At 38.2% G+C, this 72,089-nt stretch overlaps 5 protein-coding genes and 1 pseudogene across 6 annotated transcripts; 2 read left to right on the plus strand and 4 right to left on the minus strand.

The window, feature by feature from the left end:
- Positions 1–14,828: 14,828 nt before the first annotated feature.
- LOC133852398 (monothiol glutaredoxin-S2-like) lies at positions 14,829–15,375 on the minus strand. Its single transcript, XM_062289150.1, has one exon. The coding sequence runs from the start codon at positions 15,264–15,266 to the stop codon at positions 14,946–14,948; it is 321 nt and encodes a 106-aa protein (XP_062145134.1). The 5' UTR covers positions 15,267–15,375; the 3' UTR covers positions 14,829–14,945.
- Positions 15,376–17,191: 1,816 nt separating this feature from the next.
- Positions 17,192–29,943, minus strand: LOC133883071 (transcription termination factor MTERF15, mitochondrial-like). The gene is made up of 2 exons (XM_062322267.1): positions 28,515–29,943; positions 17,192–17,438 (listed from the first exon to the last, which is right to left on the minus strand). Exon 1 carries the CDS (start codon positions 29,745–29,747, stop codon positions 28,536–28,538), a length of 1,212 nt encoding a protein of 403 aa, XP_062178251.1. The 5' UTR covers positions 29,748–29,943; the 3' UTR covers positions 17,192–17,438; positions 28,515–28,535.
- A 3,275-nt stretch (positions 29,944–33,218) lies between these two features.
- LOC133852501 (transcription termination factor MTERF15, mitochondrial-like) lies at positions 33,219–43,050 on the minus strand. The gene is made up of 3 exons (XM_062289270.1): positions 42,741–43,050; positions 39,614–40,774; positions 33,219–33,501 (listed from the first exon to the last, which is right to left on the minus strand). Exons 1-2 carry the CDS (start codon positions 43,048–43,050, stop codon positions 39,636–39,638), a joined length of 1,449 nt encoding a protein of 482 aa, XP_062145254.1. The 3' UTR covers positions 33,219–33,501; positions 39,614–39,635.
- On the minus strand, positions 35,709–36,183 carry LOC133851131 (glucosamine 6-phosphate N-acetyltransferase-like; annotated as a pseudogene).
- Positions 43,051–45,230: 2,180 nt separating the features above from the next.
- Positions 45,231–49,198, plus strand: LOC133883092 (uncharacterized). Of its 2 annotated transcripts, none has more exons than XM_062322298.1 (4): positions 45,231–45,638; positions 45,991–46,072; positions 46,787–46,966; positions 48,869–49,198. In XM_062322298.1, the coding sequence occupies exons 1-3, from the start codon at positions 45,320–45,322 to the stop codon at positions 46,845–46,847; spliced, it is 462 nt and encodes a 153-aa protein (XP_062178282.1). In that variant the 5' UTR covers positions 45,231–45,319; the 3' UTR covers positions 46,848–46,966; positions 48,869–49,198. The 2 variants fall into 2 exon arrangements, with proteins under 2 accessions (XP_062178282.1, XP_062178283.1); XM_062322299.1 differs by lacking the exon at positions 48,869–49,198 and adding an exon at positions 48,600–48,635.
- Positions 49,199–66,939: 17,741 nt separating this feature from the next.
- Positions 66,940–68,258, plus strand: LOC133852502 (uncharacterized). The gene is made up of 3 exons (XM_062289271.1): positions 66,940–67,197; positions 67,324–67,660; positions 67,735–68,258. The coding sequence occupies exons 1-3, from the start codon at positions 66,940–66,942 to the stop codon at positions 68,256–68,258; spliced, it is 1,119 nt and encodes a 372-aa protein (XP_062145255.1).
- The last annotated feature ends 3,831 nt before the right edge of the window (positions 68,259–72,089 follow it).

A 72,089-nucleotide genomic window follows, 5' to 3' on the forward strand; every position in this document is an offset into this window, starting at 1 on the left:
TGATATGAAAAGTGGATTTTGGCAAATCCAAATTCATGAGAAGAATAAGTATAAGACTGCATTTGTTACACCCTTTGAACAATATGAATGGAACGTAATGACCTTTGTTCTTATTAATACCCTGAACAAATTGCAGAATAACATTCTCAACTCTGTAAGTATATTCGACCCTTTGAAAAATATATCTAAGTATTTTTCAAAAATGTTATTTAAGCATAATGTCATTTCTGAATTTTGGATTGTTTCTAACATCTTCATTTTTCAGGACAAAATGACCCCTCCTAAGTCCATTTCTTCCACAGAAGAAAGAAAAGCTAAATCAGCTATCGCTCCTGCAGTAGCAATGAGTCTGAGTCTGGTCCAGACATAAGTTTCGGTTGTAACGACACTTGTTGCAAAATAATTGGTGTTATGACCAAAGAAGAAGAGCAAGAAGAATTGCTTCTTGATCTTATAAGTAAAATTGAGAATCCTGAGTTAAAAAGACAATATTTAGAAAAATTAAGAAAACTTCTCACAAAAAGGGAGGGAAATAAGTCTAAAAGTCTTGGTGTGCCAATAAAATGTTCTACAATTGTATAGAACAAAGTGTTGACAGCATCAGAATCTCATAATCCAATCTTTTCATTGAATATAGGAATTCCTTCCTCATTGGTTTTGACAGCACTTCTTATGCTGGCTCTAGACTCATCGGTGAGATTGGATTAGAAGATTCTGATGCTGTCAACACTTTGTTCTATACAATTGTAGAACATTTTATTGGCACACCAAGCCACCTTGCTTCTAGGGTCCATGACCAACTAAGTAACCTTAGATGTCCAACCCTAAGCGACTTTAGATGGTACAAAGATGTATTCCTCTCTAGAGTCATGCTAAGGGATGATAGCAACCAACCGTTTTTGAAAGAGAAATTCATAAACGGTCTGCCTCACCTCTTCGCACATTACTATGTTCATCTATGCTCACCATCACTCTGTCCACACTACTACCACCACACTCTACTTCTAAACCCCCTATTTTCTGCTTTCGCCCCCTTTTGGTATCAAAGCCATAAGTGTTGAGTTGATTCCTGCTTGATCTGTACATCCGCCCAAGTGGCTGGTTATCCTGCTTGTTCTGCTATTGTTTCAGTCTGTTTGTTATACCACTCTCTGTTAAGATTCTAGGGCTATTAAGAAAAGGACACTGCCGTCAGCGTGCCGTCAGCGCAGTCGAGAGCCGAGGGAAGGCCAAGTAAGTCGGGAGGTCACACGGATAGGACACAGACGTATGACCTAGGAAACCTAGTTGGAGAACAGAGATGAAGTGTAATAGAGAGATGTCTTGCGGTAGAGAGACCGAAACAGTAAAAGTCTAAGTCAGGTAACCCTAAACTTGCAAAGATGAATAGATTGTTCAGATCTAACTCATCAGTAAGCTCTAGATCCACTAGGATCCCTGAGATTCCAGAGGTAATCAACGAAGAACACGTTGAGTACCACGATGAGGATTCCTTCATTGATGTCAATGATTGGAACATACCCAAAGTCCCTAGTAAAGAAATTTACAGGAAGAAGTGGTCCATGACATCATTCAAGACTGAATAGCATGTCAAGACTGTAGAGCAAGTTTATGCTCTCAATAAGGAACATGAGTTATGCCAGCTTTTTAGCCCAAAAACCATTAAGCGACATAGAAAAGAAGGCCACAACTTTATCCACATAGGATTAGTTCAGGTCGCCATTAAGCCCCTAACAAGAAGAGGTCTGAAAGCCTCTGTAATGCTAGGATTAAGAGATGCCCGCTTCACGGACTGGCAGGATAGTCTCCTCGGAGTCATTGAAGCAACTATGCATGATGGGCCAGTCTATTTTGACTGTTTCCCTGATTTCACAGTAAGTCTAAGTGATCCCCATATCTTAAAGGTTTTAACCCTAAGTATCAGAACTCAAGGATACAAAATCCTTGAAGGAGTTCAGCCTTTAGCCTTAATTTACAGGATCTACTATAAGTGCACTGGAACTAACATGAACTTCCAGGCAATCAAAAGAAGCCCAAGTGGTCAAACCATGTTGATTCAAAGTAGCCAGAGTAACGCGAGTATTCACGTTCCTCGAACTATTAATTGGACTGCCATTAAGTTACCCAAAGAATGGAGTTTAACCAATGAAAGTTTTAAGCCTGAGCTCACAAGGCATAATCTAGGAGACCTAGATTATATCCAGCAGTACTTAGATGGTACTGTTAAGATCAGTTTCGACCGAGGTTCTCAGTCGACCCCTAAGTCAAATCTTCTCATAGAAGAAGTTGCAAGATCTAGTGCATCTAGATCTGAAGTGCCAAGGTCTAGATCTTCTAGACAACCTAAGGATAAGACTCCAGCTAGGCATTCGTTTGCTGGTTCTACCTCGACGGAAGAACTAAAACGACGAGATCTAGAATTGGAAAAAGAACTAAGAAAGCTTAAGTTAAAGGGAGTCCAGACAACCTCCCAAGTGAGTCATCCATGTTATACAGCTGACACACAACTAGAAGATGAAGAATCCCAGGTAGGAAATGCCTCTCCTACGGAATCTGATTTTATAGTTGAAACAGTTGTAGATCCGCAACTATGCACCCTAAGGAAACCTAGGAAACCTTTCAAGATAGATTTTGATTTCCTTGAAATCGATTTTGATTCTGAATCAAATCTTGAAAGAAGAAAAGCCTATAAGGAAAGGTTCAACCTTGAACAAAAGAATGAAATCTTGAGCAGCTTTAAGAAGCACTTATGTGAAATAGAGATGAACATCTCTTATTTCAATTTTGTTGATGAGTTTTACCCTGTAGAAAACAAGGTCCAAACCATCTCTAAGGAAAAATGGGTAAAAGAAGACAACACAGTTATCTCTTCAAGTCACCCTCCATAAGAAGCCATATTGTTCCAACATAGAACCACTACAGTCAAAGCCTCACCCTTTAAGGTTGCATCTGAGAACACAGATGTTAAGAAAGTCATTGAGCAAGCCAATTACACCAACCAATACCTAAACTCCATAGAAAACCAGTTGGATAAAATTGAAGAAAAGATCGATTATAAGCCTCTCCTAAAAGAGAAACATAACCCTTTTAAGCAAGAAAAACCAATAATCAAGTTTCCAGAACTAAAACAGGGAACTAGTTTAAAGGTTAATAAAGATAAGCCCTTTGTTGAAAAAATAGAGGAAATGCTTAAGGATTTGGTTAAAGCCAAACAAGAACAGCCCAGTAGTTCCAACAATCTGTCTGTTACTAAGATCCCTGAGTCTTCTGAGAATTCATCAGAGACAGAATCCTCTTCAGAGTCTGATTCACAAGCCTAAGTTTTCACCAACAAGTTTCACCAAGAATTGGTATCCCAAACCTACCCCTCCGGATATCCAATTTGAGGAAAGAAGTTTCCAAAGTCAATTTGCAATTTTTTCTGATAAACTATACGAGTGGAATATCGATGGTTTAGCAGAATAGCAAATCCTTGATAAGTTAACCCATATGACCATGGTCTCTAGCAGTTATGTTATGAACCATGATTTGAGCAAACCAGAGGTTGTTGACCTCTTAGTTGTGGGTTTCACAGGAACCCTTCAATCCTGGTGGGAAAAGCATCTCACCGATGAGTCTAGAGCCAGCATAAGAAGTGCTGTCAAAACCAATGAGGAATGAATTCCTATATTCAATGAAAAGATTGGATTAGGAGATTCTGATGCTATCAACACTTTGTTCTATACAATTGTAGAACATTTTATTAGCACACCAAGCCACCTTGCTTCTAGGGTCCATGACCAACTAAGTAACCTTAGATGTCCAACCCTAAGCGACTTTAGATGGTACAAAGATGTATTCCTCTCTAAAGTCATGCTAAGGGATGATAGCAACCAACCGTTTTGGAAAGAGAAATTCATAAATGGTCTGCCTCACCTCTTCGCCTATAAGATCAAAGAAGTCTTAGTCAATGAGAACAATGTGATAGAGTATGATAATCTCACTTACGGGAATATCATAAGTGCTATCCAAAAAGAAGGTCTTAAGATGTGTATCGATATGAAAATATCGAACCAAGCCAATAAGGACAAGAAAAAGGCTAAGTATGAAATGGGTAATTTCTGTGAGCAGTATGGTCTGCCTTCGGTAGCACCATCTAAGAAACATAAGAAGTCTCGTAAGCACGAATAATATAGAAAGCATAAGAAACGGTTTAAAAGATTCAAGAAAAGAAGCTTTGAGCCAAATAATTTCTATAAGAAGGAAAAGAGAAAACCTAAGAAAAGGTTTAAAAGATCTAAGAACAACAAAGATAGTTGTTATAAGTGTGGTAAGCCAGGTCACTTTGCAAAGGATTGCAAAGCTAAGGAAACCATTAAGTCTCTAAAAGTCTCTAACGAAGAAAAGGAAAATTTAATAAGAATGTTAGAGATAAAAGAAACTGAACCCAGTGACTATGAGTCTGAACTAAGTATTAGTTCAAGTGATAACAGCTATCGCTCCTGCAGTAGCAATGAGTCTGAGTCTGGTCCAGACATAAGTTTCGGTTGTAACGACACTTGTTGCAAAACAATTGGTGTTATGACCAAAGAAGAAGAGCAAGAAGAATTGCTTCTTGATCTTATAAGTAAAATTGAGAATCCTGAGTTAAAAAGACAATATTTAGAAAAATTAAGAAAACTTCTCACAAAAAGGGAGGGAAATAAGTCTAAAAGTCTTGAGATAAGTTTAAGCAACACACTTAAAAGATTTGATAAACCTAAGGAACAAATCACAATAAAAGATTTGCAACTTGAAGTTAATCAAATTAAGTCTGAGATTAAAATACTTAAGGAAGAAAATCAAGAGTTAAAACAGGATGTTAATCTCTTGAAAATTGAGCACAAGCTTAAGTCAGCCGCTAGCAGTCCTAATGATAGCGAAGCCGAGCCCGAACCTAAGCTTGAAGATACGCCTCCATTTGAAGAAAAAAAGTCTAAGTCTAATCAACCGAATCCATATTAAAAAATGGTATTCCAAGGTTAGGATTCAGATTCAAGATTTTGAGTTATCTGTAGTTGTATTAATTGATACAGGTGCAGATTTAAACTGTATACAAGAAGGACTAGTTCCTACGAAGTATTACAGTAAGACAAAAGAAACTTTGCGTTCTGCTAATGGCAGCAAGATGCAAATTACTTTTGAAATTAATAAAGCCCATGTGTGTCAAGACAATGTTTGCTTCAAAACATCATTTGTCTTGGTTAAAAATATGACTGATAAAGTTATATTAGGTTTACCTTTCATCACCCTGTTGTATCCTTTTACAACAGACCAGGATGGGTTAATTACCTATCCCATGGATGAAAAGGTTAAGTTCAAGTTTTTGGCTAAGCCAGAACGAAGTCAATTGAATGCTTTCAAAAGCAATTCAATCTCTAAGTCTGTTAACCTAATCAAGTCAAAAAAACCAACAGATAGGGTTTTTACAAGATGAGATTAAGGTTAAAAGAATTGAAGAACAATTAAGTCAAAAAACCCTTCAGCAAAGAATCCAACTCTTTGAAGATAGGATCAAAAGTGAAGTTTGTTCTAATGTCCCTACTGCCTTTTGGCATAGGAAGAAGCACACCGTAAGCCTTCCTTATATCAAAGACTTTGATGAAGGAAGAATTACCACTAAGGCTAGACCCATTCAGATGAGCCAAGAAGTTACTGAATTTTGCCGAAAAGAAATAGAAGACCTATTGCACAAAGGCATAATTCATAAAAGTAAGTCCCCCTAGTCTTGTTCAGCTTTTTATGTCCAGAAAAATGCTGAGCTTGAGAGAGGTGCCCCCAGGTTAGTCATTAACTACAAGCCCCTCAACAAAGTCTTGGAATGGATCAGATATCCAATTCCAAATAAGAGAGACCTAATCAATAGATTAAATGGATCTGTGATCTTCTCTAAGTTTGACATGAAAAGTGGATTTTGGCAAATCCAAATTCATGAAAATGATAAGTATAAGACAGCTTTTGTCACACCCTTTGGACAATACGAATGGAACGTAATGCCCTTTGGTCTTAAGAATGCCCCTAGTGAGTTCCAAAATATTATGAATGATATTCTAGGTCCCCTAAGCAAATATTCCATAGTTTACATTGATGATGTCCTCATCTTCTCTAAGTCTATTGAAGAACACTGAAAACATTTGAATTCGTTTCTAGAAGTTATCAAAATTAATGGATTAGTTGTTTCTGCTACTAAAATCAAGTTGTTTCAAACCAACATCCGATTTCTTGGATACAATTTCCATCAATCAAGAATAAGTCCAATTAGCAGAGTAATCCAATTTGCTTATAAGTTTCCTGATGAAATCCTTGAGAAAGCCCAACTCCAGAGGTTCCTAGGATCTCTGAATTATGTTGCTGATTTCTATCAAAACCTCCGTAAAAAATGCAAGCCATTGTTTGATAGACTTCAAAAGAATCCTCCTCCATGGACTGCTGACCATACCTCATTTGTCAAAGAAGTTAAGATCCATGTCCAGACATTACCTTGTCTTGGCATTCATACTATTGAGTCTTTTAAAATCGTTGAGACTGATGCCTCCGACACTGGGTACGGTGGTATTCTTAAGCAGCAAGTTCATTCCAACCAACCTGAACAAATTGTTCGTTTCCATTCAGGTGTTTGGAATTCAGCTTAAAAGAATTATAGTACCATTAAGAAAGAGATTTTATCTATAGTATTATGCATTTCAAAGTTTCAAGATGATCTCTTAAATCAAAAGTTTTTAATAAGAGTTGATTGCATGAGTGCAAAACATGTTTTGGAAAAAGATGTTCAAAACATTGCATCTAAACAGATTTTTGCTAGATGGCAAGCAATCTTAAGCATATTTGATTTTGACATTGAGTATATTAAGGAAAGTCAGAATTCAATCCCTGATTTCTTAACCCGTGAATTTTTGCAAGGGAAAAATGGCTGATAAGAAGAAAGAAAAGGCTTTGGCCTCTAAGCCTAAATTAAGCACAAATGCTAACCCTTTCAACCTTGTCACCCCAAGCCAATTAAGTTCCCAAGACCTTATTCTAAAAACTTCACCAAACCAGATGGTGAACCGCTTCACTACCCTAGGAAGCACCATAAGTCCAAGGCCGTCTTTTCAGTCTGCCTTAATAAGCCCCATAACTCCTTATGATCCCTTTGAGCTTGTCAAACCTCAAAAGCCTTTCATAAGATACCCTAAGACTTCTCCTTACTTTGCCAAAGAGCCACCCCATAATTTGTTCATTGTTGAGTCAGATTTTAGTCACCTAAAATCTCCTGAGGCCATTGCCAAAGTTTACTTTCCACCTCGCTAGCATTTTTCAGCAATCCACTTAGATAAGTCTATTGAGTTTTACAGAGATGTACTCCTTCAAACTAAGTCCATACAAATCAACCACATCCCTTACCAGAGAACACTTGGAAGAATTGCTTTCCATTCTCTGTTCATTATGAAGTTTGTTTCACAAAAGGACTGGGGAATGCCCCCTTATGCTCTAAGAAGTCTTTCCAACAAGAAAGTTCAATTCAGTTATCATGATTAAGTGGATGCCTGGTACAAAGTCCTTTTGCACCAGAATGAGGAATTCACCCACTCCTGGTTTTTCAATTTTGATAGAAACTTTAAAGGACCAATTCCTTCATGGTTTCACAGGTGGTGGCAAGTTCATGGACCTGTTCACCAGATCCTCCCTGAGGAAGTCAAAGAAGCCTTACGGTATTTTTCTACCGTTAAAAAACTGTCACAGCAAGAAGAACAGTTGCCAGTAACTGTCCACTTCTTTGCCCATTTCAAAGTCTCCTGGATTCTAAAGTGGCAATATATGTTTAGTACTCAGAACTGCGTCGCCAGACAATTTTCTGTCACGTGGTGGGATAAATTCAAGTTCTCATTGGTTCAATCTCGTCTAAAAAATGAGTTTCCAGAAAAGCCTCTAGAAATCCAAGACTCTGTAACTCATGTTTTAGAGACTCAAGTTGAGCCTGCTACTTCTAAGCCAGAGTCCTCTACCTCTTCAAAAGGGAAGAAGCCCTCTAAGATCAAGCAAGTTGCTCTTAAGCTTATGCAACAGCTTATAGAGGCTGAAGATGGTGATGAAGACGAAGAATCCTCTACTGCAGAGGGCTAAGGTATTTATTTCTTGCTTGAGGCTATGTTTAAGAGTAGTTGAACTAAACACCATGCACATAAATCCAAAAAAATATGAAAGATACCAGGTGTATTTGCTAAAGATTGTTGAGATGAAATTTTTTTTGAGTTGTAATAAGAAGTGGTTGATGTGATATAAAGTAGAATTGAAAAAGATTTGTATTGTAGTTGATTTTTTTATTTGAATAGTAATAAAAAAAATATTAATGTAATATAAAAAGTTAAAAAAGTTGAAAAATTTTAAAGTTGATTTTTTTTTCGGAGAGGTGAAAATATATAAGTGGAAAGAATGGGCGGTATGTTACCAAACACACCCATTCTTTTAAACTTCCAAACAATTGCTTCATTTCATTTTGGAGTCTTCCAATATTCATTGCAATATCATTTTTTTCCTTTAAGTGTGCCCTTGTCTAATGCTTCTATGGATGACAATACAACCTAGCTAGCATCACTCTACTAAACTTGCTCGATGTAATCAACGGTCTTACTATTTATCTATCTTTAATTTGGATGAAACTGCTACTTAATGGTCATTAAAATGTTCCAATATAAACACAAAAATTACATATTGCTTTGACTAAAATACTTTCATCTATATTTAACCAAATAGAGGTTTAACCATCATTCAATTCTACTTTTATCCAAATACATATAGGCAGTGGCGGAGCCACTAAGGCCCCCTCCCCCCCCCAAGCCCCAAAGTTCTCCCCTGCATATAGGGCGATCGCATTCAGGCGACAATTTTTGGACGTAACATTCAACTGTTTGAGGATACTTTAAACGTATCCAGTACATACTACATCACCAATGCTCTTGTGAAGCCAATCAAACCAGATCATCGAATGGTTGACATTGAATTCCAATGGACAATCAATTTCAGGACTGTAGTTGAAGTTGTGCTAGAAGATGAAATACAATTGCTTACACTTGGACTTAACTTCGTCCCTTTTGCATTGCATTTGATGAAGCTATCTAATAAAATATCTCTATTTATAATAGGTATCTATCTTTCGACAAGATCATCTAACTCTTTTATCATCAACCCCAACAACTCTGAAGCAGCTGCACTACATAATTGGCAAAATATTCTCTTTCATGATTTCACCTCTCCTTACTTTTCAACCTTACTTGTTCAAATAGTTAATCTCTTTCTAACTAATTAATCCTTTTTCTCCTTCACATAAGGCCATTGCAAATCAAACAGTGTTGGACGAATCAATTCAAAACAAATCCTATCTGAAAGCTTTATCAAGTTTAACTGCAGCATCCAAGAAAACTATTACACAAATTGCTGCAATACCAAACTTAGCTAAATCGGTAACACATCTTTTACCATGTGAATTAATCATACCATAATAAACAATATGTTAGAGATTCATTCTTACAAATTCATATACAATAAACTTCGTATGTTTACATTATTGCAAAAGACAATTGCATCAAAATTATAAACTCCTACAAAAAAAAGTCAATGCAACAATTCAGCTTCGGGGCAAAAGCAAAAATCATTGTTTCCAACTTGCAACAAAGATTTTGGTATATGGCCTGCGAATCTGCGATAAACGTAGCAGAAGTACTACATGTGTAGAAGTTGATGAAACATTTGCTTGTCTACATTGCAAAGAAAAAGACGTTGTTGCACAAGCACAATATACACAATTCTATGAATATGGCTAGGTATATTTCTAACAAAATCAATATAACATTATAACAAGACTCAATATAGCCTCTATCTTTCCTTGTTGCCATTGAATTCAAATTTTATAATGGAAGTCTTTTTTTTTTTTTTTTTTTTTTTTTTGTCTTCATGATATTATTATTACTGAAATCGAACTACCCAATAGATCAAACATGAATCAAAGTTGAAACCAACTCTATCCGTGCGTTACAACGTCATGATAATTCCAACTATTTTATCCAATGCTTATCATCAATGATCAAATATTACCATATTGTTGTACACATATTTTTGGTTCATATTCTCACTTGTTAAGTTTCATTATTGTATGTGATTCAACTAAACTATAAACAAGGTAGAAAGGTTTAGTTTTATTGTTCTCTGATTACTTCAAAAATAAAAAGAACAGAAAAAAATGAAAGAGTAATGTTGAGCTTTATTTCAACAGAAATTATCTTTTTATACTTATGTCTTTCTTCTTCTTCTTTCATCATTAAAGCTATTCCTTAAATTACAATACAATATTGTTTAATTATGTTATTTTAAATATATCGACGCGAATTTTATGTCACTCTTCCTTTTAAAAAAAATAATAATTAATTTTTTATTTTTTATTTTTATTATTATTATTATTATTATTATTATTATTATTATTATTATTATTATTTGCGTTTTTCTTTTACATACTATTATTAGCTATAATATAAACTAAAAAAAATTAAAAATTAAACCATCTTCTCTTTTCTTTCTTTCCTTTTTTTCTCATTTTATTTTTACTTTTATGATTCATCAAAGTTCTCATACTTCTATTCTCCCGCAAATAGGAGGAGAACATTACTACCAAAGCTTTCTTTAGAGCAAGAATTCTTTATTCGGCTAAAGGCTACAAGGATTGATGGACATGGAGCACTAGGCCAAAAATTCAATATTGCAATTGTTCAAGAGTTGCCAAAACAAAGATCAATCAATTTTCATAACCCAAGAATTCGCGACTTCATCTACTTATTTTACCAACAACTAAATTACAAAGTGATATATTTTGAAACAATTTTAATATCAAGCAATCATGCAAAATGAAGACAAACAAATGCATTTTTAAAAATTCAAACTCATGATAAAAAAGTTTGTGCTGATTCTAGTTGCTAATAGTTTGGTTTTATTAAGTTATTGCATGCTTGGATGGTGGCATGTTTTTATGTAGTGTTTATGTACATGTTATAAAGACTTTTGAAACAGAAATATAAAAATAAATATGTTTTTATGGTGATAATTCATACGGCATGCTTTTAAAGTTTTTGTTATAAACATCATAGTCCATGATGCATTATAATAAAGAAACTTTTGTTGGAATTACAATTTTATGTGCCTATAAGTTGGTTGAGATAAACACAATGAACATGAATGTCATACATGTTTTCCAATACTTTTGATTTGAAGTAACAATATATATGTTATCTAAATTAACTCTTGCTAAATTATCTAAATTATAATTTTTTTTTTTTTTTTGATACGAGGTATCCCCCAGGTCCTATAGCTGCAGTGTACCTCGTTCATTGAACGACTGGCCCACCGAGGTGGTAGTCGAACATTCCGAGCGCATTTACTGTCTGCCAGGACCAAAGGACTAATCCCCGGCTCAATGTCCGATGCCACACCAGGCATTGAGCGGTTAAACACCAACAGATGGACAGAAGCCCGAAGACCCCCCCCAACACACAACTGGGATGGCTGGCCCCAAGAGATTGTTTGCACTGTATGGAGTCGAACTTGGGACCTCGGGGGGTAATATTCCCTCAAAGCCACAAGCCTAACCATCAGGCCAACCATTGGAGTTAACAATTATAGTAATACATAACATCGAAAACCAAGTACATGCATTTAATGTGCTATCCCAATTAGTCTTCTTTAAATGTGTTATGGTTTATCTTCACGTAAATCAAGAAAAGCTAATAATTGAAAAATATTTTCATGGCAAATGATTAACATGATGAAAATGATTTTACAGAATAATACTGTACAATGAAAACCAAGCTCAATTTCACGAGACATTTAAATTTTTCTTACAATAATACACTATCTCCATTAAACTACTATTTTATTGTCAATATGTTTCTAAACTATTAACTATGTCAATGTCTTTCTTAAGCTACCAAAAGAATGTCAATTTCAATGACAAAAATATCATTCATAAAATTTTTTTAAAAAAAAAAAATTATTTTGTTAAAAAAAATTATATAAAAAATAAAAAAAAAATTGAAAAATCAAGGGGTCATTTTAATTTGTTCCCTTTTTAATTTTTATAAACAATTATTTTTTTTAATTTTTTTTCCTTTTTTTTAGAATTTATAAGAATATTTTTGTTTTAGAAAAAAAAAAATTTAAAACCATTTTTATCTTTTTGGGGCCTCGAAGGGCACATTAAAATTATAAAAAACATCAAGTGTATACGGATATGGTTTCACGACCAGATTTGGCTTCATGTCGCACCTGATTTCAACCCTATCTGAGATCACGTCCAACTTTTTGGTCTTGTTGCACACATTCTCATATGCTTCATCAACACATCTAAAGGCCAAGCTCATGCTCAAATATTATTTGTTCTTATCAATCACACCATATCCGGGGTTTTTTTTTTATTATTTATTTTTATTTTTGTTTTATGATTGAAATCTTTATAAAGCTCAAACACAGCAAAACATCATCTCCAGTAAAAACTGGAACCAACCGCTGCAAAGGGACATATCCCCTTAGCAGACAAACTTAACAACACACCAGACTATAACAGCAAAAAGAAACACAAGAAAACTCGTAACGAACCAACGTCAAGACAAGCTCCAACTTAGAACAACCAACGAACCAAACAACACACACAGCATCTGCTGGAACTCAAACACCAGGATTAAACCCGGATCAGGGTTTGGAGATTCCAGAGATGAACAAGACCAATTTTATCCCCTATCATTTTCATAGATAACCATGTCCGTTTTAGCCGTGAAAAAAAAAAAAAAAAAAAAAAAAAATCAATAATCCTTCTTTCCAAACTCAAGCTTCGACCTTGAGAAATTTAAGTTTTCCTTATTATGTTGATTTATATTTTCCTCATTAGCAAAATACCTCATTTGGCCCGCCTTGCCTTTTTTGCCACACATTAGTTTCTTTATAAATATCACACAAAATAATACTTACGTGCACTTAGGCATATTTACTAGAAGTGTTTTAGCTTGTTTTTTGGGTTGATGTTTCCTCTTACTCCTACTACAAGAGGTTGTCCTTTGATGCAACGTGATGTAGTAGGTTACAGAATTAACACACACAAAATTCACAACTCTTTCCTAAACCAAAAACAAAACACGAATTTGAGGCAAGATATGAGAAAGCTCAACCATTGATTGTTTTTGTGTGTGTGTGTTTTTTTAAAAAAAAAAAAAAAATTATAAGTGAAGAAAATATAACATAAATTACGGCTAAAGCTGTTTTAAGTGATTTTAGTTAGAAAGACAAATCCAAACCTACTAGAAAAAGCAAAACAAATCAAAACTGTCAAATCGCTTTTGAATAAACAAAAGTCCCGTTGGAACGAGCTCTTGTGATGAAGTCTCTGATTAACCAAGCTTAATTAGATCTGTTAGCGACCGAACATCTCGGGTTTTTGTAAGATTCAGTACTCGATCAAACGGGAATTGACCGACCTTTTGACCAAGGCTCTCGGGTATTGTTTTTGTATTTCTCTTGACGACCCATTTTGACACAATAGATGTTGGAATGGAAAATACTCAGGAAATATGGCTTTGTGCCCTTTGAATAAGCTTACCAATGCCACCAAAATTGTATTCATCCAATATTGAAATCTCAACATATGACATTTTTATTATGGATGACTTGCTCAAAAACAGGCCTGCATCATTCTTACCTTCTCTTTAGCGATTCATTTTCGTACTAACTCAGTACCTGAGCTGTATCCCTTTGCTACTCTAATTAGTTGTATTGCTTATCAAAACAAAGGTGCAACTTAAAATGTTTAGCACCAAGTCCATGGGCATGATTCATGAAATATGTAGCTCACAAGACATAACAGAAGTTTTACTAGTTCTCAAGATTGAGATATATAATTGAAAAAGAAGACGAAGAAGATAATTTAGCACTTACGAGTCACCATCACATGATAATCACCTTGGTGGAGAGAAAGGCATCTGGTTGCATGAGCTGTTGTTTTCTTCTTCATCACGTGGATCACTATTCCATTTAGTCTTGCCTTTGTGCAGGATGAACTCATGAAAGTCAGGCATTTTATGATTGAACAGATGCTTTCAAAGAATTAATTTATGCCAATGGGTGGTCGGCCACCTTCAGGGACTCCGGGGGTGGCACAGACCACCCTGAAATGCTCCAGGAGTGATCACACCACCCTCGGAATACCTCGCAGGTCCACCACAGACGTAATGAAGGTTTTTATTATTATTATTATTATTTTTAATTGTTTTATTTTACTGATAGGAAATAGAAAATAATGAGTTTTTTTTTTTTTTTTTTGAAAAATGTAATATATTCCTAAAGGAATATCTATTATTCTTCTTCGTAAGGGAATAGTTATTCTCATTAAAATAACCATTCAAAAGAATAGACATCTACCAAACAAAGTAATGAAAACTTTTGTTGGGAAAATGAATCTCTATTTTTCGGTATTTGATACAATCGAAAATTTTGGTCAAACCGAAAACATTTCCGTTCCTTTTAAGCCACGTAAAATGATTTCATTTTTTTTAAAATCATTTTTCAAGTTTGAACTTATCATTCTCAACCCACAATACCCGACCTTATCGCACACTCTCTAGCAACTCATTCCTTGCCGCCGCGATCTATTTTTTGTATGAGCCAAATACTAAAAAATATTTTCAATTGAAATCATTTTCTTAAAAAATAATTTCGCTGAAAATATTTTCCAACAGAAAACATTTTACATCAAAAGAAACAAACAAAGCCCAAGTACAACTCTCAAAATCAAGTTGCACTTCAATGGGAAGAAAAAGAGTTGTATATATATATATATCTATTAAAACTCTGTAATGTACAAAAGACCACTTATTGGAGCCTGATTGGCATTAGATGTTCAGTGCCTGTGGAATTTTTTATTTTTTATTCCAAATCCATATAGCTTTGGCCCTTATGAGTAGTGGGATAAGCTCATTCCTAAGATGGAGGCTGTTGACCTCTTTGCTGCTACCGATGAACTCCTGCCCAATGAACACAGCCGGCATGCTTGGTTGACATCCCAGCTGCAGCAGCGCCCTTTCAATATGCCGTCCATTAGGGGCCTGATCGAGCTCATAAACTGTAGGGTTTGCCCCAAACCCACACATGAGTGACTTCACAGAGTGGCTAATGCAGCAGGAGCTCTTGCCGAAGATCACCACTGGCTTGTCAGCCACCATCCTCGTCACGGTGTCCATTTTTGTGAAGGTTAAAAACGGTAGGAAATGTGAGTGTCAAGAAGCTTGTGAGGTGAGTTGAATGCCTTCCTTCTGTGATCAGCTTTAGCCCCAGTTTTTATGTCTATTTATAGAACCCATTCAGGTTTTTTTTTTTTTTTTTTTTAATATATATATATATATATATATTAATGCAGTTGTTGATAGAATAACAGAACAGGAGTTAAAGGTTCAAAAAAAAAAAAAAAAAAAAAAGATATGGGATTCCCAAATGAAAAAAAAAAAAAAGATATGGGATTCCCAAATGACTCTTTATGATTACCTGAAAATGACTTGGGTGGCATTTTGCACATGGAGTAACAAGTGGCGCACTGCCATCTAAATGTATCCAACAATCATCTTGGTGACGTTAGGTTATTGGTGTTCATGGAATGACAAGCAGCATATCAGAATATTAACATGCAAAATGTGGGAATATGGGCCTCAATGCCAAAGTTATCATTTAAATTCGGCTACCAATTTTTGATACGATGTACAAATTCGACATGAACTCAACTAAAATTAGCGAGTTAGAGTTGATGAGTCAAATTGGTTTAATTAAATAGGTCAAATTAGAATTAACATTCATAGTCTTTATTAGATCAAACTACTCATCAACTCAAGATAGAGCCAGAGTTGTAGAGTTGGATCAAGAAACATCATCTTCCATCAAATCAAATAACAATAGAGAAGTAGAGTTGTAACACACTATGTCTCTATAATCATGGGATAAGGATAAATGGTTGTTAATGCCTTCTTGACGTAAATCACATATGGTGATAATCTAGAACTGATAAAACTCAAAGGTTATTATATATACAAGCATACTGCCATACGATTGAGGTAGGCAGATTAGCAAAGAATTCTAAGATCTTATAATCTTATACTCATACTTCAACAAGACCCCAACTCAACATGCAAACACAGATTGCCACCTCTACCTTAAGTGCCAAAGTGAAAGATTTAAACATATTGGAGAAGACCCAAAATTGGTGCTATGTTAGAACCCTTAATTTGCTAGGCCATTTTAGTAAGTAAATATTTTTCTTTTTGTTCCTCTCTAAATTATCAGTTGTTTCAAAAACTTAAGTTGATAGGAAATTGATAATTTAATCATTTAATTATTATTCTAACACTCCTCCCACGTGTGGGCTCAAACTCCTCCTCAATAAGTGAAGTCTAACATGTAGAATATTTAATTAAAGTATGAAATAGATTACAGAAACAAAATTTAAACTCAAGACCTTTACTCTAATATCATACAAATTACCAGTTGTCCTAAAAGTTTAAACCAAAAGAAAATGATGAATTTTTTTCCAATCATAGAACGTCACTTCATCTATTTTGGAGCATCTCGACAGGTGGAGAAAGAAGTAGGATTGTAGGACTTATCCAAATTGGTGGAACTTTTCTCTCATAACTAGCTGATTAGTGCCTTAACTAGCATCTCGACAGGTGGAGATATTCTCCGAGTTAAATAGCTGATTAGTGCCTTAAACTGTAGACAAAGCCTGTTATAATATAACAATTATCATGTGTGATTCTGTATGAAAAGTGTATTGGCATCAGATCATCGATCACAACAAAAGGGTTCTATTTATGCGAAAAGAATTAGCTGCCATTGAATCAACGGGATAGGATTATTACTTGAAAAATTAGACAGTCCCATAAATTGTTTAAGCAATATATACAAAGCAATGTGGCTCAAAACATGGTGCAGCAGCTCGATAAGAAAATTCGTTTCACTTTTAAAAACCATTTTACTCTGTCAAAAGAAAAAATCATTTTACTCATGTCAACATGTCAATATTCAGTAATTATTTGGTTGAAATACAGGAGGTAAATGATTGGGTATGGTTCCCAGCTCATGTATATTATCCAAATTCTGGGTGATATTTCGCATGATATAACTAGTAACCACAATATATTCCCTATTAAAGAATCACAATGAATTCTTTTGAAACTCAACATTATCTCTTACCAGAAATCTTTCCGATCAATTCTAAATCGCTTTCGTCTTTGGACATTTCATCACCTGTTCACATCATGGAAAAGATGCCTCTTATCTTTGTTCTGTTTGGTGACCACGTGAAAGTTATGTGTATATGTAAAAGATATTCATGTAATTTTCAAGCACAGCATATCGCCACATACCTGCAGCCAAGAAAAAGCTCAAAATTTAAATGTGTTGGATCAATTTGCATAACTGGCTAAAGATAAAGCAAAGGGCCAATTTCAATTACAAAACATGCCATTAATCTCAAACCAGATGAATTTCAACGTCATAGGCTTCTGCAGGTGCATGCAGGCAATCTATCTTTACGAGCTTTTCTTTTCTCTTTCCTCTACCACACATATAGTTCACTTTTCCAATATTGTCTTGTCAATGTGTGGAATGAGCACCCTTGGGTGTGTAAACTAAATATAAAAGTAGGGTAAAAGCCTTAAGAACTAGATGCTTAGGTCTTGATATTAATATAGTATATATAGATATTACAGGCTGCCGTGTATATGGCATGCTATACAAAAGTAATTCTATGCTATAATTACAGAGGTTAAATAAGGCAAAAAGTATCATGTCCTCATAGGCAATATAGCCATTGGCTAATGTAGAATTAATGAGAGGATGCTAGCCATTGTAGGTGAGATATGGAGGAGATATTCGGTTGTCTAGTTTAGGAAGTCTTCCTTAAATCAAGGCTGACGGCTCAAGGGTTTGTTTGTGAGCTGTAGTGGCGGCTAGGGTTTCTATAGAGGGTTTGGGTGTTGTAGTGGCGGCTAGGGGTTCTATAGACGGTTCAGGTAGGCTTGTATCCTTAACACCCCCCCGCAAACTGATGGGAGGGACGACTGGAAGTTTGTCACGCAAGCAGCAAAACCAATCAGCAGTGAGTCCTTTGGTGAAGATATCGGCTACTTGATCAAGAGTGGAGATGTACCGAAGTTGGATGTTGCGGTTGGTGACTTTTTCTCGGATGAAATGGATGTCAACTTCAATATGTTTGGTACGGGCGTGTGAGACTGGATTGGAGGCTAAGGACAGTGCACTTGAATTGTCACACCAAATGGTTGGTGGAGATGGAAGTGAAATTTGCAATTCTTGGAATAGCATACAAAACCAGCAAAGGTCTGAGGTGGCAAGGGCCATTGCACGATACTCGGCCTCTGTGCTTGATCAGGAAACGACGTGTTGCTTTTTGGCAGACCAGGAGACGAGGTTGGAGCCTAGGAAGAAGCCAAAGCCAGTGGTGGAGCGGCGGTCGTCAGGGTTACCAGCCCAATCAGAGTCACAGAATCCGGTGAGTTGAAGGGAGCCCGGAGTGTAGCGAAGGCCGAAATCAATGGTGCCTTTGAGGTAACAAAGCACTCTCTTTAGCTGCGGTCCAGTGAGTGGATGTGGGGCTGTGCATATACTGATACAGTTGGTTGACGGAGTAGGCGATGTCTGGACGAGTGAGAATGGCATATTGTAGAGTTCCAACGATTTGGCAGTATTCAGATGGATTGGGAAGGGCGTTTCCATCAAACCTGGACATTTTAGAACCGGATGTGCAAGGAATGCTGTAAGGCTTGGAGTTAAGCATGCTGGCACAGGTGAGGAGGTCCTGGATGTACTTGGCCTACCGTAGGTGTAGTCCAGAGGAGTCTCGGGAAGTTTGGATGCCAAGGAAGTCAACTTGCAATTTGGTGATGATGGACTGAATGGTGACCACATTATTACCTGTAACAATAATATCATCCACATACACTAAGAGAAAAACATGAGAACCATTAGAGTGATATAGAAATAGAGAAGGATCCACTTGGGAGCTGGAAAAACCAATTTCTAGTAGAGTTTGAGAGAGGCGGGTGAACCAGGCCCGAGGAGCCTGTTTGAGGCCATACAAGGCTTTGTGCAATTTGCACACATGGTGAGGGAAGGCGGGGTCCACAAAACCTTACGGTTGCTCTATGTACACATCTTCATCGAGTAATCCGTGAAGGAAAGCATTTGAGACATCTAACTGTTTGAGGGTCCAGTTGAAATTAACAGCTAAGACTAAGAGTAAGCGAATGGTTGCGGGTTTAATGACGAGACTAAACGTGTCATGGGAGTCAATACCACAAAGCTGGCCAAAGCCCTTGGCGACGAGGCGGGCTTTGTAGCGTTCGAAATTGCCGTCCGGATGTTGTTTGACCTTAAACACCCATTTGTTGCGAATAACATTGTGGTGTAAGGGACGAGGGCATAAGGACCAAGTGTTATTGGTTAAGAGAGCTTGAAATTCAGTAGTCATGGCAGCAACCCATTCGGGTTTGGAGGCTGCCTGCTTATAGGTGGATGGTGCAGGTGATAGGATGACAGAGGTAAAAGTAACTAAGGGATGTCTGCTGAGAAAGGAAGTGAAGCCAGGGAATGATCTGGGTTTGGAGGAGCCAATAAGGGAATGAGTGATGGGTCGGTTACTGGGAAGGAGGAGTGGGGCAGGAATAGGAGACGGGATGGAGGCAGGGCTGGGATGAATAGGAGAAGGTGAGTTTGGGGAGGCTGGCAAAGAAGGAGGTAAGGTGGGGGCGATGGGAGAGGATGGTGCTAAGTCAAGAATGGGGGGTTGAGTTGGTGGGGGAATAGGAGGTGGTGATGAGGAAAGAGGGGAAGGAGGGTGATTGGAAAGTTGGGGAGGTTGAAAGAGTATCAAAGTTGCTGGAGGTGTGGTGACAATGCAGCAAACGAATGGGAGTTGGACTTTTAGAGGGGAATTTGGATTCATCAAACACGACATTGCGGGAAAGGTAGACTTTTTGGGATTGGGGTTCAAGGCAGCGGTAGCCACATTGATTGGCTCCATAGCCAAGAAAGATGCAAGGTTTGCTTCGAAAGGTTAGTTTGTGGCGAGCATACGAACGAAGTAGAGGGTAGCATAGGCATCCAAAGCTTCGGAGGAGGGTGTAATCGGGTTCCTTCTTAAAAAGGGTGGAGAAGGGAGACTGATTTTGAAGAACAGTGGTGGGTAATCTGTTAATAAGGAAAACGGATGTGAGGAAAGAGTCGACCCAGTATTTGGCTGGGAGACCGAACTGTGCAAGAAGAGTTAAACCAGTTTCAACGATGTGGAGGTGCTTCCTCTCAGCAATTCCATTTTGTTGAGAGGTGTGAGGGCATGTGAGGCGATGAAAAATGCCATTGTTAGTGAAAAATTGTCTGAAGGCAGTAGAGGTATATTCGTCACCACTATCAAATTGAAAATACTTAATTTTGGTGTCAAATAGATTTTCAACTAATAATTTGAATTTGATAAAACAGGAAAGAACATCACTTTTATTAAATAAGGGGTACAACCATGAAAATCGACTGAATTCATCAACAAAAATAATGTAAAACTTGCATCCACTCAAAGAAGGCACTGGTGAGGTCCAAACGTCTGAGTGAATGACTTCTAAAGGCTTAGTAGACCCCCTAGAAGCTGCGGAATAAGGTAACTGCTTGGACTTGCCAAGTTGGCAGGACTCGCACACGGAATGAGGACTGACTGGACCGAGTAGACGAAGATGGTGATGACAAAGAAGGTACTGAAAAACTAAGGTAGAGGGATGGCCCAACCTTTGGTGCCAAACCATGTCATTGGTTTTGACACCAAGGAGGGCAGTGAACCCACTACGTTTATTGAAGGAGTGAGGGTCCAGTTTGATGGGGTAGGGCCCATTTTCACTGGGACCGTGGAGCAGCACTGTTCCTGTCAAGTTGTCCTTCACAGTAAAATCATCATTAGTGAGAGCAAACCAATATTTATTATCTTTGCAGAATTTATTAATAGATAATAAGTTGGTTGATGCATTAGGGCAGTGCAAGATGTTTTTAAGAAGAAAATTATGGAAAGCAGATGTAGGTGAACAGACTAAGGAAGAACCAATGTTTTGAATATGCAAACCTGCTCCATTGCCTATACCAACAGTATCGAATCTATCAAAGGGTTGGGCATTGGTGAGGTTGGAAGATTCTGCAGTAACGTGCATGTTGGCTCCAGAGTCGGCTAGCCAGTCTTGAGTGGCAAATTTTTCATTGGCTTGTGCTGTCATGGCAGTGAGTTGCATGGGAGGATGGCGCCCTTGGTATTCAAAATCCATGCGATGGTAGCAGTCCAACGCACGGTGGCTGGTTTTGCCACATATCTGGCAGGGAGAATATTGGCGTGGAGGAGGGGACGATTCGGGAATGGGGTTCTCAGCAGTAGGAAGTGGTAGGCTTGTATCCTTAACAGGGTGCCCCGCATAAAAAGTGACTTAAAGTTTGTGCCATTCATGGTTTTGCATCATCTCATCAAAGGAACTTTCTCCTATTTAACTGATGGTCTTAATAAAATAAATTGCCTGAGGATACTGCTTCACTTTGAAAGCAATCTATAAATTATCAAAGAAGTTGACCTCAACATATCTTAGATATCATAAAAAAATTAGTTTATGATCACCATGAAGCACCGAATTTTGGATAATACACCCAATGTTAGTACACAAATGGCAATGAGTTCCTGCTGTGCACCAAATCCTCCATTCAACACCTTGCTATTGCATTAGCAAGTATTTTAGGTTCACTTAGTAACACACTATTCTCAGCAACCACCAAACTGGGTTCAGTTCAAACTAGATGCAAATTACCACAAGTCACCATTAGGTTCTTTAATGCCAGAGAGGATCATATAAAGCAAATTCAGTCCCTAAAAATAATGTGGGCCCTCCATGGAAGCTGCAATTTTGGGCCCAGAAGGTACTTTCTCAAACCCCAAAAAGACCAGATTAGGTCCTTAGTTTTCTCAGGGACCATAAAGTCATCAAGACCCAACTTTCCAAATCAGTTAGGAAATTCTCCACAACTGCTTTTAGCAGATTCCAAGAAGACCCTTTTGCCCAAACTCGAGTTTTTCTAGTCTATTGGGCATTCAGACTTGGAATGTGCTAGGATTATCACTTCATGCCCCACCCTATTGGGGAGCAGCCATAGGAATCATCTTATTTTCCCTATTTGAGTATGATCATTGTGGTATGTTTGAGTACTTTGAGCTACAGAGTACACAAACATACGCACAAAAAAAAAATGTATGAGAAACTTAAAGAACAATAACAACAACAATTCAAGTTCAAGGATTATAATAACAATAATAATTTCCAAAATTATTGCGAAGGGCTTGGCAAATAGATCAAAACTGTTTTGGAGAACATCATTTCCACTACTCAAAATGTTTTTATCAGAGGGCGTCAGATCTTATACTCGGTTCTCATCACTAATGAATCCCTAGATAGCCATCTCAAATTAGATGTGCTAGCGGTTTTGTGTAAATTGGACCTAGAGAAGGCTTATAATCATGCTAGTTCGGACTTTTTGCTTTATTTGTTAAGGAGGAGGAAGTATATTGCACATTGCATATCTCCAGTTCAGTTCTTCATCTTGATTAATGGTACGCCTAGTGGATTCTTCAAAAGCTCTCAGGGTCTAAGACGTGGACCTCCCCCCCAATTTTGTGATTGTTATGGAAGCTTTAAGTCGTATGATGTCAGCTGTTGTGAATGATGACTTTATCTCTGGATTTTCAGTGGGGGCTAGAAGTGATGATCTTGTATCTGTATTGCTGATGATACCCTCATCTGTATCCCATCTCCATTTTGTAGATATGATACCCTCATTTTTTGTGGAACGACTCCAGACAAATTTTGATACTTAAGATGTGTCCTCATTTGTTTTGAAGTTGCTTCTGGATTGAAGAATAACTTGGCCAAATTGGAATTGGTTCCGGTGGGCGGTGGGTAATGTGCCAAATGTGAGTGGGTTGGCTCCTATTTTGGGTTGTAGGGACTCTTTGCCTATGAAATATTTGGGCCTCCCTTTAGGTGCTCCACTAAGGCAAGGTCTATATGGGTTCTATCATTGAGAAAATGGAGAGAAAACTAGTTGGATGGAAAAGAATTTACTTGTCTAAGGGTGGTTGAGTAATGTTGATTAAGAGAACTTTCTTCAACTTCCATACCTATTTCCTTTCCCTCTCCTCTATCCCGGTTGGTGTCACTAATCAGTGAGAAAAATTGCAAAGGGATTCTTTTTGGGGTCACTGGGGTGGTTTGGATGATGAGCATAAATTCCATCTTGTTAATTGGAAGAAGGTTTGTACTCCTATTCAAGTTGAAGGGTTAAAGATTAGGAGCTTGACTACTTTCAATCAAGCTCTTTTGGGTAAGTGGTTATGGAGGTTTGTTGTGGAGAGAAAGACCTTTTGGCGTTAAATAGCAGATAAGAAGTATTAGAGTTTGGCGGGTGGGTGGTGTATTTAGAGGGTTACGAGAGCTTATGGGGTGAGTCTTTGAAAAGACATTAGGAGGGGGTGGGATGTTTTCTCTAGTTTCACTACTCTGGAGGTGGGTGATGGCTCTCGTACTAGGTTCTAGCATAACTTGTGGCGCAGAGATCATCTTTTGAAGAAATCTTTTCCAGAGTTAGTTTGCCTTGCAAGGCGTGTACGATCCTTTGGTGGCTAACCTTAGGAGTGTTAGCAATGATTCGGTTTATTGGGACATTAACTTCATCAGGTTGGTGCATGATTGGGAGGTGGACTATGTCTCCTCTTTCTTTAATGTTTTGTATTCCAGTAAGGTAGGTCGGGTAGGCGAGCACAGACTATGTTGGACGCCCTCAAAAAGTAGATATTTTGAGGTCAAATCCTTTTACAAAGTTCTCCCTAATGGTGAGCATTTGGACAATGAAGACCCTCTTGAGAGGTTGGCCTTCTTCACTTAGACAGCTTCCCTTAGGAAAACTCTCACTTTGGATAATCTCTGCAAGCCTCACATCATAGTGATAGATTGGTACTGTATGTGTAAAAAAAGTGAGGAAACCCTGAATCATATTCTTCTTCATTGTGAGGCTACAAGAGAGCTGTGGATTATGGTTTTTCAGTTGTTTGGGGTAGAGTGGGTTATGCCTAGATGGGTGGTGGATCTTTTGGCGAGTTGGAAAAGAAGGGTCGGCTAGAATGATATCAATTTTGTTTGGAATGCAATTCCTTCCTTTCTAATTTGATACATTTGGAGATAATATTTTTTTTTTTTATAAGTAATAAAACTTTTATTAAAACAAAGCGTAAGGCGCCCCTAAGTACACAAGAAGTATACATAGGAACCACTAAACCAGCCCAAAAAAATAAAAAGGAGACCCACAAGCAGATAATGCTCGAAGATTCGAGGATCATGAGAGAACGACCTCGGATCTACAAACTTGTTTTCTTACATTCCTTTTTTTTTTTTTGGGATAAGTAATAAATGTTTTATTAAAAAGCGTAAAGCGTCCCTAAGTATACATGGAGTATACACAAAAACAACCAAACCAGCCCACAAAAAGAACCCAATCAAACCCACAAGGACCTAAGCCCTTAACTCAAAACCCACAAGGAGTAGCCCACAAAAAGAAAGAAAGAAAGAGAAAAAAAAAAAAAAAAAAAAAAAACCCGCAAACCCGAACCCTCAAGAAGCACTCCCCGCTATCACACGTGAGCCTTCCCTTTCCTATGCCAAGTGGACGCACTTGCATCACCGTAGTTGATGGAGCTTAACAAATTCAAAATCTCCCTTCTGCCTTTAGACTTTGGGTGTGCAACCTTAACTTTCTGAAGAAAGTCCTCTTCAAAGGCATCCAGAATCGCCAAGGACGGATCCTCATCCTCAGCACTATCCACCTCCCAATCCAAAGCCATGCTGGGAGGAAGAACACCCAAAGGGTACGAGGAATCACCAGCCTCCCCATCCCAAATCTTATCACCTTGCTCCCACACAACTACCTCCCTAGACAGATCAAACCCTACTAACCACTTCTGAGATTGGGACAAATCATTCACCCTGAATTCATTGCCCTTTTCAAAGATAGGAGTGATACAACCACTCAAGGGGAAGGGCAGCCCTATCACCCCATCTTCCTTGACATCCAGAGTCGATGACAACACAACCGACTCTAAATGCGAGGCATAAGTATAAACTTTCACAGCTGGGCTCGGGCTGAGAAACCCCCTCTGAAGGAAACCCTTCTTCGAAAAATATGGATTAACAATATCTTTCACGGAATCTGCCACTCCCACAGAAACCTTCACTGGAAGCATTGCAGTTGCTTCCTCAGCTGTAAAACTGACAAGCAACCTCATTGCTGCCACAGATTTTTTTTTTTTATAGGTAAGAGATCATTGCTACCACAGATTTTGCTAATAAGTCCTCATCCAACTGCACTAATTGACCTTCCCTAGCCTTCCGATAGTATTTCTGAAAAGGCTTAGATATCAGCGACACAGAAAAAAAAGAACGAAGCTTCTCACCCAACTCAACCGCCCCTGAAAAATGTGAAGGGGCGAAGATGGGCTGAGAAGACCCCTCAGGTCTGAGCTGAAGGGTCAAACAAGCACCACCTGAGCTGCTTGGCAAAGGGGCAGAGGTACCGAAAGAACCAAACCCAACAACAGGGCTTATCGAAGTCGGAGGAGCATCCAGAGACACTGAAGACAACATCTCCGGTGTCGGCAAGGGGGAAAAGACGAACCGTGAAGATGTAGACAACTTGACAGAATCAACCACTCGATCAGAAACACACCCACCCCCGGAAGTCGACAGACCCAGAAACAGTCGCCGAAGTCGTCTCCAGCCTATGAGAACTCCCATGGGCAACCGTCGGACATTGAAAGCACTTCACAAAACGAGACCCGCTCCATGGTCCGACACAGGACCCGTAACCTCACAGACTTCCATCGTCTGATTCGTCTCTTTGAATTTGGGTTTAGGCATGAACCGGCCCAAATGAAATCCTTTAATCTTGTGGCCCAGACCGAACCAAACAGACTGACCCGACAACTTCCCAACAGCCCGGCCCACAACTAAGTTGAACCTGACGAGCAACTTACTCCACGTACGCAAACTCAAACTCGAATTTGACCTCCTTGCAGAGCCTGCCGAGCCTCGAGCAGAGAGACCAGCTTCGAACTTCTTACCCAACGAACGCAACAGCTTCTCCTTGTCCATCGGATCAAGCGGAGGTATCTCCAACACAAAGCAATCATCCTCCGCCGATCTCAAAACCTCACATTCTACAGACCTCACCGCCGGGAGAATATCAATAGCACATGGCTATGCCAACGAAGCCCACAACCTAGAATGACGAAATGGCTCTGACCGCACCACCTCCGTTTACGACGGTGGAAAACCACCCACGATGGGCATCACCATTGCATCGGGGCCCGAGTCCGACGTCACCACCTCCGCAAACGAAGGCCCCATACTATTCAAAACCATTCCTAGCCTTGGCCCCTCCTCCTTCCCACCCTTCTTCTCCGCCGAAAACGAAGACCCACTCCTACACCCCATCGTAGCAAAAAGAAAGTCTTTTGCCTTTCTTAGCTCACCAAAAAATTTGTGCCAACCCACCCTCCACGACCCTTAGTGATCAGAAGAATCCCTCTCCGTCCGCCCAACCAATAAGTTCCCGCCTCTAAAAACCGGCCATCTTTGTTCCCACCTCTACGCACGATCAGAACCTTCGTCCCCTCCATGAAAGATTTGACAAACTCTTTTATCTCCAGGGAAACCCAAAAGAACCTCCATCGTCGACGCTAGCCAAGCGGTGCACTGGTTGCTCAGGAGAATCTCACAGAAGAAGCCATTCCTCTTTTCTTCCACCCACAGCATCGACACCCCATCCAAAACCGAGAGCACAAAAGATTTCGAATCCACTAAGAACCTCGTTTCCATCTCAAGGCTCACCCAAACTCAGACGGCCAACCTAGAAGAAACTCGTACCATCGCCGAAGAAGAAACCCACCCAGTCACAAAGCTCACCAGCCAAAGCCCCTTCATGATCTAACAAGAGCGACCCAAAAGCACACCTTTGTTGCTCAAACTCTGACCCCGCACAACAACCGAGATCCTGGATGACGAAACGTAGCAGACCCCTAGCTCAACGCACTTTCACGCACCATCGATAGGGCAGCAAGAGAAAGAGAAAGATGAGAGTTGAGAGGAGAGAAAAGGGAGCGTTCTTACATTCCTATTTGAGTGGATTTCTACCACCGCCCTTCATCATTATCTAGCTATGCACATTTTTGTTCTCTTTTTTCTCATTCTTGATTTGTTGGGTGTTTTCTCTTGCATACTTCATGTGTACTTGGCTTGCACCCCTTGTGCTCTTAATGAATTTCCTTTACTTATCAAATAATAATAATAATAATGTACAAAAAAATTAGAGGATAGTATAATAAAGATCAATGATTCAAGTTAAATAATATCATTTATCCAGTAAATGGGATCATCCAACTAGGTGGAAATTTAGTTCAGTGCAGTGGAAATGAAAAGGCCAACATATGACGGATGAGTTATCATGGCTGAAAACATTAAGCGTTAACATCCACAGACAGAACTAATACCAATAATTATTTTTTTTTTTAAAATAAGTAAATACCAATAAAAGTTGCACTTACACAAAAAAGAAAAAACAGTAACAATAAAATTTGAAACCAAAAACTCATCAAGCTTAAGAATGCACCCAAAGAAAGTAAATTAGCAACACCAAATTTCAGGTCACCAATGGTTAAGTCAAGCAGCTACATACATCGAAGCAAAGAAAAAAATAACTGCATATATAGAGATATGGGAGAAAACACAAGTTATATACAGAAGGTTTCAAGATTCAAGAAAGCAACCTTTTTCTCTATCTGTTCTGAGGAAGACTTGTTATGAGAAATCAAAGTGTTGAGGAGTCCATTTATTTTAAGTCTCGTAATTGACCTAATGCAGCTTGACAAGAAGGTGAATTTGCTTGATGGATAGTGCCTTTCAAGCCAGTGTCTTGAGCATATACCATCAATCACGTATTCACGTTAGGTGCCTAACGCTACAGGCATTCTTATAATATAAAATATCTTTGAAGTCAATCAAAGATATTCCATAACATTAAAAAGATTGTAAGCAGGAACTGAAGCCATCAAAAATAACCATGCCCTTTATAACAACAAGATCCCTATTTTACTCTTTTCTTTTTGGTCCCAATTTTCGGAGGTGTAGGAGACTAGTAAAATATATGCAACTACGTGAGTCAGGTATTCTGTTTGAAATAAATAATTGATGTCATGTATCAATATTTGAAATCATTGTCTAGGAGAATACATGTCCAGGTGAAAACAACTTTATCCAGTAAGTATGAAATGTTAAGCTGGCATTGAATTAAAAGTCGAGAAATACCTTAAGTTGGAAGTCAAAATGTTACAACTGTTTAGCACCACACAAATTCTCAGATTGACTTCCAACCTCCACAAGATCCATCTTACCCTGATACACATTCAACAGTTCAGGAACATCATCCTGAAATTTGATCAAAAACTTCTCCACAAAGTACCTCTCACTAGGTAGTATGAAAGATCCTGAGGACAAATCATTCTTGACCAAACCCTTCGCTTGTAAAATCTGAATAACTGAAAACCTAGGCATTATCCTCTTCTCCAAGCTGAAAAATAGAACTGCAGGATTAATAGCAATATTAGCAGATGGCCAACCCATCTTGTTCACAAGGAAGTCCATTGCTTTCGTGATCTTCTCTTCCGATAAAAGCATACAATTTGGATGCCTTTTAAATGCTGAGAGGGCCATGTCCTTCGACCAACCCCACCTCTTATAAAGCTCCAACTTTGACTCCAACTTTGGTTTACTCATCTTCAATAACACTTGGATTGCCAGGACAAACACCGTTTTCAAGGGATCGAATCCCATTTCCATAACCTCATCGACAGCCTCAACAAACCTAGTATGCGTAGTGAACGCTTCAGAAGGATAATTACTAACCAAGAAAGAAATGGCAGATTGAGGCACTCCAAGTTGTCTCAAAAGTGCAATGTTAGGAGCCATATTATTTGTCACATTATATAGAAAAGCCCGTGGTGAGCGCTTCAAAGTTGTAAGGACCTTCTCCTCGACAAGAAGCACACTCTTGAGGAAATCATAGCAGGGGATTAGGTGTTTCTTTAAGCTTCTTGCGAACAAAGATGGGTTTGAAGAAAGGATCCCAGGGAGGTCAGAGCTCGAAACCCCCACAGAAAGGAAAAACTCAATCTTGGGCAAAAGGGTCTTCTCGGGATCAGATAAAAGCAACAGCGGATTTATCCTGACGAGTTTGGAGATCTGGGTATTGGTGAATCCATTCTCTTTGAGAAGATTAAGCACCGAGTCCGGTCTCTCTGGGTTCTCAAAGTCCATCCTCTGGGATGCTAAAATAGCAGATTTTGGGGACAACCCACATGAGTTCATGAGGTAAGACACTGTAAAAGAATGTTCTTCTTCTTCTTGTTTTTCTTTAGATTCATATAATCCTATCGATGTGAATGATTTAAGAATAAAGAAAGCATTTTTCTGGAAAAAACCCAGTTGGGACCTCCGACTTTTGTTTGAGAGAACCTGTCTTGAAGAGAGAAGAGCAAGCATTGTCGACTCACCGAGTTTAGTCCGATTCAGTCTTAGACCACTTCTTGTTCATCAAGAGATCCTCTCGTGGGTTGGATAGGCATTAAGCTGGACATGTCAAAATTCCATCCAGCAATGATGGCGTCCGGGGCTGTTCTTCTTCCTGCGCTTTAGAATCTAAGAAGTAAGAAGTGTTTGAGCTTCGCGAAGAATTAAAACAAACTGACATTGAAGAGTCGCCTTTTCAGTTTTATACTCTGTTTGGTTCGACATTAAAATGGTTTTTGTTGTAAAATGGTTTCAGGGAAGTCAATTTTCAGGAAATTATTTTCTGTCAAAAGTATTTTTTGGTATTTGGCGCGTACAAAAAATCGCAAATATTTTTTTATATTTTAATTCAATCATATTAACTTATAAAAATCAATTTTTATTCACAACATAAAAATATTAATGTAAAATAATATAAAAATCTTCGATGACGAGATTCAGTCACTGACCGACAAGATTCTGACTATTTTTACCTGATTCCGGCTAATATAGTCAGAATTCGAGATAAAGGCCGGAATCCGGACAGTTTCGTCGGAATCTGGGATAGCCGGATCCCGGCAGGCTGGCCAGATCCGCCCAACCAGCCTGCCGTTCTGGCCAGAGCCGGCCGGGAACCGGCCTCTCTAGCCAGGGCCGACCGGGATCTGGCCTCTCTGGCCAGATTCCTGTCAAATTGGTCGCTGGAATCTAGCTGACCGGATTCTGGCGAAGGTGACCGAATTCCGTCGCCAGATTCTGGCGACATTAACCGGATGTTGTCAGATTCCGATACCGGCAATATTTCGATGGTGGTCGGCTGCTTGAACGTGAAGGTCGATTGTGCTGTTTAAAATAGATCGACTGCGTCTGGCGTCTTCGGAAAACGATTTACGCTTTTAAAAAGCGTAAATTATTTTCCGAAATTTACTAAACATTTTTGGTCAAACAGAAATCATTTTCCGGTTGATTATTATTTTCGCCCCTACCAAACACCGGAAAAATGCCGAAATCATTTTTCAGAAAATCATTTTACGCCGAAACAAACGGAGCATTAGGGTAATCCGGCTTCCATGCGGTAGTTTAGTTGCAATTTCCACAAAACGGTACTGTTTTCCACTTAAAAAAAAATTTGCAAAACTTTTAATAAATTTAAAAATTACTAAAGGGACGGCCGGCCACCCCATTATTGGCCAAGGGGGTGGCTTGGGCGATCAAGGGTGGATCGTCCACCCCAACAGGCTTTGGGGGTGGTCTAGCCACCCCTAAAAAGCCAAAAAAAAAAAAAAAAGAAGGTTAGGGGTTTGGGGGTGGCCGGACCACCCCCAAAGGCCGAGCCACCCCCAGATCGACCATATGGGGTGGTTGAAACCACCCCCAGGCCCTTGTGGGTGGTTCGGCCACCCCTTTAGTTTTTTTAGGTTTTATATTTTATATTTTTAATTATTATTATTTTTATAATTTTTAAATTTATTAAAAAATTTGCAAATTTTTTTTCAGTAGCTTCCACTACAGCACCCATAGGGTAGTTTTAAATTACCGCATGGAAGCCGGATCCCTTCATTTGCCTCTTTGATTATCAATAAATTTGTAATTTTTTTTAAATTTTTATAATTGTCTTCAATTTATCATTGGATTCGCAATGTTTCTTTATATGCCAAAAAAAAAACAAAAAAAAAAAAATAGACACAATAAAAATTTATATAAAAAAAAAAAAAAAAAAAATCCTGGAATTTTGGTAGTTTTTTATTTGGGTTAAATACGTTTTTGTCCCCTATAGTTTAACAACTTTATTTTTTGCTTTTGTGGTTCATTTCGTATCACAAATGATACCTTAGTTATGTCAAAAGACGAAGATGGTACTTCCGTCTAAAAATTGACATAAGTCTTGGTCAACAACTCTAAAGTGTTGGCACGTGTTCTATACATTAAAAAGAAAATTAAAAAACCTAAAAAATTAAAAATTAAAAATTAAAAAAAAAATAATTAAAATTAAAGGGGTGACTCAAAGAGATAATAGGGTGGCCGAAACCACCCCAAAAATCAATGGACTCTGTTTCTTGCACAGCCGTCTTTCGAATATTCAACAATTCCTTCTGGTTTTGGACCTTTGGTGTAGTGATAACAACTTGATCTTAATCACACATCTCTCTCTTTTCCCATCATTATCGATAAAACTCAAGTCACTAGAGCAATGATGGAGGGAAGGGGTGGTCGCCCCCCCCCCCCCTCAACTTTTAAGAAGAAAACAAATTTAAGGTAAAAAAAATAAAAAATTTGCATATTGGCCCTTAGCAAGAAAGTTTTTTGGCCCCTTAACCCTTTCCCTTTTATTATATCTTCAATTTGTTTCATCTCATTTAGAACGATAGCTTTATTGTCAAAACTTTTTCCTTTAATATTTCACGGGTAGCAACGAACATGTCTAAGAAGAGTAACAATGAAATGAACTTTACAAAGTTACATATGTTTTGTTCAAAGTAAATGAAAGGGGTTTAGTAAAGCAGTGAATTGGAAGAAGACAGGTATGGACTCGAGGAGTCATACACCTGGCAAAGCTCAATTTCCTAAGAATGTGTGGCAAAGATAACGTAAAATAGGAATTCATTTCAATATAGCTAGATGACATTAGAAAGGTCTAGAAGATATGCGTACGTTTCATTTGTTTTGTGTTGTGTTGTGTTTAGTAAAATGTATTTTATATAGAATATAGTGTGTTTTGTATAACAATCAGTGTGCTATTGTGTTAGTTAGAGTGTGTTTTTCTAACAAAAGGAGCAAAAAATGTTAGGTTCAAGAGCCATGTCATCCAGGTAAAGCCTTGCGAAAACGTCAAAAAGCACACAATTCATCCAATTCAGTACAAAAACTCATACCCTTCTTTTTTCTTTTTCTTTTTTTCTCATTTTCAAAATCTTTGGATAGCGATTTTCTTTAATTTTTTTTTTTTTTCAAAAAACTTTCTTTTCGATTTTGTTTATTGATTTTTAATTTGAAGGGAATAATAAAAATATAAAAACTATGTTATGTTTAATTTACTTAAAATTTGGCTTTATATATATATATACACTTTAACCCCTACTGAAAAAATAAAAAAATTGGCCCCTCCCATTAAAATGTCTGGTTCCATCCCAGCACTTCAGGGAATCAGTACTTTGTTGTTGTTTGGTTTTGGCAACTTGACCCTGCTCACTGCTCAGGCTTCTTCTTGTCTGATTTTGTATGGCAACGAGAAATGAGTTTCTTGAAACAACCATTTCTGATGCCAATGCCACTGGAAGTCATGGGTACCAATTTCTCATCCTTGCCATCGCAAGACTTTAAATGTAACAGGGGGTACTTTTTAATTTAATTGGGTCTGATAAAAATTCTAATTATAAAAATATAAAAACTATAAATATAGTGTTTTGAATTAGTTCTAGGCATGCGCTCTTTGTCATTTCTATTTGACAATAACATTTGCCATCTTTGAGAATTGAGGTCATATAAAAAAATAAAAAATAACAATAATAATTATTATTTCTCCAAGCCTTCACGTGCGACTCACTAGCACTAGTCCACACCACATCCCACAAAGTTCAACTACGTCCGACATGGCCTTGACACAAAACCAACCATCGGTGAATTCATTCCAAATAGTTGTGTATGAGGTCAACATTTCGTTGACTAAACACATTCCCACCAGTCCACCACCTTGTGATCTCCTGCCAAATTCTCTATGTTACTGCCTCTGCAAGACCCTCTTCCAGCTCTATCATACAAAACATGATTTTTCTCAAACATACAAAAGTAGTTGTCTCCTATATAGGATTACCCAAAAAGAAAAACAAAGAGAAAAATTGTGAACTATATGAGTTCTCAGAAACAAATTTCAAGAAAACAACCAAAAGAAAAAAAAAAAAAAATGATAAAGAATTAAAGAAAACGAACCATACAAAAACTAAGAACCCAAAGAAAGTGGAGAGAGAATTTCTTATACATGTAGATGCCGTGACAAGGGACCAAGCGGCGCTTGCAGAGGGAGCAAGACCTTAAGAAGTGACGTGCTGTGATGGTCAAAGGAAAAATCAACTTAACTGCGCCTATGGTTTCTAGGTGACACTGTGACCTGCAGGAACCGCTGATGATTTAATTGCTCAACCCCATTGCTCAACCCCACTAGGATGTCTATGACTCTATGGTGCCTAAGGCCATCTCCGGCAGAGTGGCTATTTTAGCTGAAATAGATAAATTTAACTTTTTTTGCTCTTTTATTCTCTCCAGCAGAATGGCCAAAGTAAACTTTTTCATCTAACATTGAACAGTGAATAGGCAGAGTTGCCTATTAACTGTTCACCCAAGTCAAAAAATTTTATTAATATTTTCTCTCCCCCCTCTCCCTCTTCGTCCCTCTCCATCGATCTCTCTCCGTCATCCCCATCTCCCGGAGATCGGAGATCCAGATGTTAGACTTCTTGCCGAGGTAGGAGCTTCTTGTGGAAGCGGTGGAAAACGGCGGCATCGAGGACGTTGATGTTGTCAGGGGGAGGCGAGCGACGCATCTGGGTGTTGGCCAAGTGGAGCACCAGGTGCTCCCGCTGGTTCCGCACGGCTCCGATTCCGATGGGTATGATGTTGTACTGCTCCGATTCCGCCAGTGCGGTTCGCGACTGGGCCGGAGAAGGCCGCTGTCGGTGGCTCATGGCATAGGGGAGATCTGAAAAACGATGGGGTTGGCCGGTTGTTGGGGATGGGGACGGATTCGACAAAAGAGAGAGAAAGAAAATAAAACAATTAAAAAATATGACAAAATAATATTTTAAGGAAATGAAGAGTAGAATAAAGTGTATTGTTGGAGTGTTTTTAATTGTTGGAGTAGTTAAAATAAATATTTGTAGTTTTTGAATAGCTACTTTAACTTTACCTGCTGGAGATGGCCTAAAGGGGTTCTAATTCTAAGGATGAGACAGTGGGGGTGGTAAAGCCTCATCGCATAGAAGGAAGGGGGGTATTTTGATGAAGACATTTCGTAATATATATATATATATATATATATATATATATAATGTGGCTGACATGGCATGGCCACCCGACCATGCTATGTCAGCGGTGTGAAGACCAGCATTACTTTTTTGGCGCACAAAAGTATTTCAACATAGGGATTTGATTCTTGTACAACACCAATACAACAACTGTATAACAACCCCTCACATGAGGGTGGGCCCCAGTATGTGGGACTCACCCTCATGTGAGGAATTGTTGTACAATTGTTGTACTGGTGTTGTAAATCTAACATTTTCCTTCAACATAATACCCTTTGATTTTGGGGACCCAAGACTCTCTTTTGTTGATGGGTTTGCCTGTCCTATCCAGAGAATGGATAATGGAATTCCAAAAAATAAGGATATGTCCCATGGAAGATGCATGCCCCATTTCCCTGTCGGGGAGGATGCGTGCTTCATTGGTATAATGTTCCATCCTTTTCTCCAGGTGTGCTCGGTGGTTTTATAGTCTATTTGTCAGTATAAACATGATGATAAATATGATCGGATCATGACTACTTTGTGCAGGGAAAAAACATAAAACAATGCAGGATCTTCATTAATAAGTCTGAGAAGCTAGCAAAGTTGATAACGGGTAGCTCCAATCAAATTGAAACTTGGTCATGTTGACCTTAGCAGAATAAAGCCTTCCCTCTGTTTTCTATTCACTTCCACCAAGTACAGCCCTTCTTTTCTTCAAAGAGTCATGACCTGTATTTTCGAAAATTACAAGCTGCTTTTTGATGAACAACAATCACTACGGCAAACTGTATCCCACAATGGATTTACTTCACGGAGCAACAAAATCAACTGGAGCCAAAGCAAGTCACCAGTGCACAATGCACATAGAGGTTTTCCTTATTCCAATTGAAAAAATCTCCAAGTACATTCAAGCACCATTCACTACCAAAACTGCAATGGAAGTAACACAAACAAATCATAGAAAATACTTGACCATCTGAATTTCTTTCTGCTTGAACCCACATTTATCATAAAACGGTTTATTCTCCAAACTACAGTCAAAAATCACCTTATAACACCCCCATTGAACAAGCATGATCTGTGAGGAACGCAATGATTTTCTTGCCTAATTGCATCCCTCGAGCATTGGCGTCAATTACAACATCTTTGATGTGCCTAAATTTGCCACAATTCCTCAAAAAGTTATTCTCAATGAACACACTCCCAGTTGCAATAATCTTACCAGAACATTCAACTCCTATATCACAAATCACATGGTGATCTCCAAGGGAGCTGATCTCCTGAAATCGATCTACAAAATCCTTGTCAGATATAGAGTCACAGACAGTAAGTTGCTACAATAGCTCTATGAAACCTTTGCTTTTGTCTGAGACCTGTAATCTATGGACTTGAAACTTCAGTTCTTCGCTGGGCGAGTCACCAGACTGCATCTTTTCCAAGTGGAACTTTATGATTGCCTCAAGATTTGTAAACATTCATTTGCATAAACAGGGAGAAAGCGTCATATCTCTAAAGAGTTATCTATACTGCTTTTTGAAGCACAAAACAGTCCTTGGTTATATCTCTCTATGCTTTATAATCAGTTGTACAACATGAGCAAGCCCGCTCAAATCATGTTAGAGATAAAAGGCCAAGCCTCTCCTCTCCTGTTTAGCTTAGCCTCGACTAGTTTGTCAAAAATAAAGTCGAAGCAAAGGCTTAAAAACTCAAATAACTTCAAAATTTATATTTCCAAGAGGAGGGAATAAATCTATCAACAAATATCTATGTTAAGCTCTTGCTCTTACAAAAACTGTCATTGGACATCACATAGCAAAGTATTAAAGTTACATTAACTTGCTATTTTGAGAATATAGTGTAACTTATAAAAACTGTCAATATCGACAGTTCTTTGCTTCAGATGTTCTGCATCAATTCCATCCTGCCAGAAAGATTGGAAAAAAAAAAAAAAAGAAAAAAAGAATTCGGACCACACTACTACAATGATATGTACATACAAAAATCAAATACAACACAATATCTGACATCAAAATTTGTAGAAATGCATTATGTTAAAGACAATACAACACTTGAAATTCTATAATTAACAAAAACTGTTGAACGAGAATAAATCTATATGCTCCGAAAAGCACATTTTGGAACAAATTTCGACTCGAAATTCTTGAAACCCTAATGGCTTCTACACACAAGTTGGTTCCAGTGGGTAATGTGCCAAATGTGAGTGGGTTGGCTCCTATTTTGGGTTGTAGGGACTCTTTGCCTATGAAATATTTGGGCCTCCTTTTAGATGCTCCGTTAAGGCAAAGTCTAGATGGGTTCTATCATTGAGAAAATGGAGAAAAAACTAGTTGGATGGAAAAGAATTTACTTGTCTAAGGGTGGTTGAATAATGTTGATTAAGAGAACTTTCTTCAACCTTCCTACCTATTTCCTTTCCCTCTTCTCTATCCCGGTTAGTGTTGCTAATCAGTTAGAAAAATTGCACAGGGATTCTGTGGGGTGGTTTGGATGATGAGCACAAATTCCATCTTGTTAATTGGAAGAAGGTTTGTACTCCTATTCAACTTGAAGGTTAAATATTAGGAGCTTGACACTAGTTTCAATCAGGCTCTTTTGGGTAAGTGGTTATGGAGGTTTAAGTATGAGAGTTTGGCGGGTAGGTGGTGTATTAAGAGGGTTACAAGAGCTTATGGGGTGAGTCTTTGAAAACACATTAGGAGGGGCAGGGATGATTTCTCTAGTTTCACTACTCTGGAGATGGGTGATGGCTCTCGTACCAGGTTCTAACATAACTTGTGGTGTGGAGATCATCTTTTGAGTAAATCTTTTCCGAAGTTATTTTGCCTTGCAAGGTGTACAGATGCTTTGGTGGCTAACCTTAGGAGTGTTAGCAATGATTCGGTTTATTGGGACATTAACTTCATCAGGTTGGTGCATGATTGGGAAGTGGACTACGTCTCCTCTTTCTTTACTGTTTTGTATTCCATTAGGGTGGGTTGGCTAGGCAAGCATAGACTATGTTGGACACCCTCAAAGAGTAGATATTTTGAGGTCAAATCCTTTTACAAAGTTCTCCCTAATGGTGACTCCATTTTCCCCTGGAAGAGCATTTGGAGAATGAAGACCCCCTTGAGAGGTTGGCCTTCTTCACTTAGACAGCTTCCCTTAGGACAACTCTCACTTTGGATAATCTCTGCAAGCCTCACGTCATAGTGATAGATTGGTATTGTACGTGTAAAAGAAGTGAGGAAACCCTGAATCATATTCTTCTTTATTGTGAGGCCGCACGAGAGCTGTGGATTATGGTTTTTCAGTTGTTTGGGGTAGAGTGGGTAATGCCTAGATGGGTGGTGGATCTTTTGGCGAGATGGAAAAGAAAGGTCGGCCAAAATGATATTAAATTTTGTTTGGAATGCAGTTCCTTGCTTTTTAATGTGATATTGTGATGCATTAGGAGATGATAATTTTTTTATTTTTTTATTTTTTTGTAAGTAATAAAACTTTTATTAAAACAAAGCGTAAAGCTCCCCAAAGTACACAGGAACCACCAACCAACCCAAAAAAAGAAAAAAAGAAACCCACAAGCAGATAACGCTCGAAGATTCGAGGATCGTGAGAGAACGAGCTCAAATCTACAAACTTGTTTTCTTTCATTTCTATTTGAGTGGATTTCTACTACCGCCCTTCTTCATTATCTAGCTATGCACATTTTTGTTCTCTTTTTTCTCGTTCTTGGATTGTTGGGCATTTTCTCTTATATACTTCATGTGTATTTGGCTTACGCCCCTTGCGCTCTTCATGAATTTCCTTTACTTATCAAATAATAATAATAATGTATGAAAAAATTAAAGGATAGTACAATAAAGATCAACAATTCAAGTTAAAGAATATCATTCATCCAGTAAATGGGATCATCCAACTAGGTGGAAATTTAGTTCAGAGCATTGGAAATGAAGAGGCCAACATGTGACGGATAGTTATCATGGCAGAAAACATTAAGCGTTAACATCCACAGACAGAATTAATACCAATATTTTTTTATTTTTTTTTCTTTAAGTAAATACCAATAAAAGTTGCACTTACATAAAAGAAAAAACAGTAACAACAAAATTTGAAACCAAAAACTCATCAAGCTTAAGAATGCACCCAAGGAAAGTAAATTAGCAACACCAAATTTCAGGTCACCTATGGTTAAGTCAAGCAGCTACATACATCGAAGCAAAGAAAAAAATAACTGCATATATAAAGATACGGGAGAAAACACAAGTTATATACAGAAGGTTTCAAGATTCAAGAAAGCAACCTATTTCTCTATCTGTTCTGAGGAAGACTTGTTATGAGAAATCAAAGTGTTGAGGAGTCCATTTATTTTAAGTCTCGTAATTGACCTAATGCAGCTTGACTAGAAGGTGAATTTGCTTGATGGATAGTGCCTTTCAAGCCAGTGTCTTGAGCATATACCATCAATCACATATTCACGTTAGGTGCCTAACGCTACAGGCATTCTTATAATATAAAATATCTTTGAAGTCAATCAAAGATATTCCATAACATTAAAAAGATTGTAAGCAAGAACTGAAGCCATCAAAAATACCCATGCCCTTTATAACAACAAGATCCTATTTTACTCTTTTCTTTTTGGTCCCAATTTTCGGAGGTGTGGGGGACAAGTAGTAAAATATATGCGACTACGTGAGTCAGGTATTCTGTTTGAAATAAATAATTGATGTCATGTATCAATATTTGAAATCATTGTCTAGGAGAATGCATGTCCAGGTGAAACAAAACAAGATGATGCATATGCTTTATCCAGCAAGTATGAAATGTTAAGCTGGCATTGAATTAAAAGTCGAGAAATACCTTAAGTTGGAAGTCAAAAATGTTACAACTGTTTAGCACCACACACATTCTCAGATTGACTTCCAACCTCCACAAGATCCATCTTACCCTGATACACATTCAACAGTTCAGGAACATCGTCCTGAAATTTGATCAAAAACTTCTCCACAAAGCACCTCTCACTAGGTTGTATGATACGTGCTGAGGACAAATCATTCTTGACCAAACCCTTCGCTTGTAAAATCTGAATAACTGAAAACCTAGGCATTATCCTCTTCTCCAAGTTGAAAAATAGAACTGAAGGATTTATAGCAATATGAGCAGATGGGGAGCCCATTTTGTTCACGAGGAAGTCCATTGTTTTCGTGATCTTCTCTTCTGATAAAAGCATACAATTTGGATTCCTTTTAAATGCTGAGAGGGCCATGTCCTTCGACCAACCCCACCTCTTATAAAGCTCCAACTTTGACTCCAACTTTGGTTTACGCATCTTCACTAACGCTTGGATTGCCAGGACAAACACCGTTTTTGATGGATCGAATCCCATTTCCATAACCTCGTCGACAGCCTCAACAAACCTAGTATGCGTAGCGAACGCTTCAGGAGGATAATTACTTACCAAGAAAGAAATGGCAGATTGAGGCACTCCAAGTTGTCTCAAAAGTGCAATGTTAGGAGACATATTATTTGTCACGTTACATAGAAAAGCCCGTGGTGTGCGCTTCAAAGTTGTAAGGACTTTCTCCTCGACAAGAAGTACACTCTTGAGGAAATCATAGCAGGGGATTAATTGTCTCTTTATGCTTCTCACAAACAAAAATGGGGTTGAAGAGAGGATCCCAGGGAGGTCAGAGCTCGAAACCCCCAAAGAACGGAAAAACTCAATCTTGGGCAAAAGGGTCTTCTCAGGATCAGATAAAAGCAAGAGTGGATGTACCCTGACAAGTTTGGAGATCTGGGTATTGGTGAATCCATGTTCTTTGAGAAGATTAAGCACTGAGTCTGGTTTCTCTGGGTTCTCAAAGTTCACTCTCTGGGATGCTAAAGTAGCAGATTTTGGGGACAACCCGCATGAGTTTATGAGGTAAGACACTCTAAAAGAATGTTTTTCTCCTTCTTGTGTTTCATTAGATTCCAATAATCCTATCGATGTGAATGTTTTAGAATAAAGAAAGCATTTTGCTGAAAAAATCCAAGTTGGGACCTCCTACTTTTGTGTAAGCGAAGCTGTCTCGAACAGAGAAGAGCAAACATTGTTGGGCTTGTTTGGCAAATGACATTACAAAACAGAACAGAGTAGTGGGTTGTTAATTTTTGAAATTAGTAAAAAGTGATGATGTGATATAAAATAAAAAGAATTTGTATAAAAAAGTGAAAAAAATTTGTATTGTAGTGAATTTTTTTATTTGAATAGTAATAAAAAATTATTGATGTGATATAAAAAAGTGAAAAAAGTGAAAATGTTTTGATGTTGATTAGTAGTGAAAAGTATAAAAAAAAATAAATAAAAAAAAGTACATGAACAATACTGTAATGTATTGTTACTTGACAAACAATCCCGTTGACTCGCCGAGTTTGTCCGATTCAGTCTCGGACCACTTCTTGTTTATCAAGAGATCCTCTCGAGTGCTGGATTGGGATTAAGCTGGACATGTCAAAATTCCATCCGGGAATGATGGCGTCTGGGCTGTTCTTCTTCCTGTGCTTCAGAATCTAAGAAGTGTTTGAGCTTCGCACAGAATTAAAACAAACACTCGGAAGTTCAAACCCAAGAAATAGAGATGAGTCCCCAGTGTCCCATGCTTTCGGTTTCAGCGCCTTTTGTGTTCTTCTGCCTTAGCCGACGAATGCGCTAAAGATATATAGTAATAAAAAGCCCTGATTCCTGAAGATATCTCTACACGGGCACTATCGTAAATGCACAAATTCAAAATCAAAATTATCTAGAAAATTATGCTTATAGTTGTCACTTGTCATCTTATTTAAATTATACTGTTCTTAAAAGAATGGTCAAGTGTTACAATTTTACTATTAAATTCTTTACGATCTAATGTGGATGTTTATAATTGAGCAAAAAATTTAGGAATAAGTTTCTCTCTATTTCAATTGAAATGAAAAAGAACTATTTTATGATCAATAATTTGTTTTATTGTGTCTAACAGTGTACATGATGTCACATAGTGAATATATTACTATTTTATTTAAAAAATGACATGACATATTGTATATCGTTAGATGTAACAAAATAAAATTATAATCCTGCAATGATTTCTCTGCATCTCAAGTGAAATGGAAATGATCATTTTTCAAAAATTTGCCCCTTACAAAGTCAACCATATATTGCCATAGTTTGTAAATGACTTTATAATAAAAGTCATGGATCCGACTTCTATGCGGTACTTAAAAAGTACTGCATAGATACTGTAGTCTAAAACGGCACCGTTTTGGACTACAACACGCGGATTCATATTTTCCCATATGAGTTTAACTACCGCATGCCTTTTCTTGCCATTTGCTGAACTGGTATGACCAAAATGCCCTCAACCCACCTCTTTCCTAATCTCGAACTTTGCCCCAAAGTTCTTCGCCTGACCTCTCCGCTGGAGAATCGCCATGACTGAACACCGGCTCCGCTGCATAGATGTTGTAGTCTAAAACGACAGTGTTTTAGACTACAACACGCCTTAACAGCTAATTGCAGTTATTTTCCCTAGACCTATCATTAAAACCGACAATGACCACACTGCTCGCCTGTATTTATAGAACCTACAGTCTCTACTATTTGTTCTGATTCCCAAACACCACGGCTGGGATTCATATTCTCCCATATGAGTTTAACTATGGTAGAAAATAACATGGCCTGCCCTTTAAGCACTCTTTTGCAATAATCACATTTGGTCAGAGCCCCGGCCACCGAACTATAACTCCATTCTAGAGGCTCAAGCATAAGCTAGGTTTGGAGGAGTGGACGTGTATATATAGCACTTGGGTTACACCACCACAAAACTTCATTTCACGTGAATTTGGGGTTCATTTTGTCTCTACATTTCGTCAATGCTCTCCAATCAAATTTATGGTGAGAATAGAAGACACCAAGTTTGTCACGTATCGTCGGTATCGAAGTGAAAAAGAGAGAGGTAGTAATTACTTGTTCTTAGTTCTACGCTCCTTCCAATCAGATTTTTGGCCATTAATTGCACTTTTCTTTTCGGAGACGAGGCCACTCCTGCCTGGAGCAGGCTCGGGAAGGGGCTGACAGAGAAGGAGTGCACTGGCATGGCCTTCCCGGAGCAGGTATCGCCGGAGACGGAGTTGGAGGATATTGGTAATGTTGCTGCAGTCTCCGCGTAAGGGTCACCAAAGCTTGTGTTCGACCATGGCAATTCTCCGGCAAAGAGGTCAGGCGAAGAACTTTGGGGCAAAGTTCGAGATTGGGGAAAGACGTGGGTCGAGGGCATTTTGGTCATAAAAGTTCAGCAAAGGTCAAGAAAAAGGCGTGCTGTAGTTAAACTCATATGGGAAAATATGAATCCATGTGCTGTAGTCCAAAACGGTGCCATTTTAGACTACAGCATTTATGCGGTACTTAAAAGTACCGCATAGAAGCCGGATCCTAAAAGTCATAGTTGTTTAAATACTTTCTAACAAATTGATGTGGCAATTTATAATTCGTAAAATAATTAAGAGTATGATTTTTTTTTTTTTGGGTAAGTAAAATAATTAGGAGTATATGATTTTTTTTAATTAAGATTGTATGATTGACAATTTAGTTATTATGCTTATTTTATTAATTATATGTTGTCATGTCAATTTATAAAACATTTGTAGTAAAAATTGTAATGTGACAACACCCCTTTGGGTTGAATTGGAATGACTAGGAAAGACTAACACAGTTACATAGTCGAAGTTAAAGGTAATTACATCTCTTGCAGAATAAGCAAATGACTCTTTATTTTTAAATTTGAATATTTTAAAATTTTTTTTTTTTTTTTTTTTTTTTTTTTTTTTTCAGTATAATTGTTATTTTAATGAGGACCGAGGAAGGGACATGGTGCATAATCTTGGGGTATCAACTAAGCCAAGGTCGTGCCCTAGTGTCGACCTCTTGCCATGTAATTTCGCAAAGTGCCCAAAACCATCTAAAAACATTAAGGCATTGTTTGGTATGCGTAATGAGTATTCCATTAAGAAAATGAATAGTTATTACTAGAAATGAAGAATAGTAGAAATGTGGAATGGAATAATTATTTCAATTTCTTAATTTGGTGACAACACATATACCACAATTGAAATTGAACCAAAATTACTAAAAAAAAGCCACAGAATTTCTTTTTTTTTTTTTTTTTTAAAAAAATATATATATTGAAGATGTTCAATCTATGGGTGGTTGGCCACCCAAAGTGAACCTCAGGGGTGGTGCGACTTGTGGTGGACCCGTGAGACACTCCGGGGTGGGGTGGCCAAGACTACCCTCGACAAGCATCAAGGGTGGCTGCGGCCACCCCCGATGGCACCTTGGTGGCCGCACCACCCTCTGGTTTTGCTGTGGTGGCCAGTCACCCCACAGATCTAACCAATTCTTTATTTATTTATTTATGTATTTTGTTTGAAAAAGAAATGCCAAAAATGATAGCTCCTCTCTTTGGGCGTTTCAAATATGTACCCCTCACTCCATCCCCACCCACACCCTCCTACCCTCAAGGACACCACCAAATCCAACCTATCTCTGCCCTTGTCCCCCCTCTTCTGCCATGTCCCAACACTCAAAGTTGTACCCCCATCTAAGAGGTCAGGAGAGAGAAATAGTGTTTTCAGCGAGATCCGATGAAGAAAGAGATCCCGTTGAGAGAGAGATTTTCCGACAAGAAGGAAGAGATTTTCTCTTTTTTGGGTGAGAAGAATGAAGATAGAGAGGGAGGGAGAGCTAAAACGCGTTGGGAGGGGATTCAAAAGAAAAAATAATAATAATAAAGCGACATAGGACCGGGTGGGATAACGGTGTGATTGTGGTTTATTTAGAGCATTTTTAGTAGCCTCACCAAATTAGTTTTTTAGCTATTTTGGTGAGCCAATTTGATGAAAACTCTTAAAAACCACTCCCAGCAGCCTCACCATTTTAACCAAAAAAATTTGATGACTGAAATTACTAGTCAAATTAGACCAGGCATTTTCACTCAACAACCCACTCAACAAATTTTGTTTCACATTTCTCTCTCACATGATTAGCACACTTTTTTCCTTTTTTCTCTCATTTTCTTCTCTCATCTCTCATCTCTCACACGATAATGTCCTTATTTCATGGATATAAATGATTTTTTATAAAAATATTATATAGAGAAAAAATAAAGAAATATGAAAAAATTATTATTTAAATGGAATAGTGAATATTGACTAGTTAAAATGGTGAGGCTGCTGGGGAATTTTAATAAAGTGGCTCATCAGAATAGAAAAAAGTAATTTTTAGTTATTTTGGTGAGTAAAATTTGGTGAGGCTACTAGGAATGCTCTAAGGTAGCATTTCTCTTTTCAAATAGTGCCCCCACAATAATTCTTAATTTCACATTTTCCAAAAATCGATTTTAAAACCCAAAACCAAATATTTGAAACGTTTTTCTTTAAAGATATGCATTTCTCATAATTTCATTTAAAGATCCGTTCCCCCAACGGCTTCGTGAGCCGAATTCAAATTCAAATAAGTTTCCATCCTCTCTCTCAAAAAAAAGAAAAATGTTCCCCATCCCTCGTTCCCCCTCTCTCTCCCTCTCTCCAATGGCGACCACCAATACCTTTCTCAGCACGCCCTCCAAGACCCCCTCCGACAAGTCCCACCCCAACCCCGTCTCCGATCGATTTTCTCGGTTCGAGGCCTACAACCATCTCCAGGCGGCCTTCCGGGAGAAGCTGCCGATCACAGATATCATGGCCCTGGGTGGCCAATCCGACGGCAAGAGCTCTCTCCTCGAAGCCCTCCTTGGGCACCCGCCGCCCCCTCATTCTCTAGATGGTCCACGACCCCTCCGCCCTCGAACCCCGCTGCCGCTTGCAGGTTTTCTTTTCTCTGTGCCCTTATTTAAAATGGATTGCTGAAGATTTTGAGAAAAATGGAAAGATAATGGAAATTGGATTTACTTATGCGGTTCATGTTTCCAGCAATTGAAATGAAATGATCGTGTTAGTTTTAATTGAATACAGATTTGTGTATTGGTGAGTTTCAAATAATCAACTATCTAAAATGTAGAGAGAGAGAGAGAGAGCGAGAGAGCGAGCAGGTGCAGTCAGTAAGGCATACCTATCCCTCCTGTGCTCACAAAACCTTGTCCAAATACATGCTCATAACGTAATATGCCACTAGATTTATACTGAACACTGGTTGAAGGTTGGTGGATTTATTTCTTCAGGGAGTCTTGTTTCCATCCATCTGGAGACAGCAAGCGAAAGTACAACCCAACCCGCTACCGGTAGCCCAGATTTTATACAAAGGTTTGCCTTCTTTTGAATTTCTTTATTTAATACTTGTAAAGGACCTGCTAAATTTTGTTGACCAAATATGCAATGAAAGACTGTCATCACTCCTAAGAGAGAGATTTACAATCAATGTTCTGACTGTGTATGTGAAAGGAAAGCTGATGAGTAAACTTTTGGTGAAGTCAAGTCAACCACATCAAAGTTTGATTTGACTGAATTCAAACTTGAATCAGGCCTTGTCCTTATTTGTTATGGTCTTGTTTTTTTAGAAAGAATAATGAAATGGTTTCCAATAAATCATCCATCCGTCCTGGCTGAGTTCCATAATTGTAATGTATTTTTGTCCATAGCATCTTTATCAAAGTTCAATTTTTGTTTTACATAAATACAGACGGATGATCTCTGTATTTGGTTTCATCTACGTGGGATTTCATGTGCAAAATATGAGCAGGACAGGGTTGACTTGTTGAGACATGCTGTCCGATAAGCAAAAAGTTTGTTGTAGCAAGAATTTGTTTCTGATTATAAAGTGCTGCAGGTCTTTAAAGAATGCCATTTGAGTGACGGTTCTGGAAATTTCTTTGAACTCTCTCTTGTTGGCTGCAAATGCAATGGAGCTTATGTGTGAAACAAAAAGAATCAGAACCGGATAATAAAATTCGTTGCATCTGATCTCATCCTTTTATTTAAATTGGCTAACTGACTAGATGCAATGTTTCTGAAATGCAGATTGGCTGGATATGGCAAAAAGTCAGTTCGCAGGATGATAGAGGGTTCCAGCTGTTCCTAGTCAGTGTTCAGTATAAATCTAGTGGCATATTACGTTATGAGCGTGTATTTGGACATGGTTTTGTGAGCACATGAGGGATAGGAATGCCTTACTGACTGCGCCTGCTCTCTCTACTAATGGTATCTCTTCTTTTCTTTTTCTTTCTTCTTTTTTTTTTGTCACCCCAATTTTTGATATTCAAAACTAGGATTAACGTTTAGGGCTACCTTTTAAAAATATCCAATTCATCACAGATGTATATTTATGCTTGTGTCAGAGAAATGCTCAATAATATATGAAAAATATCAGTTGTGCTATTTATGCACTTTTTGCAGGTTGATTTTTCATGATCTCTTGTTGTGCTACTTCCTTGCCTTTGTAAAAGTTATTTGTTTTCTGCAGGTTTTCCTCTTGTTTTATTGCTTGCTAGTTTGGTCGTCTGTTTGGATGTATCTACCTTAAGGGGGTATTCTGGGTTATATTTGGGACTCGTTGCTGAAAGTTGATTATTAGATTTCCTAACTCTCTCGTTCCCTTGCCCTTGGTACTTGCTTTCCAAAATAAGCTGGTTTTTATTTAACAAACCTAACAAAATAAATTGTTTTTCAAAACCAAGAAAAGGTTTCCATTTATCAAAGTAAGCAGACTCTTGTAAATTTTGTGCTCTTGTAAATAAGCTGTAGGTTGTCTTTATCTATAAATAAGCTGATTGTTGTAAATTCTTCAGGCACGAGCCTGTTTCACGATGGGTTTCCTAAATCATTTTTCCTTTTTGTAAATCCAGCATCAACGATAATCAAATCCATACTGGCATAGTGAAGAACACTATCTTTGGTTAATATGAATAGAGGTCAAGCCTAATTTTAATAGGGACCAAGCCTAATTGTTAAGCCAATATATATAAGAGAATTTGAAAATCAAGGAGGCCATGTCCTCTTTGATGTGTGTGTGTATGGAAACTGCGGTGTGTTTAACTGGTTCAAGTCTGCTCTTACATGGAAAGTGCGGTGTGTGTGTGTATGTCCTTGCTGTTTGGTTTCAAATTGTCTCAGGAAGACATCATTGAGTAGCCTCCCTGTTTTGTTTTTATTTTTAATTTTTTTTTTCAATTCTTTTTATATATCTATTCACTGACTACTTCTCTTAAAACAAATTGTCTCAGGAAGACATTATTGAGTAGCCTCCCTGTTTTGTTTTTATTTTTAATTCTTTTTATATATCTATTCACTGACTACTTCTCTTACCTGTTAATCTTCTTGTGTTGGTATTATCTAAATTCCAAAAACTAAAGCAAAAGGAAAACTATTTACTTTCTAATAGGCTCTTTGTTGGACTTCCTATATCAGATAGATAAATTGTATTAAATCCTGTAGTATGAATATTACAGGTCATCATAGGTTACATGGTCTAAAATCATTTGCCATAGATTATTCTTGCTGTCTATATTTCTTTCATTTATGATATGAAACAAAAAGTAAAACGGTTTTCAGATTTTGATAGGATTATGTACTCATGCCAATTATTTATTTATTTATTTTTAAAACTTTTCTTGCAGTTGTTTCCCCACACACACGTGACACATACATAATATATACTAATATATATAAGATTAGCCTTCTGGCAATTTTCTTAACAAGAGCTTTAGTAAAACAAATTGATTACATATGAAATGTGATTTTTGTTTTCTTTTTTTTGAAGTTGCAAAAGTACTTTGTGATTGAGATATGCGTCTAATGCATGTGTCCCCATGCTACCATGTTGTGATAACTACAGTGAACACAGCTGATTGAAGTAGTTTGGAATTGCTCAGAAAAAATAAAATAAAAAGATTGACGTAGTCTGGATTGCAAGAACACAGTAGGATTGACAAAGACAAAACAAGGATGTGAACTTCTACCTGATTTACTCCCATCCCTCTCATCAGCCAACTATATCCTGGGGTTATTCTTCTGTTTTTGTAATTTGTTATCTGTTTAGGATTCCTACAATAAAAAAATTACAACTTGATTTGTTTCTGAACTTACAATGCTGGAAATTCTTAGGCAGACACTTACAATGCTGTCCCCTCATGAGGTTCAAGGATTGATTTATTCGGTTGAAAATGTTACTGCAAAGTTTCACATGGAACAAAAGGCTTATCTCTTGGAAGATGAGAGTTTTGTTCAGGACCAAAAGGCTTAACATGTGCTCAATATGGTATTGTCATTTTGGGGAATCCTACAGTCCTGGGCAAACAGCCACCGTGGAATAGTTTATTGACACACTACAAGGTATTTCTCTGTTTTTATTTTTTATTTTTTTTATGTTACTTGTTTTATGTGATTGTGGGTTTTCTAAGCTTCTATTTTATTGTACTTGCTATGTGCCGGAATTGTTTTTGCCGTGTTTGGAGCTAGCCAACTAATATTATCTCACAGTTGGCAGCATTGTTTGTGCTAATTTTGGATGCATAATGTTAATATTTCCTAATTATGTCACATGGTATTCTTTTCTTGTTCAGTCTTCCCTCAAATTCGATAATTATATGCGTGAAATAATTCCATTTGGGGTCTCTTTGGCTTATAGTATGATTGAAGTGTTTGCCGGTTACTGTCACCATTGCTTTCTTGTTGGAAAGGCATAAGCCATAGCCAGGCTCGTAAGTAGTGTAGTGGTTTTTAGATCGATGGTTAAGGATTGTCCTACTAGAGTGGAAGAGCACGTCTTGCCTGCGAGTCTCATAGGGTTTGAGATGTGTGGGTTTGACGTTATTTTAGGCATGGACTAGTTGTTGACCTATCATGCGTATGTAGATTGCTTTTGCAAAGTAGTGTTATGCTTGCCTTCGGGTGAGTAATTCATAATTTGAGGTGATCAAGGCTGTCGTTTTCCCAAGCTTGTATCAGCCCTTCAAGCCTTGATTGCTGCAACAAGTCGGGATTTCTCGCTTGTGTCATGAAGGAAAAACACGAAGCAAGGATTAAAGATATTACGATTGAGAATGAGTATTTGGACATCTTTCGTGAGGAGTAGGCTTGCTACCCCTCACGTACCCTCACATATTTTATTATATAGGTGGAAAAATGTTACAATGACAAAAATATCCACGTACTCTAAATCCTAAAAAACTCTTCTAAAACTCCCTCTCAATCTGGACCAATTTTGAGCACACAATATACAGACAAAATTAGAAGAAAAATATGAACAAGAAAATGTCTAAACCAAACATAACAAAGACAAAAATCCACAAAAACCCAACATAGATCGAAAATTCGCCAAAAATTTCAACGCCGGTCGAAAACATGCCAGAAGAACTCCATGGGCAGTCGTATCTCATTGCAAAACATTAGGGTCACTCGAATCACGCCGGAAAACACCAACAACCGTTCAGAAATCATTGCAAAACACCAAGGCCAGTCAGATCTTGCTGCAAAAAGTCGATTGGATCTTGCCACAAACCACCAAAGCCTGTTGCATTTCACTGGAAAATACCAACAACTAGTCAAAACCCACCGCAAAATAACAAGGCCGGTCAGATGTCAACAACCAACGACAATCACGATTCCAATGATCAATACGATCAACATCCAACGACGATCACGTGTTCTCTGATCAATCCAACCAACTAATTACACTTGATTGATGATCAATACTACCAACAATGGACAATCAAACAATTGATCATCAATACAACCACAATCAACAACAATGTTTGATTGGTCATCAAAACAACCAACAAAGAACAACGAACAACGACATTAGATTTATCATCAATACAACCAACAACAAAAAACGGACAACAAACAACAACGTTGGATTGTCATCAATACAATCAACAACGCTCAACTACAACCAACAACAATGTTTGATTGATCATCAACATAACCAACAACAGACAACCAACAACATTAGATTTATCATTAATACGACCAACAACAAAGAGCGGACAATACAACCAACAACACTCAACCTTGACAAACCACATTGTTGGATTGATTATCAAAACAACCAACAACAATGTTTGATTGATGATCAATTCAACGAGCAACTAACATCGGACAACTAACAACAACATCAGATTTATCATCAACACAACCAACATCACTCAACTACAACCAACAACGCTCAACTACAACCAACAACAATGTTTGATTGATCATATATACAACCAACAATGTACAACTAACAACATTGGATTTATTATCAATACAACCAACAACGCTCAACTACAACTAATACAACGTTGGATTGATGATTAATACAACCAACAACTAACAACAGACAACCAACAACAACAACAACATCAAATTAATTATTGATACAACCAACAACGCTCAATCACAACCAACAACATTGCTGTATTAATCATCAATACAACGAACGGCGAACAACCAATGACAACATTGGATTGATCATCAATATAACCAACAACTCAACCATAACCAACAACAATGTTTGATTGATAATCATAACTACAAACAACAAACAATGGGCAACCAACAACAATGTTGGATTGATCATCAATACAACAAAACATTGAACAACCAACAACGAAATTGGGTTGATTCATTAATACAACTAACAACGCTCAACCACAACAAACAACAATGTTTGATTGATGATCAATACAATGAACAAACAACACCAAATAACAACATTGTATTGATTATCAATACAACAAAAAAAGATTAACCACAACCATCAACAACGTTGGATTGTTTATCAAAACAATCAACAATAGACAACCTACAAAAACATTTCATTGATGATCAATGCAACGAACAACTAACATCGGACAACCAACAACAACGTTAGATTGATCATCAATACAATCAATAACGCTCAACTACAACCAACGACAATGTTTGATTAATCGTATATACAACCAACAACCAACAACAAAGAATGAACAATAGAATCAATAACGCTCAACTACAACCAACAACAACGTTTGCTTGATCATCAATACAAGCAAGAACAAACAATAGACAACCAACAACAACATCAAATTAATCATCGATACAATTAACAACGCTCAACCACATCCAACAACAACATTTGATTGATTATCAATACAACCAAGAACAAACAACAAACAACAGATAACCAACAACATCAAATCAATCATCACTACACCCAACAACGCTCAACCACATCAAACAACAACTTTGGATTGATCATTGGAATGGGCTTCTCTCTCATTCTTGTTGGCCCTTCTGTGGCCCAAAACGCGACAGGGTCCTCTCTCAACTCAAGGTCTTACAGACCCAACTTAGCAAGACAACTTTGATACTTGCGACGGCCCAAACTGCCCAGGTCTAAGCGTATTGACCATGCCTCCAACCAATCCCACCAGGACGTTATGGTGTTGCACAAATCACCATGAAATCTCACCCCAAAAAAGGGAAGTAACAAAAAAAAGAAAGAACCACCGAAAATAATAACGCTAGAGAAGGAAGATACTCAGTTTCAACGTGGATAGGCGCCTATCAGGGAAACTCCCAACATGTGACTGCATGGCCAGTTCCTAGAATCAAGGAAGATCACCCAGGTGTGGAAAGCATGGGAGACACTGTAACCAATTCATCCTGAAATCACTCCCCTAGACTTGGAGTAAAGGGACCATTTTATAAAAACCTTAGCTGGATCTCGACAAAAGGTACTCTTTTACACTCTCTTACATTGTTTACTCTTGTTTATTATGCTATGATTATAGTTATTTCGATTGTGATTTACTTGTTTACTGAATTTAGCGTTAGAGGTGGTGTCGCCGCCATCCCCCCTTGCACGACACACCACACTTGATTTCTTGTCTGTCTGGTAGGATCCCGAGATAATCGGCCGCCAAGCCTGACAACTGCCTTAACAGTTGGCTCTGTCTGTGGGAACGTAGTGGATCACAAAAGCTCGTCGTTCACAATACGACAAAACTCACAAATGGTGGCCATACGATCCCGAGACTCTTCAAGGAACAATGAACGGTCAGCTAGAGCCATGCCAGAACAAGCCACCCGCAATGCCATAAAACGTAACCGCACCCCCAAATATCCCCGCCACCACGAGGACGAGCAAGTGGAGAATGCCAGTCTTGGTGGAAAGGATGCACCCCCTACTTTGGCGGGAAGCCCCAACAACGCTTTAGAAACACGCCTCAACGTTATTTTAGGAATGGACTAGTTATCAACCTATCAAGCATGTGTAGATTGCATTTGCAAATAAATAGTGTTATGCTTGCCTTCGGGTGAGTAGTTCATAATTTGAAGTGATCGAGGCTGTCATTTTCCCAAGCTCGTATCGGCCAGCCCTTCAAGCTACTTGATTGTTGCAACTAGGATGTTTGGGATTTCTCGCTTGTGTCTTGAAGGAGAAATACGAAGTAAAGATTGAAGATATTACGATTGGGAACGAGTATTTGGACATCTTTCGTGAGGAGTTCTCATCAATACAATCTACAAAAAAGAGCCGAATACTACAACAAATAACGCTCAACCACAACTGACAACAACGTTGGATTGATAGTCAATACAACCGAGCATAAATAACAATAGACAACCAACAACAACGTTGTATTGATCATATATATACCAACAACATTGGATTTATCACCAATACAACCAAGAACAAAGAACAAACACCACAACCAACAACGCTCAACTACAACTAAGAACAACGTGGGATTGATGGTCAATACAACCAACAACAAACAACAGACAATCGACAATAACATCAAATTAATCATCGATACAACCAACAATGCTCAACCACATCCAACAACAACGTTGTATTACAACTAACATCGAACAACCAAGACAACATTGGATTGATCCCGACAAACTAATCATCAATACAAAAAAAAATAATAATAACCACAACCATAAAAAACGTTGGATTGATCATCAAAACAACTAACAATAGGCAACCTATGAAAATGTTTCATTGATGATCAATGCAACGAACAACTAACATCGGACAACCAACAACAACATTAGATTCATAATCAAAACAATCAACAACGCTCAACTACAACCAACAACAATGTTTGATTGATCATATATACAACCAATAACGGACAACCAACAACAACATTGCATTTATCATCAATTCAACCAACAAGATCGAACGAACAATACAACCAACAACGCCATTGCATTGATCATCAATACAATCCCCTCCGCTCAACTACAACACACAAAAATGTTTGATTAATCGTTTATACAACCAACAACACGATTGCATTTATCATCAATACAACCAACAACAAAGAATGAACAATACAACCAACAATACTTAACCACAACCATAAGCAACAATAACGTTGGATTGATCATCTGAACAACCAACAACAACGTTTGATTGATGATCAATACAACCAAGAACAAACAACCAACAACATCAAATTAATCATTGATACAACCAACGACGCTCAACCACATCCAACAAAAACGTTTGATTGATCGTCAATACAAACAACGACGAACAACAAACAACAAATTGGATTAATCTTGAATACAAATAATAAAGAACTGGCAATACTAACAACGATGCTCAACTACAACCAACAACAACGTTGGATTGATCAACAAAACAACCAAAAACGTTTCATTGATTATCAATATAACCAACAACGTTCAACCACAACCGCCAACAACATTGTATTGATCATCAATACAACTAACGGCGAACAACCAATGACAACATTCGATTGATCATCAATATAAGCAATAACTATCAATTACAACCAACAAGAATGGTTGATTGATTATCAATACAACCAACAAAGTTTTTTAGATAATCAATACTACCAGCAACAAACAATCCTAACCATAGCGTTGGATTGATCTTCAAAACATCCAATAACAATGTTTGATTGATCATATATACTACAAAAAACGCACAACTAATAACATTGAATTGATCATCAATACAATCAACAACAAAGAATGGACACTACAACAACGCTCAACCACAACTAACAACAACGTTGGATTGATGATCAATGCAACCAACCACAAACAACATACAACTAACAATTACATCAAATTAATCATCGATACAACCAACAACGCTCAAGGATTGATGATCAATACAATCAACCACAAACAACAGACAACCAACAATACCATCAAATTAATCATCGATACAATGAACATCGCTCAACCACAACTAACAACTTTGTATTGATCATTAATACAACTAACGTCGAACAACGAACGACAACATTTGATTGATCCTCAATATAAGCCAACCACTCTCAACCACAACCAACAACATCGTTTGATTGATAATCATAATAACCAACAACAACCAGCAATACAATAGACACTAAACAACCAGCAATGAAATTGGATTAATTCATCAATACAACCCAACAACGCTTAACCACTACAAACAACAATGTTTGATTGATGATCAATACACCAAACAAACAACACGCAATAACAACATTGAATTGATCATCAATGCAACAAAAAACAATCAACCACAACCATTGACAACGTTGGATTGATTATCAAAACAACTAACAATAGGCAACCTCCGAAAACGTTTCATTGATGATCAATGCAACGAACAACTAACATCGGACAATACAACCAACAACAACATTGCATTGATCATCAATACAATCCACCACGCTCAACTACAACCAACAAAAATGTTTGATTGATCGTTTATACAACCAACAACGGACAACCAACAACACGATTGCATTTATCATCAGTACAACCAACAACAAAGAACGAACAATACAACCAACAATGCTTAACCACAACCACAACCAACGATAACGTTGGATTGATCATCTGAACAACCAAAAACAACTTTTGATTGATGATCAATACAACTAAGAACAAACAATAGACAACCGACAACAACATCAAATTAATCATCGATACAACCAACAACGCTCAACCACATCCGACAAAAACGTTTGATTGATCGTCAATACAAACAACTACGAAAAACCAACAACAAATTGGATTTATCTTGAATACAAATAACAAATAAATGGCAATACTACCAACGATGCTCAACTACAACCAACAACAACGTTGGATTGATCAACAAAACAACCAACAACATTTCATTGATTATCAATACAACCAACAACGTTTTCAAATTAATCATCAATACATCCAACAACGCTCAACCACAACCACCAACATTGTATTGATCATCAATACAACTAATGACGAACAACCAACGACAACATTCGATCGATCACCAATATATGCAAAAACTCTCAATCACAACCAACAAGAATGTTTGATTGATTATCAATACAACCAACAAGGTTTTATGGATAATTAATACTACCAGCAACAAACAACGGACAATCAACAACATTGGATTAATCACTAATACAACCAAACATGCTTAACCACAACCATCAACAACTTTGAATTGATCATCAAAACTTTCAACAATGGACAATCAACAACGTTTGATTGGTGATCTATACTAACAGCAACAAACAAAGGACAACCAACATGGGATTCATCATCAACAAACCTAACAACAAGCAACTACCAAAAACAAGTTTTGATTGATATTTGGAATGGGTTTTCTCTCTCATTCCCGTTGGTCCACACTCCATGGCCCAAAACGTGACGGGACTCCTCTCTCAGCTCAAGTTCTTGCCAACCAAGCTTAGCAAGACAACTTTGATACCTGCGACGGCCTAAACAACCCACGTCCAAGCGTGCTAACCAGGCCTCAAACCAATCCCGATAGAATGGAAAAATCACACCAAAAAGGGAAGTAACCTCAAACAAGTTTGGATTGATATTTGGAATGTGTTTTCTCTCTCATTCCTGTTGGTCCACACTCCATGGCCCAAAATGTGATAGGGCTCTTTTCTCAGGTCAAGGTCTTGCCAACCAAGCTTAGCAAGACAACTTCGATACCTGCGACGGCCCAAATAACCCACGTCCAAGCGTGTTGACCAGGCCTCAAACCAATCCCGATAGAACGAAAAAATCACACAAAAAAAGGGAAGTAACCTCAAAAGAAAATAACCACAGAAAATAATAACACTAGAAAAGAAATATACTTAGCTCCAATGTGGACAGGCGCCTCACTAGGGAAACTCCCAATGGGTGACTTCATGGCCAGTTCTTAGAATCAAGGAAGATTGCCTAGGTATGAAAGATCGGGAGACATCGTAGCCAATCCAGCTAGAAATCACTCCTCTAGACTTGAATTAGTAAAGGGACCATTCTATAAAAACCTTAGCTGGATCCCGGCCAAAGATACATACTCACTTACACTGTTTACTCTTGTTTATTATGCTGTGATTATAACTATTTTGGTTGTGATTTACTTGTTACTGAATTTAGCATTGGAAGTTGTGTCACCACCATCCCCCTTTGCATGGCACAGCACACTTGATTTCCTATCTGTCTAGTAGGATCCTAAGATCATCGGCCGCTAGGCGTGACAACGATATTAACAGTTGGCGTCGTCTGTGGGAATGTAATGCAGTCATAAACGCTTGTCATTCACAATACAACAAAAGTCACAAATGGTGGACATACGATCACGAATCCTCATGGAGACTGCTAGGAATGATGAACGGTAAGCTAGTGAGAGTGCCATGCCAAAACAAGCAACCCTCAATGTCATAAAACGTAACCGCACCCATTAATATTGCTGTCACTGGGATGCCGAGCAGGTGGAGGATGCTTGTCTCGGTGGAAAGGATCCACCCCCTTCTCCAGCGGGATGCCCCAACCACGTAACAGAAACACGCCTCAACGTTAGTTTAGGCATGGACTTGTTGTCGACCTATCATGCATGTGTGGATTGCTTTTGCAAAGAAGTAGTGTCATGCTTGCCTTCGGGTGAGTAGATCATAAATTGAGGTGATCGAGGCTATTGTTTTCCCAAGCTCGTACCGGACAGCCCTTCAAGCTACTTGATTGTTGCAACAAGGATGTTTAGGATTTCCCGCTTGTGTTATGAAGGAGAAACACAAAGCAAAAATTGAAGATATTACAATTGGGAACGAGTATTTAGACAACTTTTGTGAGGAGTGGGCTCATTACCCCTCGCGTAGCTTCATATATTTTATTATATAGGTTGAAAAATGTTACAATGACAAAAATATAAACGTACTCTAGACCCTAACAAACTCTTCTAATACTCCCGCTCAAGCTAGAGTAGTTTGGAGCACACAACATATAGACAAACTTATAACAAAAACATGAACAAGAAATGCATAAACCAAATATAACAAAGACAAAATTCCACAAAAACTCAACTTATATTGAAAATTCGCCAAAAACTTCAACATCAGTTGGAAAAAATGCGAGAAGAACTACAATGGGTAGTTGAATCTCGTTGCAAAACACTATGGCCACTCGAATCGCACCGAAAAACACCAACAACCTTCGAAAATCATCGCAAAACATGCAAGGTCGGATCTTGCTGTAAAAAATTGATTGGATCTTGCAACAAACCACAAAAGCCGGTTGCATTTCACTGGAAAATACTTGCAACTTGCCGAAATCCACCGCAAAATAAGAAGGCCTGTCAGATGTCAACAACCAACGACGACCACGTGTCCTGTGATCAATCCAACCAATAAATTACACTTGATTGTTGATCAATACTACAAACAATGGACAATAAACAATTGATCATCAATATAACCACAACCAACATCAATACAACCAACAACAAAGAACGGACAACAAACATCAACATTGGATTGTCATCAATACAAACAATAACGTTAAATCACAACCATCAACAACTTTGGATTGATAATCAAAACAAGCAACAACAGACAACCAACAAAAATGTTTGATTGATGATCAATACATCTAACAACTAACATCAGAGAACCAACAACAACATTGGATTGATCATCAATACAATCACCAACGCTCAACCAAAATCAATAACAACCGTTGGATTGATCATCAATACAACCAACAACGGACAACCAACAGCAAAGAACGGACTCTATAACAAACATCGCTCAACCACAACTAATAATAACATTGGGTTGATGGTCAATACAACCAACAACAAACACGTTGATTGATCTTATATACATCCAACAATGCACAACGAACAAAAATGAATGGACACTAAATCAAACAACGCTCAACCAAAACTAATAACAATGTTAGATTGATGGTCAATACAACCAATAACAAACAACCAACAACAAAGAACTGAATACAAACATAAACATTGAATTGTTATCAATACAGACAACAACGTTCAACCACAACCATCAACAACGTTGGATTGATCTTCAAAACAACCAACAAAAACGTTTGATTGATGGTCAATACATCTAACAACTAACATTGGAACACCAACAACATTGGATTGATTATCAATACAACCAACAACCAACAATAACATTTGATTTATCACCAATACGACCAACAACAAAGAGCGGACAATACAACCAACAACACAACACTCAACCACGGCGAGCCACATCGTTGGATTGATCGTCAAAACAACTAATAACGGATAACCAACAATAACGTTTGATTGATGATCAATACAATCGAAAACTAACATCAAGCAACCAAAAATTTCAGCGTTGGATGAAAACATGCCAGAAGAACTATACGGGCAGTTGGATTTCATTGAAAAACATTAGAGTCACTCGAATCGCATTTGAAAACACCAACAATTGTTAAGAAATCATCGCAAAACACCAAGGCTGGTCGGATCTCGCCGCAAAAAAGTTGAATGGATCTTGCATTTCATTGGAAAATACCAACAACTGGTCGAAATCCACTGCAAAATAACAAGGTCGGTCAGATGTCAACAACCAACAACGACAATCGCGATTCCAATGATCAATACGATCAACAACCAACGATGATCACATGTCCTTTGATCAATCCAACCAACCAATTACACTTAATTGATGATCAATACTACCAACAATGCACAACCAACAGATCATTAGTGCAACAACAATCGACAACAATATTTGATTCAATTGATTGATCATCAAAAGAACCAACAATGAACAACCAACAACAACATTGGATTTATCATCAATACAACCAACAAAATTGGATTGTCATCAATAAAATCAACAATTCTCAACCACAACAATCAACGTCGAATTGATCATCAAAACAACCAACAACGGATAACTAATAAAAACGTTTGATTAATGATCAATAGATCCTACAAATAACATCGGAGAACCAACACCAACATTGGATTAACTTTCAATACCATTAACAATGCTCAACCACAACCAATAATGTTTGATTGATCATTAATACAACCAACAAAAACATTAGATTTAGTATCAACAGCAAAGAGCGGACAATACAACCAACACCGCTCAACCAAAACAAACCACAACGTTGGATTGATCTTCAAAACAACCAACAACAATATTTGATTGATCATATATACTATCAAAAACGCACAACCAATAACATTGGATTGATCATCAATACAACCAACAACAAAGAACGGACAATACAACAACTCTCAACCACAACTAACAAACAACGTTGGATTGATGATCAATACAACCAAACACAAGCAACAGACAATCAACAACATCAAATTAATCATTGATACAACGAACATCGCTCAACCACAACCAAAAACATTTTTGTATTGATCATCAATATAACTAGCGTCGAACAACGAACGGCAACATTGGATTGATCCTTAATAAACCGAACCACTCTCAACCACAACCAACAACAACATTTGATTGATAATCATAACTACCAACAACAATAACGGGTAACCAACAACAACCAGCAATACAAAAGACACTAAACAATCAACAACGAAATTGAATTGATACATCAATACAACCAACAACGCTCAACCTCAACAAACAACAATGTTTGATTGGATGATCAATACAACAAACAAACAACACGCAATAACAACATTGGATTGATCATCAATACAAAAAAAAAAATCAACCACAACCATCAACAACGTTGGATTGATCATCAAAACAATTAACAGACAACCTACGAGAACGTTTCATTGATAATCAATGCAACAAACAACTAACATCAGACAACCAACAACATTAGATTCATAATCAAAACAATCAACAACGCTCAACTACAACAAAGAGCAATGTTTGATTGATCAAATATACAATAAACATCGGACAACCAACAACAATATTGCATTTATCATCAATTCAATTGACAAGAACGAATGAACATTACAACCAATAACAACATTACATTGATCATCTAAACAATAAACTATGCTCAACTACAACTAACACAAATGTTTGATTGAAACTTTGGATCAATCATCAAAACAACAAACAACAGACAACCTATGAAAACGTTTCATTGATGATCAATGCAACAAACAACTAACATCGGACAACCAACAACAACATTAGATTCATAATCAAAACAATCAACAACGCTAAACTACAACCAACAAACAATGTTTGATTGATCAAATATACAACCAACAACAACATTGCATTTATCACCAATTCAATCGACAAGAACGAACGAACAATACAACCAACAACAACATTGCATTGACCGTCAACACAAATAACAACGAACAACCAACAACAAATTGGATTCATCTTAAATACAAATAACAAAGAACTGGCAATACTACCAACGATGCTCAACTACAACCAACAACAACGTTGGATTGCTCAACAAAACAATCAACAACGCATAACGAACAACATTTCATTGATTATCAAAACAACCAACAACAAAATCAAATTAATCATCAATACAACCAACAACGCTCAACCACAACCACCAACAACCATCAATAGAACTAACGACGAAAAACCAACGACAACATTCGATTGAACCTTAGTATAAGCAATAACTCTCAATCACAACCAACAAGCTTTTATGGATAATCAATACAACTAGAAACAAACAATCCAAATCATAGCGTTGGATTGATCTTCAAAACAACTGACAACAATGTTTGATTGATCATATATTCTACCAAAAACGCACAACCAATAAGATTGAATTGATCATCAATACAACAACCAACAAAGAACGGACACTACAACAGCAACGCTCAAACATAACTAACTACAACGTTGGATTGATGATCAATGCAACCAACCACAAACAATAGACAACCAACAAAACATCAAATTAATCATCGATACAACAAAAAACGCTCATGGATTGATGATCAATGCAACCAACCACAAACAATAGACAACCAACAATAACATCAAATTAATCATCGATACAACGAACATCGATTAGCCACAACTAACAACAACTTTGTATTGATCATTAATACAACTAACGTCGAATAACGAACGACAACATTAGATTGATCTTCAACATAACCCAACCACTCTCAACCAGAACCAACAACATCGTTTCATTGATAATCATAATTACCAACAACAACATCAAATTAATCATCGATACAACGAACATCGCTCAAACCATAACCAACAACTTTGTGTTGATCATTAATACAACTAACGTTGAATAACGAACGACAACATTGGATTGATTCTCAAAATAACCCAACCACTCTCAACCACAACCAACAACATCGTTTGATTGATAATCATAACTACCAACAACAAATAACGGGCAACTAACAACAAGCAGCCATACAACAGACACTAAGCAACTAGCAACGAAATTGGTTTGATTCATGAATACAACCAACAATGCTCAACCAACAATGTTTGATTGATGATTAATACAACAGATAAACAACACGCAATAACATTGGATTGATCATCAAAACAACTAACAATAGGCAACCTACGAAAACGTTTCATTGATGATCAATGCAATGAACAACTAACATCGGACAACCAACAACAACCTTAGATTCATCATAAAAACAATTAACAATGCTAAACTACAACCAACAAAAAATGTTTGATTGATCAAATATGCAACCAACAACAACATTGCATTTATTATCAATTCAATCGACAAGAACGAACGAACAATAAAACCAACAACAACATTGCATTGATCATCAATACAATACACCACGCTCGACTACAACTAACAACAATGTTTGATTGATCGTTTATACAACAACAACGGACAACCAACAACACAATTGCATTTATCATCAGTACAACCAACAACAAAGAACGAACAATACAACCAACAACCAACAATGCTTAACCACAGCCACAACCAACAATAACGTTGGATTGATCATCAGAACAACCAACAACAACGTTTGACTGATGATCAATACAACTAAGAAAAAACAACAAACAACTTACAACCAACAACAACATTAACTTAATCATCAATATAACCAACAACGCTCAACCACATCCAACAAAAAGTTTGATTGATCGTCAATACAGATAACGACGAACAACCAACAACAAATTGGATTCATCATAAATACAAATAACAAAGAACTGGCAATACTCCCAACGATGCTCAACTACAACCAACAACAATGTCGAATTGCTCAACAAAACAATCAACAACGCATAACCAACAACGTTTCATTGATTATCAAATCAACCAACAACGACATCATATTAATCATCAATACAACCAACAACGCTCAACCACAACCACCAACAACATTATATTAATCATCAATAGAACTAACGACGAACAACCAACGACAACATTCGATTGATCATCAGTATAAGCAATAACTCTCAATCACAACCAACGAGAATGTTTGATTGATTATCAAAGCAACCAACAAGCTTTTATGGATAATCAATAATACCAGCAACAAACAATCCAAATCATAGTGTTGGATTGATTGTCAAAACAACCAACAACAATGTTTGATTGATCATATATTCTACCAAAAATGCACAACCAATAACATTGGATTAATCATCAATACAACAAACAACAAAGAACGGACACTACAACAACAACGTTCAACCACAACTAAATACAACGTTGGATTGATGATCAATGCAACCAACCACAAACAAGAGACAACCCACAAAACTTCAAATTAATCATCGATACAACCAAAAACGCTTAAGGATTGATGATCAATACAACCAACCACAAACAACAGACAATCAACAACATCAAATTAATCATCGATACAACGGACATCGCTCAACCACAACTAGCAACAACTTTGTATTGATCATTAATACAACTAACGTCGAATAACGAACGACAACAATGGATTGATCTTCAATATAACCTAACCACTCTCGACCACAACCAACAACATCGTTTCATTGATAATCATGACTACCAACAACAACATCAAATTAATCATCAATACAACGAACATCGCTCAAACGACAACCAACAACAGATAACTTTGTATTGATCATTAATACAACTAACGTTGAATAACAAACGTCAACATTGGATTGATCCTCAATATAGCCCAACCACAACCAACAATATCGTTTCATTTATAATCATAACTACCAACAACAAATAACGGGCAACTAACAACAACCAGGAATACAACAGACACTAAACAACCAGCAACGAAATTGGATTGATTTATGAATACAACCAACAATGCTCAACCAACAATGTTTGATTGATGATTAATACAACAAACAAACAACATGCAATAACAACATTATATTGATCATCAATACAACAAAAAAAAATCAACTACAACCATCAACAACGTTGGATTGATCATCAAAACAACTAACAATAGGCAACCTACGAAAACGTTTCATTGATGATCAATGCAACGAACAACTAACATCGGACAACCAACAACAACATTAGATTCATCATAAAAACAATCAACAACGCTTAACTACAACCAACAAACAATGTTTGATTGCTCAAATATACAACCAACAACAACATTGCATTTATCATCAGTACAACCAACAAAGAACGAACAATACAACCAACAATGCTCAACCACAACCATAACCAACAACAACGTTTGGTTGATGATCAATACAACTAAGAAAAAACAACAGACAAGTTACAACCAACAACACCATTAACTTAATCATCGATACGACCAACAATGCTCAACCACATCCAACAAAAAGTTTGATTGATTGTCAATACAAATAACGACGAACAACCAACAACAAATTGGATCCGTTTTAAATACAAATAACAAAGAACTGGCAATACTACCAATGATGCTCAACTACATCCACCAACAACATTGTATTGATCATCAATACAACTAACGACGAACAACCAATTAGAATGTTTGATTGATTATCAATACAACTGTTGGGGATAAAATTAACCCTGAGGACATGTGGATCCTAATCTTGAATCATCTCGGTGTTACATCTCGGACATTTGTTACGACCCAGCAGAGAAAGATCGTCTAGGTATAATGACGTCTTGGTCTTATCAAACTCGGTAACGGTATGAAATATCCCGAGATCTCCTAGTTTGATCGGAATGAACATATCTCGGATATTTTTGCCTCGGAGATTTGATAGAAGCTATGAGACCATTCGGGAAGTTGAATCACAACCCGGTATACAAAGATTGCCTCGGAGATTTGATAGAAGCTATGAGACCATTCGGGAAGTTGAATCACAACCCGGTATACAAAGATTGCCTCGGTATGATGACACCTCGGATAAGATGGCCTCGGTATAATAACACCTCGGATCTTCCACAACCCTGTTACGGTGCAGCAATATTCCAAGATCTCCTAATCCTTTCGGAGCGAACATGTCTCGGATATTATTACCTCGGGGGTTGGTCGAAGTGTGTTACAATTGTCTTAGAGTGAGATAAGACCAGTATCCCGGAAGATCAGGGATAAGCCAAGATCAGGGATAAGCCTCTACACCATTATTAACGGGATAAGATGGCTAGTAACGTGGAAATTAAGATTAAAGAGGTACGAATGCAATTCAATTTAGACTCTGTAGCCTTATTCAAATTCCCTGAAGTTAAGGTTAAGGTTAAGGTTCAACCAGACTAGGACTCAAACTCCTAGTTCAACTGGGCTTTAAGAATTCTAGTAGGACTGCAACTACCAGCCTATAAATAAGACCATCACACCAGGTATTACATAGATTCTCTTTGAGCTTTTGAGATTACAGATACTTTCCAGGAAATCGATTTGCACCGACTTAGGCATCGGAGTGGGCGTAGTCGGCACCCCCGACTAGTTGTTTGTTGTTTTACAGGAATCAAGGTTGCACCGTTAAGGGAGGCAGCAAATCAATTGGCGACACGTCACCATACCGGAAACTGTACCAACAGTTTGGCGCCGTCTGTGGGAACGAAGAGTTGTTCTTACGAAAAATACATCCGTGATGGTGACTACGAGACGTTCTAATCCGATTCAAAACGAAACTCAAGAAGAAGCGCGATGCCCTAATCAAGATGATGTCCGCGGAGAAGCAGAGTCTGCCTGTCCAAAGACTAGCATAACCCAGCTGAGCCAACAGTTGGCTCAGGCGCAGAAGAATGTGGAGGACTTGTTGGCTCAGAATGCTTTTCTGATAGCTGCTCAGACTCCCCCACCACTGAACCACGATGCAGTTGAAGGAACAAATCCTAATGGAAACCCGGAAGAGTTAGGGGAGAGAGTCGAGCCGCGGATCGAGGACCGTGTGGGGCCTATTAATCCGGTTCCACCTCCACCAACAGACTCTGAAAGAAAGCTGCAGCAGATGGTCCTGAACTTGGGCATAAAATATGATGCACTATCAAGAACTATGGATCAAAAGCGAGACGGGAAGGAATCTCTCGTGGACAACCTCTTTCAGCATAAGATGTCTATATTTACCGAAGAAGTATCCAACTTCGACCTGCCCGGAAGGTTTAAGGTACCCGATATCCCTATTTTTTCAGGTAGAGAAGATTCGGTGGAGCATTTGGACAATTTCCAATCTCACGTGTCCTTGCACAAGACACCTGACGCTGTGGCGTGCCGAGCTTTTCCCTTCACTTTGTCAGGAAAGGCCCGAGACTGGCTCAGGAACCTTCCCCCAAGGTCGATTGATAATTTCGACGCCCATGGAAGGAAATTCCTGGCCCAGTTTGTGTCCGGAAGAGCCAAAAGGAAACCCAGAGGGTATCTACTCTCAGTGCAGTAGGGACCAAACGAGTCTTTAAAAGATTAATTATGGAGATTCAACCAGGAAAAGTTGGAGACAGAAAGTGCACCAGATGACTTTATTTATGGTGCAATTTTCCAAGGATTGAAGAAAGACGGACTGTTGATGGCGGACTTGGCGTTAAAACCATCGAAGGATCTTCATACTTTTATGGTAAAAATGGACAGGCACATTAATCAGGAGGAAACACTCAGAGCCCTTCTCGGTAATTCCCAGCAGCAACAACAGCCTTCCACCGAGAAGCCGAAGAAGAAGAAGAAGAATCCTGAGCCCACACAGGATGTCGGTCCCGGAGAGTACAAGAAGGCGAAGAAGAATTTCAGAGATTACAAGTGGACTCCATTAAATGCCTCTCTCACCGAGGTGCTTATGGAACTCAAAAAAGATCCGAATTACTAGAGGTCGAGACCCATTCCTGGAGATCCGCCTCCACACCTGGCTCACAAATACTGTGCCTTCCATGATTCATATGGTCACTTGACCGAGCAGTGTGTATCACTGAGACAGTTGATTGATAAATTTATCGAGAATGGGAAGCTAGTCCGATTTCTCATTAATGAGAGAGAAACCAACAGGAGCGGGACCAATATCCGCGACCTAGAAGAGAAGAAGATCGGAATGAAAGGAGAAACTATAGACCGAGGCAGGAAGAAAGAAGAGGTAGGAGCAGAGAACCAACACCTTGGCCTCGAGGAGAAGAAAGAAGAGAAAGGAGCAGGAGTAGAGCTCGGGTGGAGCAGCAAGGCAACCTTCCTATCATCCACACCATCTCGGGAGGATTTGGAGGAGGAGGCCAGTCCAATTCTGCCCGGAAGGCATATGCCAGGCAGCTGGATGATTTCGAAGTATATTCGGTCCAAAAACTCCCTAAGTCTCGAAAATGTAACCCTCTGATTATAGGGTTCTCGGATGATGATTATTCTGGAGTCTCACTTCCGCACACAGATGCCCTTGTGGTCACCTTAACAATAGCAAATTATCAGACTCGACGGATCCTTGTTGACACAGGGAGCTCGGCTGATATTCTGTTTAAGTCAGCCTTTGATTACATGAGAGTCCCACGGGAGAAGGTGGTCCCGATCTCATGCCAATTACAGGGTTTCGCTGGAGAAAAGGTGCTACCTCTCGGTTCTATCGATCTCCTTGTGACGACGGAGACTTATCCGAGGCAAAAGGTCATCATGGTGAAATTCTTGATAGTTGACAGAGTCTCGGCCTATAATGCCATTATCGGAATGACAGCTCTCAACGACTTAAAAGCTGTGACCTCAACACCGCATCTCAGTATGAAGTTCCCGACAGAAGAAAGAGTTGGAGTGGTTAAGGGAGACCAGGAGGAGGCTAGGCGTTGTTACAACTTATCCCTGAAAGACACCCCGAGGCAGCACAATTTGGGTGAGAGAGCTAAGGAGGACGGGAAATAGCAGTCACCGTTGGGGGAGCCTGTGGAAGGCTTGGAGGAGTTCGAAATAGGTGATCCGGGAAAGAAAGTTCGTATAGGCTTACAACTCTCCCAACTCGTGAAGGAAGATCTGGTGGCATTCTTAAGGCGCAATAGTGATGTATTCGCCTGGAGCCATGAAGATATGCTAGGGATTGATCCCTTGGTCATTGTCCATAAGCTGAATGTGGACCCCAATCATCGGCCAGTAAAGTAGAGAAAGACTTTTGCCGCCGAACGGAATCAAGCTGTTGCAGAATAGGTAGAGAAGTTATTGAAAGCCGGATTTATCCGAGAGGTGGATTACCCCGAGTGGTTGGCCAATGTGGTACTGGTGAAGAAGTCTAATGACAAGTAGAGGATGTGCGTAGATTTCACTAACTTGAATAAGGCATGCCCGAAGGATAGTTTTCCTTTACCTCGGATCGACTTGTTGGTCAACTCAATGTCTGGACACGAGCTCCTAAGCTTTATGGATGCTTTCTCGGGATACAACCAGATCTACATGGAAGAAGCAGATCAAGAGAAAACTGCTTTCATCACAGACCGATGACTCTACTGTTATAAGATGATGCCCTTCGGTTTGAAGAATGCGGGAGCCACTTATCAGTGATTGGTGAATAGGATGTTTCGAAATCAAATTGGCAGAAACGTTGAGGTATTCGTAGATGATATGCTGGTTAAAAGTATTCAGGCAACCGAACACATAGTAGACCTTCGAGAAACTTTCCGGACTCTGAGAAAATACAAGATGAAGCTTAACCCTATGAAGTGTGCCTTCGGAGTTTCTTCAGGAGAATTTTTGGGGTTCATGGTATCACAGAGGGCATCGAAGCAAACCTAGAGAAGGTCAAGGCTGTCCTCGAGATGGAGGCACCGAGAACAACAAAACAACTCCAACGGCTGATAGGAAGGATTGCGGCCCTAAACCGTTTCATATCACGGTCAATAGATAAGTGCCTTCCCTTCTTTTAAAATTTTGAGAAAAGCATTCATGTGAAGTGAGGAATGTGAGGAAGCTTTCGGAAAGTTGAAGGAATACTTAACGAACCCTCCCTTGTTGAGCCGCCCTACTGAAGGGGAGATACTCTATCTCTATTTGGTAGTATCCCCCTCGGCGGTAAGCTTGGCACTAGTCAGAGAAGATTCGGGAATTCAGAAACCTATTTACTTCACGAGTAAAGCACTTCATGGAGCAGAGGAAAGATATCCCCGGATCAAAAAATTGGCGTTCGCTTTGGTTATCTCAGCCAGAAGATTGAGGCCGTACTTTCAGGCTCATGCTGTTAGAGTCTTAATCGAATATTCGATAATGAAGGTTCTGCAAAAGCCTGACCTCTCGGGAAGGTTAGTCAACTGGGCAATAGAACTCGGACAATTTGATATCGAGTTTCATTCTCGGACGGCTATCAAAGGACAGGTTCTGGCAGATTTCTTGGTGGAGTTTTGCAACATTCCCGAAGCGGAAGAACTTCCAAAAGAATTAACCTGGGTCGTGTTTGTGGATGACTCTTCAGCACATGGCAGAAGCGGGGTAGGTGTTCTCCTTAGGAATCCTGAAGGACAAGAGTTCGGTTTTGCTATAAAACTGGACTTTGTCACAACAAATAATGAAGCTGAATATGAAGCCGTAATAGCAGGTCTGGCATTGTCCCGAGAGATGGGAGCAACTAATGTTGAAATCCGAAGTGACTCTCAAGTAGTGGTGGGCCAAGTTCAAGGACAGTTTGAAGCACAAGAAGATCGAATGGCCAGATATTTGGAACAGGTGCACTGATTCCAATCTTATTTCGAAAGAGTTGTCATCACGACGATACCTCGAGATGAAAATATCCGAGCCAATGAATTCTCGAAGATTGCATCCGGAATAGATGAAGAGATTGAAGCATCTAGAAGGCAGATTATTGTTTTAACCGAGCCATCGATAACCCCGAGGACTGACGTCATGGAAGTAGATCCAACACTAGGGATGTAATCGAGCCGAACCGAGTTGAGTTTGAAGATTTCAAGATTGGCTCATTTATGAGTCGAGCCTAAATAGTCGAGCTTGAATTCAAGCCGAGCTATAAATTGCATGTTCAAGCTCGGTTCGTTTAAAACGAGGGCGAGCTCGAGCTCAAGCTCGAGTTCGTTGAAAATGACATTCGAGCCAAGCCGAGTTACTGGACAAGCTCGGCTCAATTAGAACTCCATGTAGACTATTAAATTTTTCAATGAGTAATCAAAGCAGAATTCAAGCCTAAGTTTATGAATAACCTCTATGCATTTATTAATAACAAAAATATATAATATGTAACTATATAAGACATATTATAAAATATAGTACATAACTATAGTTTATAAGTTACAAATTAACAATATGTTATTATATATAAGTAGAGAGTATAAACTATGGTATATGTATAACGTGAACAAATAGTAAGTCTAATATATTCTATATAACTAAGTAACTAAAATATAAGTATAATATATAACTATTGTTAACCATGTGTGATGTGATATATGTGTTTATATATATATATATATATATATATATATATATGCATGCTAACTATTTAATATTGTTATATTGTTATATACTAACTATTAATAACTTAATATGTTAATTTAATATACTAAATATTGTTATCAAAGTATATATTATAGTTAATATGTAATACTGTATATATTATAATATATTTACTATTTACTAATATATATGTAAGATATGAATGAGCTAACGAGTTGAACTAACGAGCCGGGCGAGCGATCCGGTCGAGCTTTAAACGAGCTGAGCTCGCGAACCCCTGTCAAGTTTTGTCGAGCGAGTTGGGTATGTATCACTTACTAATCGAGCGGGTTTCTACAGTAACGATCGAGTTTCTACAGTATCGAGCTCTAGTTCGGATCGGGCTAAACCGAGCGGGCGTTCGAACGGACTGGTTTATTTACATCCTTATCCAACACAGGATGAACCAGAATGGGCTACAGAGATTATTCAGTTCTTAAGAAACGGGTTGTTGCCCGAAGACAAGGCTGCGGCTCGGAAGGTAAAGATACAAGCAACTCGGTTTTGCCTCCTCGGAGAAGTACTATATAAAAGAGGATACTCCGAACCCCTGCTCAAATGCCTTTCTAAGACCGAGGCGGATTATGTTCTCAAGGAAATCCATGAAGGTGTGTGCGGAGACCATTTGGGAGGAAGGATGCTGGCGCAAAAAACCATCCGAGCAGGTTATTATTGGCCTACGATCAGAAAGGATTCGGCTCTTCTTGTCAAGACTTGTGACAAATGCCAGAGGTTCTCAAGAATTATGAAAGCAAGTCCCGAGAAGCTTACTCCCTTCACATCTTCATGGCCATTTGCGAAATGGGGGGTAGATATTGTTGGCCCAATGCCTGTAGGGAAAGGGGGTCGGAAGTTCTTAGTTGTAGCTGTAGACTATTTTACTAAATGGGCAGAAGCAGAAGCATTAGCAGCTATAACCACAACAAATATCACAAGTTTCCTTTGGAAATCGGTGGTGTGCCGGTTTGGGATCCCTCATGCTTTTGTGCCGGTTCGGAAGCAGTTTTACTGTGAACCATTCCGGAGGTGGTGCTCAGAACTTCGTATCCGAAACTATTATACCTCGGTACTTTATTCAAAGGCGAATGGTTAAGTAGAGGCGATAAATAAGACCCTGGTAAGGACATTGAAGAAAAAGCTCGATAAGAAGAAAGGAGTATGGGTTGAATATGTTCCAGAGGTGCTCTGGTCGTACCGAACCACAAGAAGAACTCCAACAGACGAGACGCCATTCTCACTTACATACGGGGCCGAGGCTGTGATACC

The sequence above is a fragment of the Alnus glutinosa genome, chromosome 12 (genome assembly GCF_958979055.1).
Source record: "Alnus glutinosa chromosome 12, dhAlnGlut1.1, whole genome shotgun sequence".
Classification (NCBI taxonomy): domain Eukaryota; kingdom Viridiplantae; phylum Streptophyta; class Magnoliopsida; order Fagales; family Betulaceae; genus Alnus; species Alnus glutinosa.

Coding starts and splice junctions, on each gene's coding strand:
- LOC133852398 (XM_062289150.1), bottom strand. CDS start 15,266: ATGGACACCGTGACGAGGATGGTGGCTGACAAGCCAGTGGTGATCTTC.
- LOC133883071 (XM_062322267.1), bottom strand. CDS start 29,747: ATGCTTGCTCTTCTCTCTTCAAGACAGGTTCTCTCAAACAAAAGTCGG.
- LOC133852501 (XM_062289270.1), bottom strand. CDS start 43,050: ATGCCCTCGACCCACGTCTTTCCCCAATCTCGAACTTTGCCCCAAAGT. Junction 40,775..42,740: donor GAGCGTAGAACTAAGAACAA/GTAATTACTACC, acceptor GGATTTTTTCAG/CAAAATGCTTTCTTTATTCT.
- LOC133883092 (XM_062322298.1), top strand. CDS start 45,320: ATGTTCCCCATCCCTCGTTCCCCCTCTCTCTCCCTCTCTCCAATGGCG. Junction 45,639..45,990: donor AACCCCGCTGCCGCTTGCAG/GTTTTCTTTTCT, acceptor TTATTTCTTCAG/GGAGTCTTGTTTCCATCCAT. Junction 46,073..46,786: donor AGCCCAGATTTTATACAAAG/GTTTGCCTTCTT, acceptor TCTGAAATGCAG/ATTGGCTGGATATGGCAAAA.
- LOC133852502 (XM_062289271.1), top strand. CDS start 66,940: ATGGCGGACTTGGCGTTAAAACCATCGAAGGATCTTCATACTTTTATG. Junction 67,198..67,323: donor TAAATGCCTCTCTCACCGAG/GTGCTTATGGAA, acceptor TTGACCGAGCAG/TGTGTATCACTGAGACAGTT. Junction 67,661..67,734: donor GCCCGGAAGGCATATGCCAG/GCAGCTGGATGA, acceptor CTCTGATTATAG/GGTTCTCGGATGATGATTAT.